The 72,089-nt window shown below is 26.8% G+C and overlaps 3 protein-coding genes across 3 annotated transcripts; all 3 read right to left on the bottom strand.

The window, feature by feature from the left end:
- Positions 1-12,182: 12,182 nt before the first annotated feature.
- LOC122860543 (endothelin-converting enzyme homolog) lies at positions 12,183-14,484 on the bottom strand. Its single transcript, XM_044164398.1, has 3 exons — positions 14,448-14,484; positions 12,610-12,857; positions 12,183-12,515 (listed from the first exon to the last, which is right to left on the bottom strand). The coding sequence occupies exons 1-3, from the start codon at positions 14,482-14,484 to the stop codon at positions 12,183-12,185; spliced, it is 618 nt and encodes a 205-aa protein (XP_044020333.1).
- An 18,400-nt stretch (positions 14,485-32,884) lies between these two features.
- Positions 32,885-34,325, bottom strand: LOC122860530. The gene is made up of 3 exons (XM_044164387.1): positions 34,296-34,325; positions 33,568-34,137; positions 32,885-33,491 (listed from the first exon to the last, which is right to left on the bottom strand). The coding sequence occupies exons 1-3, from the start codon at positions 34,323-34,325 to the stop codon at positions 33,144-33,146; spliced, it is 948 nt and encodes a 315-aa protein (XP_044020322.1). The 3' UTR covers positions 32,885-33,143.
- A 10,892-nt stretch (positions 34,326-45,217) lies between these two features.
- LOC122860523 lies at positions 45,218-65,089 on the bottom strand. The gene is made up of 11 exons (XM_044164379.1): positions 64,925-65,089; positions 64,090-64,650; positions 62,167-62,590; positions 61,390-61,550; positions 59,403-59,826; positions 54,053-54,478; positions 53,799-53,920; positions 49,079-49,337; positions 48,753-48,925; positions 45,435-45,507; positions 45,218-45,360 (listed from the first exon to the last, which is right to left on the bottom strand). The coding sequence occupies exons 1-11, from the start codon at positions 65,087-65,089 to the stop codon at positions 45,218-45,220; spliced, it is 2,931 nt and encodes a 976-aa protein (XP_044020314.1).
- Positions 65,090-72,089: the final 7,000 nt, after the last annotated feature.

The raw sequence follows: 72,089 nt of genomic DNA, 5'->3' as shown, positions 1-72,089 counted from the left end.
TTTTCCTAACATTTCCAAACTCCAATGTGGATTTTCATTTGCAAGATTAACAACTTTAACTTTTATTTCATGGGGGACGTAAACTCTTAAATATGAAAATGATTTTTTTTTTTGCAAGTTGCAATTAATTTTCAGATGATTAGATTAACCAGTAATTTCGTGGTTTATTTTTAAAATTCTTAACCAACTATCATGTGCTGAAAATTTTTCAAGTTGAAATATTTTTTTGGCTTTAAGCCCCCATGTTCTAATTTTTTCATTTGTAATTACTTCACCTTTTTTTTGGTTTTCAATGCACTTATTTATAACCCAGTTATTTACAGAATTCATTATTTCAAGAAGAGATCTTCTACGTTCAATCTGTTTTTTCCAACTTGTAACTTGACGGCGGTCTTTAATGAATTTACAACCACTGTGTTCTCTCAACATTTTTAATGACCAAGTTGGATTTTCTACCAATTTAACTACACTGAGAGAAATTTTAACTAAAAATTACAAACGTATAAGAAAAAATTACAAAGCGAATAGTAAAAACTGCGTTCCTCCGATTATTTGTAAGAATTATTCGTATATTGATAAATAATTTTTACAATAAAGTTATGTAAAAAATTTGGCCATTGACTATATACAACACTAAGCCATAAAAATTACATAATTTTATTGTAATTTGTCTTTAAAAAAAATGACTAAATTCACGAAACTTACAAGTAAATTCTAGCAGATTGAGAATTTACGCACTACCGGTTTTAGAATTTACTATATTTTATTATAAATTTTATTTAAAAGTTGGACTTTTTTTGTGATAAGTTCGGCAGTTTGTGCTAGATTCACGGAGAACGGCAATCAATTCCCGGCAACATTTTTTCTTTTCTGTTTACACGCTCAAAACTCGAAAACTAATTGATAAATAGAAAAAATTCATTCTTGATAAATTGTTTAGAAATAAATTACCAACAATAAACCTCGCTTAACCCCATACCTAGCTTCAACAGATAAGGCTGTAGAAATGCTTGAAATTACATGACAATTCAATCATTTGTTCAATCAGTCGGCCATCTTTGTATTATTTCGCCCCACAACCAGAATTTTTACAAAGCGATATAGTAAAAAATATTTAAGTCTATGCTAACTTTTATATGTGTACATGATAAATTTTATTATATGTATTAGAATATTTATTAAATTGTTCAGTATTTTTTATTTAAACTTATAATATTTTTTATCGTTTCCACAAAACATGTATGTGCTTTATTTTAATTAACTCATAACTCATTATCTAAGACATTAATCAAAAAAAGTAATTCTTCATAAATTGTTTAGAATTAAATTCTCAATAATTAACTCCACTCAACCCTATGTCTATCTGCAATAGATAACGATGTACAGAGACTTGAAGTAACATAACAATTTTTTGACATTGTGTGACATTTTACATAATTTTATTGTAGAATATCATCTCTCGCGGCCAATCCCAGAAATAAAACAAAAATTACAAAGCAGTATAGTAATTTCTATTCAACATGGGTTTTAATTTTTAGTTAAAATTTCTCTCAGTATACACGTGCTCTTTCTTTAAAAGAAATTTCATCACCTACTTTAATTTTATTTTCAAGTTTCTCATTTTGTTTTAGGTTATTATCATCATCACCATGGTCAAGATCACCATCATCAACATCAATATCATTATCATCAAGGTCATTTTCGTCTGCGGTAGAGCTTAGTTCATCATCTTCTGTACAAAAACTATATTTTTTAGGAGCAAGTGATCCAGTACGAATTCTTGTGTTTTTTTGATGTTCAACATTGTCAATGACTTTATTCGAGCAACTTTGATTATTATTATTGAATGAATTGGAAATTTCATTTGACTTTCTTCCCAGTGCAATTAATTGATCTATCGAGCTATTTATTTTATCAACATCAATTGAATCATCTGTAACTGGCAACATTTCATCTTTAATAGTTATGATTTCTTCTGTAAATAATTCTTCTTCCTTTTCAATGAAAACAATCATATGTAATTTTTCAATTGAGTTTTCATTTGAAGAAGCGATTGTTATATTCTTATAGCATTATTTGAATCATCACAGTTATTCTTTTTGTTATCTAAAAATAAAATAAATTAAATCAAGACACAATTTAATAAAAATCCTAACACCATTTAAAACATACCTGATTTAAACCTCTGTTTGTAATAAATTTTATCAAGAGGGCTGAGAGTGGCGCGACAGTTTTCATGGAAACCATAAATCGAGATATAAGTAATTAGGCATTTTACTTTGACTACTCAACTGTAAATTTAATTATTTAAAAAATTAGATTTTTGTTTTTCATATTTTCATTTTCACACGAAATAAGTTTTTTTACATTTTTGTAGACTATTATTTTTCAATATTTATGCCACATCACATAACTGTAATAAAAAAATAATTAACATTTTGATAGAGTCAAATTACTTTAATGTTTTTCATGAGAAACAAATATAAGTATTTATAATTTCTCAAATTTAGTAATAATTTTGTTTTTTACATTTACTGTTGCTGAAATTATTGATTAAATTATTTCAAATACTAAAGACACGACAACGATGACAGTAATGATAATGATGATGATTAAAAAAATCGTAAATGTCAAACACCACTATACTTTGATTAAAAATAATATCCAAGTTGTTAATTATTTTCATTGTTATTATATTTTCAAACATTTGATATATTTCGTTTTAATTAAATGTGTTGTAATAATTAATACGAGTATAATAATTAATGTAAATAGAAGAATATACCTATATGAAAATTAAATATTCAAGATTAATGTTTAAATTTATTAATAATCATTACTCAAAATAGAATTTGTTACTTTTGTTGTAATAAAATCCTATAATTGCTCAACGATCAATATCGACCAGTAAAAATAATTAGTGAGTAATTATATTTCGAACATTGTCAGCTATTTAATCTGCCCTCGTCCGTCTCTGTCATCTCTTGTATTTTTATCTTTTTCTTTATATTTGACCGATGTGGAATTTAATTTTTTTCGAGGAACAGTTGATCTAGTGGAAAAACTAATGGTCTTTTTGCTATTAAAATCTCTAACAATTTGTTTCTAATGACAAAGTTGACCGATGTTTTCAAAATTATGAAAAAAAAATATTTAAGACAATTGTTTTGAAAAATTATATGAATTTTTCAAATAAAATGAAATAAATTGACATGTATTTTATTTATAAAATAAATAAAAATGTCCAAGAAAAAGCAGTAGCTGAAAAAGAATGTAGCTAAGGAATTGAGGTTGCTACAAAATTATATTTTAAGCAACATTATTTCCTTAAAACATAATTCTTGGGCAACCTCAATTCTTTAGCTACATCTTTTTCGTAGCTACTGTTTTTCCTGGGAAATTTTTATTTTTTAAAAATAAAATTACATGTACATAATTTTTTTTTTTTTTTAATATAGTAAATCAATAAAATAAAAATAAATAGAACAAATTAATAGGAATTTTTTTTAAATGCCTAAGTTTTATTTTCAATGAAAGGTACATGACATTTATCAAAAATATTCTGACTCGATTGAAAATATTTATGTATAAGTAACAACTTCAAGTAACAAATTAAACTCAGTCACCTCAAAGCTTTGACTTGTTTGATAAATAAAGTTTTTTTTTTTTAATAATAGTTGGCTTTGCAATAATTATATTTTTCAAAAATAACGACTTACTCGATAATCAAATCGATATCAATATCATTTCATTGACATCGTCAAGTATTTAGTGAAATTCAAGATAGATTTTAAAACCATGAATCGGAGTAGTATGATCTTCGCTTCCAAGTTAAACATGCTTGTTCATCATCTTCGAAAAGTTCGCAGGTTAGTAAAAGTCGGACAGCTCTGTAAGATAAAAATAATATTATTATTAACTTATATTTTATGTTAACATTTACTGGAAATATAAATAAATACTTGAAACTCAAAGGAACCAAGTATTTTTCGCTTAACAAAACAACTTACAGTTTATCACCATTATGTGTTTCGAATACAAATATGCCACTATCAATTATAACATCACATACTTTCATTTCTTCAGTATATTCATCGCGACATTTTACATGAGTAGGAATTTTATTTTGTGTGTTTTTATCCAATTTATGGTCATATTCAAAATGCACCATCTGTGTGAAATAATAACTGTGAAATATAAATAATATTATTAATAAACTTCCTGGCTTTGTTAATAATGTATACTTATTATCAACAATTTATTAAAAATATTAATAAATAACCAAAACTAATAATATGGAAATCTCATGTTCAAGAAAATGGTTTAAAATTATTGTTTAATATTCAACTTACACTTCATCACTTTCATCATTTTGTAATTTTACTGTAGAATCACATGACGAACTAAAATTGCCACAAATTATAATTTCCTTGTCTTGAGATGACGATTTGGAATCGGCCTCTTCAGAATTAGGGTCAGAGAGCATGCACTGACAGTACGTCCACCTGTAAAATAAAAATAGTATTATTAATAAATTAATAATAATGTATATTTTTCATTCAATAAATATATCAAATGAATAATTTTAATAAGGAAGAAAAATCTTTCAAAATTATTGATTGATAATCAACTTACTTTTTTTCTCTTTCCGGTGTTTTCATGGTCATTTTAAAACCTGGAGATGAGCAACTAAATTTACCCTTTCTCCATAGTATCATTTGAGGTTGCTCTTTGTCGTTAACAGCTATTTCATTTTGTGAAGTTTCAGACAATTTTTTTACTTCAAGGCCCACTGTGTGATGGAAAGTATATCTGTAAATTTTATTAAGTTGATTAAAAAAATAAATAAATAATCAATACCAGGTAGGTTTCTGGCACTTAATAAAACATTAATATTGATGATTTAATAATTATTAATTATGTTAAAACATTGGTGCAAGATATTATTAATAAAAATTTAACTTACGTTTTACGACCATCTTCGGTTTTTAATGTTAATTTACCATTGTCAAGTAAACCATTAAATTTACCAATTTTTATTGGTATTGGTTTTCCTTTTGGAAATGGTTCTAGTATGCTTGCATCCATTTCTTTGCTTCCCATTACAATACGTGTGTTATCGTTCATAAGACTGTAAAATAATAATAAATAATAATGTAAGTAAAATGTATGTAAATAAATCAAAGTTGATTGTTCAAGAAATTATCGAATGTAATATTCAACTCACTGTATACTATCTTTTTGTGTTTTTATTTGTATTTCACCAGTATCAAATAGCACACTTGATGTAACAATCGTTGATGGAATTTTAGAATATTTTAGAAATTCCTCTTGACGAGCTGCGGCCATCGTGTCAACATTTTTTGGAAGTTTAGGATCTGGTTTAGCTTTATAAGCACTATAAACAGCAATAACTGTTAATGGAATTGTAGAATACTTCAAAGTTTTTATTGCAACAGCACTTATCTTTTTCCAATACCAAGCTGATTCTTTTTGAGCTATATAGAAATAATAAATAATAAAAATTATAATAACGTAATTCAATTAATATATTCTTAAATATAAAATACACAATATTTGATTACTCGTAATTATTTAAAATTAAATAGTATAAAAAATATCCAATTTTAATAAAAATAAAATTTTGACCAAAGTAAAAGTTGAAAAGTCAAACGGATGTTTAGTATGATGTGTGGTATGTTTCAAGTCTTGTTTCATCGTTCGAAACCACTCAATTTTTGTTTGACATTTTTGTCTATACTTTTAAAATTATATGTATTATATTTATTTAAAAAACTTTTGTCGATAATTACAAGATTAACATGACTTACCTGATGCAATTGAATTTTTGGTTGCTTGACTACAACTGTTTCTCACGTGGCACATGGATTGTAGATATTTCGTTGGATTATTATTTGGAATAGATCTTGTTGGTCCAACAAGACGCAAACCGGGGATATTCCGATATCCGAGACAACATGTTTTTTTATCGGTTTCTTATAGGAAATTTTCTCAGGATTACGGGAAAAATACGGAAAAAATTCCTACGAATGCGCAAAGTGGTTAAAAATTGAGTTTACTATGAAAAATAAGGCTATTTATCGGTTATGTAAATATACTTAGTAAAATAATAGATATTTCCAGAATATAGTAATGGCATTTGATAAAACTCGTCGAGTCGAAGAAAAAAGTCTAAATAAAAATTTCGATATCTCCAAAAGTTTTCGAGCCGCGATAATTTGAAAATTTCGATATATCGATTTTTTTGATTTTTTTTAAATTTCAATAATTGAATTCGATAGAACTCGTCGAGGAGAAAAAAAAAGTCTACATAAAAACTTCGATATCTCGAATAGTTTTCGAGCTATAATAATTTATATATTTCGATATATTAAATTTTTTTTTTTTTTTAATTTTAATAAAGGCAATCGATAAAGCTCGCCAAGCTTAAAAAAAAAGCCCAAGTTTTTTTTACTTGGTCGTTAGGTTTTTTACTTAGCTATATTTTTTACTTAGCGATATTTGTAGCCAAACACACAATATCTATATAATTTTACCAGCTATATTTTTTACTTAGCTGTATTTTTCACTTAGCTACATCTTTTTCCTTAGCTCCATTATATTATCAATTATGAAAAAAATTATCATTAACATTAGAAAGATATCGATAACTCAAAAACTATTCACGTGATAAAAAAATTTTATTATTTTTTTTTTTTCTCTTTGATGAGTTTAATCAATTTCTATTATTAAATTAATAAAAAAATAAAAAAATCGATATATCGAAATTTTCAAATTATCGCGGCTCGAAAACTTTTTGAGATATCGAAATTTTTATTTAGACTTTTTTCTTCGACTCGACGAGTTTTATCAAATGCCATTACTAGATTCTGGAAATATCTATTATTTTACTAAGCATATTTACATAACCGATAAATAGCCGTATTTTTCATAGTAAACTCAATTTTTAACCACTTTGCGCATTCGTAGGAATTTTTTCCGTATTTTTCACGTAATCCTGAGAAAATTTCCTATAAGAAACCGATAAAAAAACATGTTGTCTCGGATATCGGAATCTTGCCCGCAAACCTAGGGTGCATTCCTTTAATAAAAAATTTTTTTTCGTTTTGCAATTTCGCCCTGTAATACCGGCCAAAATTTTATAAGAAAAAGCTGTTTCTTGTAGTGGCAGTACTGGCACATGACATTATTTTTTTTGGCTTCCAATTATTAGATGGATAACTGTTCAATGTTTATATCAAACTGAAATAAATAGAAAATTGACTTGTTGTGATTGTTTGTTATTGTCACATAGGTCGTACCACACATTATCGTGAGCTGTAAAGCCTGGAATATTGCATAGAGAAATTTATCACTTTTGTCGTTGTTTCTGTTTCTAGTTTTTAGTCGGTGCTACAGGGCGAAATTGCAAAACGAAAAAAAATTTTTTATTAAAGGAATGCACCCCTAATCTCATAATTCCACTCATTTTTTTTATTTATTTGTTTTTTTTTCAAACAATAAAAACATTCATTAATATTAATTGTATCATTAACAATAGATTAACAGATTAAACAGCATGCGAGCAAAATGGTCAGCTGTCTGAAAGATCTGGAACAGTCTGGACTCTGGAAAGGTCTGAAATTATGAAAGGCTAAAAGCAAGATGAAAGGGGTGAAAGAGAGAGAAAACTTGAATAAAAAGGCATGCGTAGATCGGGTATAATACCTATAATACCCACTCCAACCCACTCTACGCATGTGACGATCATCACGCAGCCTTTTTCACTGTGGTTGATATTTGAACTTGAAAATTGTTACGTACCAAGTTACGTAACAAAATGAAAACAGTAAAACTTCCCGTTTTTATAAATTACAGGAAACTAAAAAAACTTTATTTAGTTTTACTTTTATGGAACTTTAGTTTTATTTTTATGGAATCATTTGATAATTCCAACTTAGGCAATTGAATTAATCAAAATAATTCAAAAAATAATTTACTCATGACACAGAATTAATCGAAAAATATATTTTTTCACTCAAATTAAATTAGAAAATAATTACATATCTAGGAAAATTTGAAATACATTCAAATAAATTTTATAAGCAAGAAAAAAAAATAGATAAATTATAATCTTTTTTTTTTTAAATGAATATGGATTTAAATTCAAGTTATAAAAATAATATATATTTTTAATTACTGAGTTTAAACCATAATAATTAAAAAAAAAAAATTATAAAAATTAAATATTACTATTCTTCACAGTCCCCGTGAGGAACATCATGATGGAAAAAATGTATTTTAGGATGTTTGTTCTAGAATGCTAGTTGATACAATTGTTGTACTATAACTCATGCAAGTGTTCATTAATAATAATTTTTTTGTTTTTTAGGTTGTTTGCATTGGTGATTTATTTGACGAAATAGACAACGTGTTGTCAATGGAAATAGTCAAAACACAATTATTGCAGAAAATATAAAAAACAGTTGAAAATTATAATCGATCAAATGGACTATTTGATAACGAAACAAATAATGATTTCGTTTATCGATGTTAGAAAAAGAAAAATGATTAAACACAGTGTATTATTTTGAAAAGAAAAAAAAAATAGATTTAATGTTGTATAATTGAAATTTTATAATTTAAATAAAAAAATTAAACATTTATCAAATGAATATAAATCTATTTATAAAATTACTATTTATTAAATATTTATACATTTTTATAAATGTATTGACTTTTTTTTTTTAAATCTAGTAAATCAACAAAATAAAAATAAATAGAAAAAATTTATAGGAATTTTTCTTAAATGCATAAGTTTTATTTTCAATAAAAGGTACATGATTTTTATCATACTCACATCAAGGCTTTGACTTGTTTGATAAATCGAGTTTTATTTATTAATAATAATTTTTTGCTTTGCAATAATTAAATTTTTGAAAAATAACTTACTCGGGAATCAAATTGATATGAATATGATTGTATCTAGTGATATTCAAAAAAGACGTCCCAGCCATGAATATCGCGGAATCTTTGCGTCCACTTAAAATATGCTTGTTTACCATCTTCAAAAACTTCGCAGGTCAGAATTCGTCGGGCAGCTCTGTAAGATAAAAATAATATTATTATTAATATATATTTCATATAAACAATTTATTGGAAATATAAATAAATACTTGAAACTCAAATGAGCCAAGTATTTTTCACTTAACAAAACAACTTACATTTTATCACCATTATGTGTTTTACATACAACTATGCCACTATCAATTATTACATCACATAATTTCATTTCTTCAGTTATTTCATGGGAAGATTTTATTTTAGTAGCAATTTCACTTTGTGTGTTTTCATCTAATTTTTTGTCACATTCAAGATGCACCATCTGTGTGAAATGATAACTGTAAAATATAAATAATATTATTAATGATGTATGCTTATTATCAACAATTTATTAAAGATATTAATAAATAATCAAAACTCATGCTTCACTTACGCTTTTTCACTTTTGTCTTTTTGTATTTTTACTCTAGTATTACATGATAAACTAAATTTGCCAATTACTGGAATTATCTCGTTTTCATGTGGCAAATTGAAATCCATCTCTTTCAAATTCCACCTATAAAATATGAAAAGTATTATTAATGAATAATGATAAATATTTTTTATTAGCTGTTTGTGAATGATTAATAATTAATATATTAATTCATAATAAATATATCCATTGAATAATACGGATAAAGAAAAGAAATATTTTAATAATACTACTGATTAATAATCAACTTACTTTAGTTTACTCTCCGGTTTTTTTGAGGTCGTCTTACTACCTAGAAATGAGTAACGTAGTCTCGATAGTAATGTTTCAGACAATTTTTCGACTTTAAGGCCCACTGTGTTATGGAATGTAAATCTGTAAATTTTTTTAAGGTAAGTTTTTTTTCATTGATTGTTTTGAAAACATTAATGTTAATAATTAACTAATTATTAATTTCAATAAAAAAAATTGGTACACAAAATTATTGATGAATATTCAACTTACGTTGTATCACCGTCTTCTGTTGTTAATGTTAATTTACCATTATCAAGTAATCCATTTAATTTACCAATTTTTATTGGTATTGGTTTTCCTTTTGGAAATGGTTCTAGTATGCTTTCATCCATGTCTTTGCTTCCCATTAAAATATGTGTGTTATCGTTCATAAGACTGTAAAATAATAATAAATAATGATATTAACAAAATATATGTGAATAAGTAATTAATTTTGATAAAATAGGTCAACATTATAAATTCCATTAATTCAATAAAATATTTATTAAATAATTCTAATAATCTGCGTCAATTGATTAAGAACTCACCGTATATTATCTTTTTGTGTTTTTATTTGTATTTTATCATCATCAAGTAACACACTAGATGTAACAATTGTTAATGGAAGTATAGAATGCTTTAAAGTTCCTTTTTCAGCTACAGTTATTACTTCATCTAATGCTGTTCTGAAAGCCTCTAAAATTCCGGGAACTTTTTTATAAGTCCAAATAATTGTTATTGGAAACATAAAAAAACATAAACTTATTAATGTAATTTTTGTCTTTTTCCAATATCCAGCTGATTTTTTTTGAGCTATATAAAAATAATAAATAATAAAAATTAAATTGAATTATTTTAATAAATTCATCGTTAAATATGAAATATATAATATTTGATAAATTGTATTTATTTAAAATTAAATAGTATGAAAAATAATCAATTTTATATAAAAATAAAATTTTGTCAATAGTAAAAGTTGAAAAGTCAATCGAAACACGTGGTATATGTTACATCATTCTGAACCACTCAATTTTTGTTTGACATTTTAATCTATACTTTTAAAATTATATGTATTATATTTATTTAAAAAACTTTCGTCTATAATTACGAGATTGAAATGACTTACCTGATGTAAATAAATTTTTGGGAACATGAATAAAATTATTTCTCACGTGGCACATGGGTTGTAGATATTTTGTTGGGTTATTATTTGGAATTGATCTTGTTGTTCTAACAAGACGCAAACCTATTCTCATAATTCCACTCATTTTTAAAAATTTATTTACTTTTTTTAAAAAATAAAAACTCTCCTTAATATTAATTGTGTTATTAACAACAGATCAAACTGCTAGACAATAGTGAATAGACAACGTGGGAGCAGAATTGGAATTGTCAGTTGTCACATGGAAACCAATGGAAACGCATGGAATTGGAAAACCAAGAAAAGTGAAGAGAGAGAAAACTGGAGAAAACTATAGAGTAAAAACGCATGCGTAGAGTGAGTATAGGGATCTGACCTATTCACCATGGCATCTGGTGGCGCACCATGAACTATTTCCAGACCATTGAAACTACATGAAAAAATTTTTTATGGTATAGTTTGTTGACGATAGCATACTATAGTAAAGCGGTCTGGAATGCGCCATATTGCCTCACAGATAAGCTTTTACACAATAAATGTGTGCGTGAGCGACCAAACTCCGCCCATAGGTCAGATCCCTATAATCATTATACCCACTCTACGCATGCGACGATTATCACGCAGTTTTTTTATTGTGGTTGATATTTGAACTTGAAAATGAAAACAGGAAAATTTCCCGTTTTTATAGATTACAGGAAACTAAAAAACCTTGGTTTTGTTTTTAATTAAACTTTTATTAAAATAAATTGGAAAATATTATTCAAATGAATTTAATAAAGGAGTAAAAAAAAAATCATAATTTTGTTCTTTTTTTATTTATTTAAAAATTAATATAAAATTCAATCCAAATAATTGTAAAAATAATATATATTTTCTTTCATACTACACAGTAATAAAAAGAAAATAATAATAATTAAAACCATCAAAGAGTTGTACAGTGATCAATGTTAATTTTTTGGATATTATTAAGAGCTTTGTCGAAACTATAGTCATATTATTATTATTTTTAGAATTAGTATTATTATTATTATTATCATGTAAATTAAAGAATAAAAATATAAAAATCGAAAATTTTCATGATATAATAATTGTAACAAACTAAAACTCGTTAACTTTTATTCTAACGTTAACTTTTATTCTATTTAATATCAATTTTTCTAAATTTATTTTATTTTGTTGTTAAAATATATTTATCATAAAAAAATGGAAGATATTTAGAATTTAAATTTATACTTATTTACATTTTTTTATTGGATTCATTTTGGATCCAATTGGACATTGAAAATCAATCGAAAATTCTTTCATATTCGATAACAGACCAATTACTCGAAATTCTGAAGATGCATGACTGTCTAAGATGTCACGTTTTGAATCCTCAACAGTGACTTTTTCACACCATCTATTTGCATAACTTATCCAAAATAATTGTTTTGAATTGTAGGATAAATGAGTAAGTCTTTCACCATTATTACTTGATGATTTCAATTTTATAATATATGCTCGATAAGCTGCTTTTAATCCGCTATTGTCAGCAATATTCTCGCGTAAAGTCAATCTTCCATTTACCTAAAAAAAGTAAATGAATAAATAAATATTAAAAATATACAAAAATTTATTAAAAAATAATTTTATGAATAAAAATTGTTATAATAATAATTACATTTGCATTTATTTCTGGCATTGTGTTATTCCCATATTGTTCAACAATACACATGGCACGATCATCGAAATTTTTTATCGAATCATTTCTCCACCAATTATTTCGAATACCATTTGCATCATAATAAATTCCCTCTTTATCAAAAGTATGTCCTATTTCATGACCTATTAATCTTCCAATTATACCGTAATTTACGGAGTTTAAATTATTTTTTTTAAAAAGTACGTTTTGATAAACTGGTGGAAGAACTAGAATGACAAAAATAAAAATAAAAAAACAGTAAAATTTTCATTAAGGTTGTTTGTAAAAGACATCGTCGAACCAATATTTGTAGTTTGAGGGGCCCGTATATCGTAACGCTATATCTCATGCCCGGGTACCCGAAATTTTGTTGCGCTTCTGTCTCGAAAACCGGCTTTTAAGTGTATCCGTGCATATACAGACAAACACTAACACTACTGCTAGCAAGCAAGTACAGTACACTGCAGCTACATTATATGCTTGTGTGTGTCACGTCTGTGCGCATCACTTGCCGCGAGAAAGCAAATATTTTTTTTTTAAAAACTTGAATAACTTTTAAAATCCGTGGCAAACATAACTTATTTTTTCAAATTATATTCGTTTTTTTCTTATCTACAATTTGATAGAAAAAAAAAAGTTTTCGAGTAGACAACGAATCTACTATATGCTGTTTAAGAAAAAAAAAATTGTTTCGCACTATTCTCGTGTATAAAAGTTGTCAACTTTGACATTCATTATCTATAAAAAGCCGAGGCAAAAAAAATTGAAATAATTTGTCAAGATAGATAATTATTTCATTTAAAAAATAAGCCTAATTAAAAAAAAATCGAGTAGAAACTCAAATATTTACAAACAACCTTAATCAAAGTATTCGAATAGATATATTTAATCAACAAATTATATTAAGGTTGTTTTCAAATGAAATTCCCGTAATTTAATTTTCGATTTTTTTTTTTAAATGTTTAAATGAAATAATTATCTATTTGGTGGAATTTTTTCGTAATTTTCCTCTGCGTCAAAATTCAGATAATTAGTGTCAAAGTTGACAACTTTAACACGCAAGCATAAGGAGTATAGGTACGTTTGCGCTTGTACTTTTAAAACTCTTAATTTAAATTTTGATTTTTTTCTACAGATTTGTACACTTTACAAATACGAAATCAATGCAAAAAAAATTATCCATTTCCTCAGTGCCGTTTAAAAGATATTGGCTAATTACTTTTTAAATTTACGGGTTTCAGCCGGCTGAATTACATTGAAAATTTGGGGTACGTTCCAATACTGCCGTTCGGTTTTATTCTTCTAGCTCTATCCTTCTCTCTATCTCTTCTGGCTTAATCTTCCATCTCTTCTTCTATCCTTCTCTTACAAGAAATGTACGGTCTTGGAATTTCCCCCTGAATGTTTATTGCTAGAGTAGTATTAGTGTCTGTAAATATAAGCCGGCGACACTCACACTACTTCTGACGCATCAGTAAAGTGAAAAGATTTTAGGCATGAGGGGGCGCTATAATTTTTTTATTTAACATACGTTTGTAAGTACCCCTGTGAACCCAAAACGTCGCCCGGTCATGCGATTTAAAAACAACCTTAATATAATTTATTATCACCATCAAGAAATTTTAAACGTCCATAAAATTTATCAATTATTGAATTATTCAAAAACTCCTTTGGACATTCAATGAAATATTTTAAGGATTCAAGTTTTTCAATAGCTTTTTTCTTTGTCATATCATCAATCCAGTATGGATTAATAATCATGTCTGAATATTGATTTTTAATATCCGAAATTATTTGTAAAACATCACCTCTAATACTGTTATCACCATAATTTTGATAATATATTGCTCCCATTGCGATTGGAAGTTTTTTAATTATAGTACTCAGTGCCGTAACAAGGGGTGGGCAAGAGGGGCAACTGCCCAGGGCGCAGTATAAAGAGGGGCGCACTTAGAAGCGCGTGACAAGAAAAAAAATATTCTTTTTAAAACAATTGAAAAAAAAAAATTATTTTCAGGAAATAAATTGACTACTGTCATTTATGATCATTCGGGTATTACATAAACATGATTGTCTTTCTAAATTTAAAGGTAATCGTCCAAAAACAATATTAAAAATGCAAAATACGACGTAAAATAAAAAATACTTAATAATTTCGATTGAAATTTTTTTTTGTTTCTTCTGACAACGGCCAAGACACGATCCTCTATACTTTAAAATTCTACCTAATTCTACCTATCACTAACATCGTACTTTAAGGGATTTGGACTATTTTTTTAAAACGAAGAGTGAGACAACATTTTTTCTTTGTTTTATGTCTTTTTCGCACTCATAGAATTATTGTGTTTCTAAAAGTCATCCGCAAGAGGTCTCTAGTAATTTTTCAATAATTCCTCCCCGGGAAAAACGGTTTGTATACAACCATATACAACTATATACAACCATATACAACCATATACAACCATATACAATCATATACAAACATATACAATCGTATATAGATGTATATGGAAAGTTGATTATTTTAGTGACTTTGTATACAACCTTATACAGTTGTATATAAGTTTATACAATCATATAAACTTGTATATAAGTTTATACAATCATATAAACTTGTATATAAGTTTACACAATCATATAAACTTGTATATAAGTTTATACAATTATATAAACTTGTATATGAGGTATAAACTGTTTGTATACAACAATATACAACTATATACAACCATATACAACCATATACAACTACCCGGGAAAAAATTCCGACGATCGTTGACGATCGTGGAAGACAACGCTTTTGTCCACGTCTCGGGTGATCTTCAAAGATCTTCAACGATCTGTGGCGATCTTCAAAGATCATCAAAGATCGTGGACGATCAGAAAAAAAATAAAACGAGGAAAAACAATTAAAACTACTTTAAATAAATAAGGAAGAATAGTGAGTTTTTTGGTTTTATTCGTCACGTCGTCAACGATCTTTAAAGATCTTCACTGATCTGTGACGATCTTTAAAGATCTTCAGCGATCTGTGACGATCTTTATAGATAAAACATAAAAAACTCACTATTTCTTCCTAAAATTTCGTAAAATATTTATTTAAAGTAGTTTTAATTGTTTTTCCTCGTTTCATTTTTTTTCTGATCGTCCACGATCTTTGATGATCTTGAAATACATTCTGCGATATTCGAAGATCAAAAGACCTTAACATATCGCTGAAGATCGCCACAGATCGCCACAGATCACCACAGATCGCCACAGATCGCTGAAGATCTTTGAAGATCACCCGAGACGTGGACAAAAGCGTTGTCTTCCACGATCGTGCATATACGATCGTCAACGATCGTCGGAATTTTTTCCCGGGTATATACAACCATATACAACTATATACAACCATATACAATCATATACAACCATATACAACTATATACAACCATATACAACCATATACAATCATATACAACTATGTACAACTATATACAATCATATACAACCATACAACTTGGTAGCTTAGTTTATTAATCTTGTATACAATCATATATGGTTATATACAAACATATATGGACATATACAACTGCATATATTTATATATGTTTATATATAAATTTATAAAATCATATACAACTATACAACTTGGTAGCTTACTTCATTTATCTTGTATACAATTATATATGGTTATATACAAACATATATGGACATTTTTAAAATTATATACAATTTTACAACTCAGTAGCACATTGAAGACTGACCAACCTATGACTTGCCATTCATCGATTTTTATTCGGGTCACTAAGACTGATTTGTTTTCATTCTTTCCATGTATATATAAAAATATATTAAGAACCGCTATTATGTATTTAATATTGGAAGGGTGTTTGTTTAATTATATATAACAGCTACTCATTTTTTTTACGAAACGAAAATTTCAGGGATAAAAAATTTTTTTCATAAATTATGACAATACATTCCGGGGTATACGAAACAAATGAAATTCATATATCGGCCGAGTGTTAGTTGATCCTTGGATTGCTATGATTATAATAAATATTTGAGTAGAACGAATTTTCCTAATTTTCAATTGTAGCTGCCGTGGTTAGGTAAGTAAGGCTCTGGAGTTTCAACTAGAAGATACCGTGTTCAAGTCCCGGTAAAGTCAAGTATTTATGGTGTAATTTTTTCGGTCAAATACATCATTAAATATATAAACAAAAAGATTAAATTGTTTAAATAATTATAAATTTTTTTTTTTTTATGATATTAATAAATTTTTGAAAGTCACGGCATATAAACTTGTATACAACTATCTATGTTTGTATACAACCATTCTTGAATTTGATCTATAAATTCCATATATGGTTGTATACAACTGTATACAACTTTATAAATTTGTATACAGAAAATGGCGATATACAACTGTATGAGTTTGTATACAATCATATATGGTTGTATATGATTGTATATGGTTGTATACAAACCGTTTTTCCCGGGTCATAAAAATCAATTTTTTCATACTTCAATTATTAATTATAAAAAAACTAAGCTCCAAACCTCTTTTATTTTTTTTCTATACGTTTTGTTTTGTCTCATTTTATAACCTGATAGTTTTTTTTTCATGATGTCATATTGTCGATTGGAGATATTGGTATTTTAATGGATTTTTTTTTGACAAAAATCGCATTCTCCATAAGAGCCAATGTTAAAAGTTGTCATTTTTAAAAATTAATAAAAAAAAACGAGCTTCCAAACAATTACCAAAAAATCACATAAAATGTATTAGTATTTCAAAAATCTACTGTATAAATTTCATTTCTTTCTCATATTCCGAAAAAAATCGTCCAAGTCCCTTAGGCCTTAATAGACTTAACCACGAACGCAGGTTAAATAATAGACCGATTTTTATTCTACTTGTATTGACTGTAGGCCAAAGGTTTGCTTATCATTTTTTTATTGACATAAATTGAGATGATTATGGCAAATGGCTAAGAAATTAATTCAGATTACGAATTTTTTTATTTGGTCACATCCTTTTCTTAGCAACATTTGCCATAATTAATTAATAAAAAAGCTATTGCCAAATATTGCTGAGGAAAGAATGTATAACCAAATATATTATTTCCTAGTCTAAATAAATTCTTTAGCTATTTTAGACAATAATTTCAATTTATGATAAGAGATATTGCTAAAAAATCAATTTAGACTAGAAATTAATATATTTGGTTACATTCTTTCCCGAGATACATTTGCCATAATTAATTAATCAAAAGGAGCTATTTTCAACTTTTGCTAAGGATTGGATCCAGTTAAAAAAATCTCATAGAAACCGCAAAAAAGGGTCAAATACACATCAAATGCTCATAGATATTATTATTATTATTCTATGAGCATTTGATGTGTAATTGACGCGTTTTCGTGGTTTCTATGAGATTTTTCAAACTGGGAATGTAACCAAATAAATTATTTCATAATCTAGATTAATTTCTCTGCAATTTTTTCTATAATAAAATAGAATCATTGTGCCAAATTGATTGTATCTTCAATAGACTTCGATGACATCATGATAGATGAATACAAATGAAACACAAAACAATTGAAACACCTCACATCCCAGGTAGAAAAATATGTGTCGCGCCCGACTTAATAAAGTCGGAGGAAAGTCGGGATTTCAGTCGGGCCGACGTCGGATATTCTGTTAAATTCCCTTAAAGTAAAAAATTTAAAATATCGATTGCATTTTCCCAAAGAAACTAAATTGTTGATAGATAGACTATTTATGTTTGTAATTTGTTTTTAATCATTCTAATCATAAATATTTTTCAATAGATTAAGCATAATTTGTTGTTTTACTCGAATTAACATTAAAATGACAGCTTGAGGTTATAGTCGAGATTTTAGACGACATTTATGAGAAAATGGTTCTCATCCAATTACTGTATATCGAAAATACTAAGCCTGCTGTTTTACCGGCAGGCTAGCGACGAGTAATTTTAAATATGCAACTTTAACAATCATGTTCATGTTTGAATCGGTTTGGATTAAAAACAACAAGTTTAATAAATAAAAAAATCGTCTTGAATATTGTAATAGAATATAATTACCGATTGTTTTAACATCTATATATATTGTATTGTTGACTCAGGTATATTACTATTATAATTATTATCATTATCATGTAGGAAATAAGGTAGCTAACCATACTGCTTTTCCTTGAACATTTTTATTCATTTAATAAATAAAGTACATGTAAATTTATTGAACAAAAAAAAAAATGTCCAAGGAAAAGCAGTAGCTGAGGAAAAGATGTAGCTAAGGAATTGAGGTTGCCAAAAAATTGTTTTTTAAGGAAATAATGTTGCTTAAAATATAATTTTTCGGCAACCTTATTTCCTTAGCTACATTCTTTTCTTAGCTACTGTTTTTTGTTACACATTTGTATTCTTAAAAATTAAATTTACATGTATTTTACTTATAAAATAAATAAAGAATGTCCAAGGAAAAGAAAGATGTTAAGGAATTAATGTGACTCAGGAATTATTTCTTAAAACATAATTTTCAACAACCTCAATTCCTTAGCTACATCTTTTCCTTAGCTACTGCTTTTTCTTGGACATTTGTATTTTTAAAAAATAAATTTACATGTATTTTATTTATAAAATAAATAAAAAATGTCCGAGGAAAAGCAGTAGCTAAGGAAAAAATGTAGCTAAGGAATTAATGTGACTCAGGAATTATTTCCTTGAAACATAATTTTTTGGCAACATTAATCCCTTAGCCACATTAATTCCTTAGCTACATCTTTTCCTTAGCTACTGCTTTTCCTTGGACATTTTTTATTTATTTTATAAATAAAATACATGTAAATTTATTTTTTAAAAATACAAATGTCCAAGAAAAAGCAGTAGCTAAGGAAAAGATGTAGCTAAGGAATTGAGGTTGCCAAAGAATTATGTTTTAAGGAAATAATTCCTGAGTCACATTAATTCCTTAGCTACATCTTTTCCTTAGCTACTGCTTTTCCTTGGACATATTTTATTTATTTTATAAGTAAAATACATGTAAATTTAATTTTTAAGAATACAAATGTGTAATAAAAAACAGTAGCTAAGAAAAGAATGTAGCTAAGGAAATGAGGTTGCCGAAAAATTATATTTTAAGCAACATTATTTCCTTAAAAAACAATTTTTTGGCAACCTCAATTCCTTAGCTACATCTTTTCCTTAGCTACTGCTTTTCCTTGGACATTTTTTTTTTGTTAAATAATATTACATGTACTTTATTTATTAAATGAATAAAAATGTTCAAGGAAAAGCAGTATGGTTAGCTACCTTATTTCCTACATGATAATGATAATAATTATAATAGTAAAATACCTGAGTCAACAATACAATATATATAGATGTTAAAACAATCGGTAATTATATTCTATTACAATATTCAAGACGATTTTTTTATTTATCAAACTTGTTGTTTTTAATCCAAACCGATGCAAACATGAACATGATTGTTAAAGTTGTATATTCAAAATTACTCGTCGCTAGCCTGCCGGTAAAACAGCAGGCTTAGTATTTTCGATATACAGTAATTGGATGAGAACCGTTTCCTCATAAATGTCGTCTAAAATCTCGACTATAACCTCAAGCTGTCATTTTAATGTTAATTCGAGTAAAACAACAAATCATGCTTAATCTATTGAATAATATTTATGATTAGAATGATTAAAAACAAATTACAAACATAAATAGTCTATCTATCAACAATTTAGTTTCTTTGGGAAAATGCAATCGATATTCTAAATTTTTTACTTTAAGGGAATTTTACTGAATATCCGACGTCGGCCCGACTGAAATCCCGACTTTCCTCCGACTTAATAAGTCGGGACACTCAGTCGGCCGACAGTCGGGCCGACGGAAGTTTTCTACCTGGGCAGGAGGCACCATAGATGAATTTTCCAGCGACAATGCTAGAAGACAAAAACTGTTTTGATTTCGTAATGATTCATTCTTCATCTATATCACCCCTGGTAGAAATAATCTCTCCGGATTTTCTCCAGATTATCTCCGGATTTCTACGGATTTCTCCGGATCTCTCTGAATTTTGTCTGGATTTCTCCGGATTTTCTACGCAAGTGAGATTTCCGGAGACATTATTTCGGGTTTTCTCCGGATTTTTTCAGAAAAAATTTCTCTTTTATTTTTCGTATGTAAACTCTTATTTCTACTTTTTCTTATTAATTTTTCCATTTTTTTGTTTTTGTTTTTTTAAGTCAAAATTCCAGAAAAAATCCGGAGATATTATAGAAATAGTCTGGAGATTAGTCCGTAAATATCTCCGGAAGTCTCAATTACGTAGAAATTCCGGAGAAATCTGGAGAGATCCGGAGACATCAGGAGAAATCATGAGAAATTTGAAGAAATCCGGAGAAAATCCGGAGAGATTATTTCTACCAGGGTACACTTAACAAATGATTTTTTTTTCATATATTATATCGATAAAAATAGGGCGCAAAATATAATTTTGCCCAGGGCGCAAAAATTCTTTGTTACGGCACTGATAGTACTAACACAATCTTCGGATTTTAATACATCTAATATGTCATATTTCGTTTGATAATGTTTCCAGGTAATGTATTTGATTGAATAATTTTTTCTGTTGAGTTTAATAGATATTTCAAATTATTATCAGGTATTCAATATTATTAATTAATATTGTTGTTGCTGTTCCGTTAACTCGAGTGCCACAGAGATAATTTATATATCCTTCGCAATCAAAATAACTATAATTATTTTTTAATTTATCAAGTGTCATTTTTACGTATTTAGTGTTGTGTTTTTATATTTATATCAAACAGTTTAAATATTCATAATTACATAAATATATTTTATATTAATAGATGCCAATGTTATAAAGAGCTTGGAATGGTTGAAAAGTAATAATGATGCACCATCTTTTGAGTTAACAATCGTGCATTGGAAAATAATATTTGAATGGCGTATGGCATGGATGAAAAATAGCCAAAAATAATGTTGTCAAATTTTATCAAGAATGACCTCATCTTCGATGTCCATTTGCTTCAAAATTAATTAATCAAGATTTTACTATGCTGATCCCAACACTACGTGGAAATATTGAGAATTGGGATAAATTTATTGAACACGTTACCGTTATAAAAAAAAAAAAAATTATCTAAAAATTGCCTTAATTTATCCACTTTAATGGATGGTGAAACAACAACAAAAAATGGAAAAGCACTTTTAGAATTAATTTGGTTAGCTAATGTTTTCCCTTTAAAAGGCAATCCACAAAAAAAAATAACAACAATCGTTTCTGGTGAAATTGATATAATAAAAGATAGTTCAAAACAGATAAAAAACCGAAATATGAGAGAATAAACATGATTAATACAAAAGAGAGTTTAGTTGTGAGCGTTGCAGTAAGTTGAACAAAATTATTATTGTATTTTATATTTACATTGAAATTATAAATACCACAAATTTTTAAATATATATGTTGTTACGTACCAAGTTGAAAAATTAAAATTTAACTATGAAATAACAAGAAAAAGAAAGAATATGTAAAATCAAAATTAAATAACCAAATAATCATAGAATAATTAAAATAAATCAACTTGGTACACGGAGAGAAAAATATATGAAATTTTCATATACAGTATATGAAAGTTGCACCAAATCTGCTGGTATATGAGAATTTCATATACTGTATATGGAAATTCCATATACTACATATGAAAAAATCATATACTCTGAATTTTTCAGCTCAAAGCTAATATATGAAAAATTCATATACTGTATATGAAAATTTCATATGCTGTATATGAGAATTTCATATACTGCATATGGAAAATTCTATTAGTACAATATATATCAAAAAACAATTAATTTTTTAAATTTAAATTATATAGGATGGTATAAATTCATTTAATTTTTTTTCATTTGTCTACCATTTTTTATAATTTGTTAAATAACTATTAAATTATAATTTTATTACAAATATTTCAATAAATAGAATAGAAATACGAACATGAATACCTTCTTTATCTAACCTTTCTAATTCATTAATAATTTGGTCAAAATTATAATTATATATACCATACTTCGTAGTATTTTTGTCTAATAAATGAAATAACGTTAAAAGAAAAATGTTTCTTAATTTGTACTGTAACTCTTTAGGCAAACAAGCTATTTTAAAATGAACAGCACACCATTTCAATATATAGTTCTATGCGATCCTAGTGGATTAATTGTTTAATAATCGTCGTATGATATACAATAAAAATTGGATTTGCTTTTTATTGAATTTCATTTCAATTCCACAAAGAACCTTGTACAAAATTAGAAATAATATTTTCAGTGATGTTTTTCAGTTAATTTAAATAATTTAATGCTTTTGCAAAAAGTCCTGGTATTTCAAAAAATCTTTGAAGCGTTTCACTTATTGAAATAACTTGTGCAGTAACTGGTACATTTTTGTATACATTTATAAATGATTATATCATTCTCTTTGTCAAATTTATATCTCTCACCCAGGTAGAGACGTAGATTCCTGTACAATTAAAGTATCAAGATTTTTAAAATATTTAAAAGCTCGCTGCTCAGTTTTAAATTTGCTCAAAAAATAATCATAACTTGTAAAAATATCATCATGCGATTAATAATTATTTGAAGCATTAAAATTTGTTGACTTTCTTAAATTAACTTGAGTGTGTAAACCATTAACTACAAGTTTTATCAATTAATTCAAATCATCGATAAGTTCAGTGACCTTGACTCGAGGCAATAATTAATTGTCATATAATTTAGCAACAAAAAGAGTTATTTCTTCTTTTAAATTTGATTGATGATAATTTACATCACCATTAGCTTTTTCTCTGTCGTCTATAATTTTTTCAGTATCTTCACTAATATTCATTTCCATACAAAAATCATTCGTATCTAGATAATACGAATTAATAGAAGCTAAAATTAAAATTTTCAGTCTCTTTTAAAACACTTAAGCTAGTATTTTTCTCAAAATGAAAATTAATACGATGTTTTTGAAACGTCCTAAATAATTTAATCCACAATCATTGTGTATAAACTCGATAAAAAGTTTTTTCTTAACATTGAAAAGTTTCTTCATTGTCATGTATAATATTTGTATGTTTTAAAAGCTTTTCATTGTTTTTAAAATACTTTATCCAAAAAAATATAATAAAAAGTTCAACTGAATTTTTAATGATTAAAAAAATATGATAATAATAATTTTAAAACGATAATATTTGAGTTTTAATGAGAGTTCAATTGACTGGCCTTAAAATTCATTTTAACAAAAAAAAAAAAAAAATACAATTAATATATTATATAAATAGTTAAACAATAGAAACAATAACAAACATGGATTTGGAAGGGAAAATAAAATATTTATAAAAAAAAAAAAATAAACAATTTTAGTGATGATTAATTCTTTTTAAAAAAAATATTAATAATAAAAATTTTTAAACAACTTAATCTTCATTTTATTGAAGCAATATCGAAACGGCTTAAAGCAAAAATATCGAATTGAAAAAAAAATTTCATTCAATGACTAGAATTCATAGTTAAAAAAAAATTATTATAAATTTAAAAAATGAAGGATGTGAATATAATTTTCCTTCAGTCAATTCAAACTTATATATACTAGCCTAAAAAAAATTGATTAGAAAAAAATTTTAGAATTAATTATATAAAAAAGATCAACCAAAAAATAAATTAAATGTAATATAGAAATTGTTTTTTTCTTTTTTCAAATTAAAGTTGTAAATTTCTATAGAATGTTTTTTACACCGAGCTAAAATAATAATAGTGATAATAAAATTAATAATCAAAATGTTTTCCTGCTCGAATAAGAAAACAATAATAAATATAATATCAAAAAAAAGAAAAATAAATTTTTTAGTTTCGAAATAATTATCATATATATTATTGCTTATAATTTTTTTATTTTAATTTTGATAATTTTGTTAATAATTATTAATTAATAAAAAAAAAAAAATTATTCATTGATAATGTGTGAATATTCTTACGCAGATTTTGGACATGATTTTAATTTTAGAATTGTTTTTTTCTTTTTTTTTTTAAATTGATTGATAAAGAAAAATGAGAAGAAAAAGAGGAAAAATAAAATGAAAATCTCGACGCACATATCAAAACGAAAAAAAAAAAAATATATTGGCTTTTAGTAGAATGGCTAGTTTTGTGAAATTTTATAAACTCATTCACCTTAAAGACTTCGATAATGACGTCAAAGATAGTACTATATAATATTCCTTAATATTAATTATTTATAATTAACAATTTGATGATTATTAATTATTATTGAAAGCAATTGACTGTACTTTGACGAGTCATTTTACAATATTTAGGGTTTTAAACATAAAAAAAAAATTAAAAGAAAGAGTATAAATTTTAGTTTCAACTCCAATTACCCATTGCAAAAAAGCTTGGGTACTTCTTGAAAGAGGCATATTTGAAATCTGTTCTCCTTTAAAATATTTGATCAATCCATTTAAAAACACTACTCGGTGACATATCCCGTATAGATTAAGAAAAAACTTTTGTAAAGAGAAATTGTATATTTTTCGGTCTATTTTGCTATTCTAGTCAATATTTGAGCTTATTTCTGAAAAAATATGGAATTATATCTTGTCATAATGTGTTAGTAACTAGTCCCATTACTATTGAAAACATATTAGACTTAGTTTAGCTGTTACATGAGTTGTGATTCTATTGAAATATTTGTAATAAAATTATAATTTAATAGTTATTGAACAAATAATAAAAAATAGTAGACAAATGAAAAAAAATTTAATAAATTTAGACCATCCCAAATAATTTAAATTTGAAAAATTAATTGTTTTCTAATATATATTGTACTAATAGAATTTTTCATATGCAGTATATGAAAAATTCGTATACCGTATATGAAATTCTCGTATACTGCATATGAAATTTTCATATACAGTATATGAATTTTTCATATACTAGATTTGAGCTGAAAAATTCAAAGTATATGATTTTTTCATATGCTAGTATACGAAATTTTCATATACAATATATGAAATTCTCATATACGAGCAGATTTGGTGCAACTTTCATATACTGTATATGAAAATTTCATATATTTTTCTCTCCGTGTATTTCTCGTTAAAATTAAAAATCCTCTTATTTTGTTATTCCCTACAGGGTAACGGGTTAGGAGGGAATGTGTATGATTGTAGATGTACCTTGATGTAAGAATAATCCGAAACAATTGTTGAGAGCGTGTCAATCTGGATGGTCGCCTGTTGATGTTTGTAGTCTCGAATAATCCAAACGGTAAAATAAACTCGAAGCACAGAAAACAACACCCCGGAGAAGTGTCACAGTCAATAATTTTTATATAGGATTAGGGAAGGTTAACTAACACAGGAAATAATAATTTATCACAAGAATTAATTAGTTTAAATTCACTCGAAAAATGTTATTTATTTAAAACGTCAAAGTTCAATTGATTTTATTTAATTTTTATCAGATGTAATTGATTTAATTTTAATTTTAATTTTTAATTTTTAATTTAGTTTCAATGATTTGAATAGAACGAAAGTTGTCGCAAGAGTGACGCTCCTTAATATTAAAAATAAAATTATTCCCATAAAAATTTAATTATTAGGTAGGGATGAAAAGTAGTACCATTTCTTGCACCAATGAAATACACTGAGAAAAAAAAATTCTAAAATACAGAACTTTTGTTCTTGCAAAAAAGGTTCTTGGATTATGGAAAAATTTTCTTATATTAAATAAAAAACTTCATAATTCGAGAACAAAAAATTTCTTGAATTATGGAAATATTGTCTTGAATTATAACAAATACGTCTTGAATTATAAAAAAAAATTCTTAAATAATAACAAAACTTTCTTGAATCATGGCAAAATGTTCTAATTTTTAGAAGTAAGGTTCTTGGTTTATGGCCAAATAGGACTTGGATTATGACATTTAAAATTGAAAAATTAAAAAAAAAAAATGTGATCTATAAAATTAAAAAATATACATTTTCATTCAAATAATTTTTTTTTTTATTATTTTCTTTTTTTGCGTTCGCATTTCCATATAAATACCAACGATATACGCGCTATTTGTTGTTAAATTAATAACTCAATAAATAATTCATAAAAAAATCCAAAAATTTGCATAAAACTTCTTGATATACTGCTTAACAATATTGCCATTTTTTTTTTTTTAATTTTTCAATTTTAAATTTCCACCGAAACAACGTCGCGTTTCCATGTCTTCAAGCGCTCAACGTGTCATTGCATCCAGACCCTCAATTGACAATTCATTCGTAATTCAGTATTTAAAACAAGTGTATATAAAATTTGAAAAAAAAAATATTGTGTATTATATGCATTAATATTATTCATACAATAAAAGATTAAAATAAATGTCTCCTAAATTTTCTTTGATATAAATATTTTAATAAATGAATAAACTAATTTTTTTATTTTTATTATATCTATTTGTAATAATTTAAACACATTCGTGTTTATTAATATTTCAGTACATAAATTTTATTAGATCAAGTCATTAATTTTTAAATAAAAAAATTTGGTATCATAAGGAAAATAAAATCGTAGTCGTATATATAATCGCGTCGTGGTTAAGTCGGTAAAGCGTCGGAATTAGAATAGGTAGATTTAGGTAGCGTTGTTAGGGTCAGGAGTTCAAGTCACTTCTCAGGCAAAATTTTCTGATGCAAAAAAAAAAAAAAAATTCGACCAACAAAGTTCGAATAGTAAAAAAAACAATTAAAAAAATGATTATTAACATAATTTTTTTTTTCTCTTATATTTATTTATGTAAAAGAATTTTTTTTCTTGATTTGTTCAATATTTTTCTTGGATTATAACAAATACTTCATAAACCAAGAAGCTTACTTCTAAAATCGCGTACATTTTGTTATAATCCAAGACCTACTTGATTATAATCCAAGAACCATACTTCTAAAAATTAGTACATTTTGCCTTGACTCAAGAAATTTTTGTTATTATTTGAGAATTTTTTTTTATAATTCAAGAAGTATTTGTTATAATCCAAGACCTATTTGGTTATAATCCAAGAACCTTACTTCTAAAAATTAGTACATTTTGCCTTGACTCAAGAAATTTTTGTTATTATTCGAGAATTTTTTTTTATAATTCAAGAAGTATTTGTTATAATTCAAGACAATATTTCCATAATTCAAGAAATTTTTTGTTCTCGAATTATGAAGTTTTTTATTTAATATAAGAAAATTTTTCCATAATCCAAGAACCTTTTTTGCAAGAACAAAAGTTCTGTAATTGAGAAGTTTTTGTATTAGTTTTAGAATTTTTTTTTCTCAGTGTACAATGGTTCCCATAGTAGTCAGCATATTGTAATTGTTTAAACATTTAATAAATAATAATTTAGCAACTTCAACGGATGTGGCGTCTCGCGTTGCAGAGGTGACTTTGTAAACTGCTTACCAAAATTTATATAAAAATTATAAAAATAAATTGTTTTATAAAAATGCGAAATTTGAATTTAATTCCATGTGAAAATAAAAAAAATAAAAAAAGAAAAATTTTATTGCTTGCTCGGCATCCTGCATTTATTGAATTTATTAAATTATTATTTATTATTGGTTATTAATTATAACTTATACCAAGACGTAACAATGTAAACTCTTATTTCTACTTTTTCTTATTAATTTTTCCATTTTTTTGTGTTTGTTTTTTTAAGTAAAAATTCCGGAAAAAATCCGGAGATATTATAGAAATAGTCTGGAGATTACTCCGTAAATATCTCCGGAAGCGTCAATTACGTAGAAAATCCGGATTAAGTCCGCAGAAATCCGAAGTAAGTCCAGAAAAATCCGGAGAAATCATGAGAAATCCGGAAATATCGGGAGAAATCCGGAGAAAATCCGGAGAGATTATTTCTACCAGGGTTAAATTTTTTCTTTTTCTAATAAAATATTTAGTCATTTTATAATTTTTCATTAATACAAAAATAGAATTAAAATATCATGAAAAAATAATTTATAATAAAAAAAAAATGTTAACATTATAATTTAAATTTACCTAAATTGTCAAAATTTAATATTCCAAAACATCCAAATTTTATGATTGACTAATTTTTAAAATCCAGTTAACTGATCATTGATATAACGTCATTAAAATTAGAAAAATTTAATTCATTTTTCATTATTTCAACTGATTTTGAATGCGGCTAATAAATCAGTTAAAAATAACTATTTAATTTTTACGAAATATAGTTATAATTTAATAATTTGTACTTTAAATTTTTTTCACTTTATATAATTTTATAAATTTTTTATATGTTTTTTAATTTATACTGTAAGTTTTATTTTTCAAAAAATTAAAATTAATTCCATATTTAAATAACAGTGTATTGGAAATTTAGTTGTTTTTAAAATGTAAAATTTAATTCAAATATTTGCCACTTTATTTTTAGAATTTTGTCATTTCAGGGTTCACAGATGGAAGCAGTCAGATGTTATGGGATCGATTCATTAAATTTAAAATGAAAAAAAATTATAATGAAACATATTTATTTTTTGGAAGCAGTATAGAAACATTTGGAGTAAATATTTTTCTCCTTGTTATTTTATGAGGTACAAATTTCGAGTTTAGTGGTCGAAATATGTTGATTACTAAAGCAGACATACAATTGTTAATTAACAGTTTGGAGAAAATATTTTTTTTTTTTTGTTATTTTTCAGGTACAAATTTCGGACTTGGTGGTACAAATTAGTACGAATTATTTTGTTTTTGTATTGCCTTGTATTCCTTTGCTCTGCTATTCAATTTTGAGATAAAAATCAACATAATTACAGTACAAAATAGTGCTAATTTGGACGCTTCTAATGAGTATCCTAGAAAATTTTTCTAGGACTTATGCAATTATTAAATATTGTGGAAAAAAAAATGTTTCAAATGCCGGTAGAATGATGAAGCATCTTGCTCAAGAATGTCAAAATTGTGATGATGAAATTTAAACAAATTTTATGGAAATGATTGTGCCAAAAAATAAACTTGATGTCAGACAATCATCTGAGCAAGTTGTAGCACTAATTACAAAGAACAAAACAACTTAAAACAAAGGCTCAATTGACAAGTTTATTGGTACTAAAATGTCCAAAGAAAATCATGATAAATTGAATGCTTCTTTTGCACGAGCAATATATGCCAGAGCTTAAATTAACATTATTGTACTTAAAAAAGGGTTACAACACAGTAAAAAAAAAAATGTAAAATGTAAAAAAAATGTAAATGTTAAAATAAAAATGTCAAATTTTTAACATTTTTTTAAGTGTTAAATGGAAATTTAACTGTATAATATTGAAAATATTATTAGTCTCAATTTTTCTTCCATTCATTGTTACTAATAAATATAATATATGGAATCTACAGGTCTTTCTAATATTATTATTCCCAATCATCATTGTTTTTTATATTTATTTTTATTTTCAGTATGTATCATTAAAATTTTTTTTTTTTAACTCGAATTTAATATAAATAACTCAAATATTATATTTTGTTTGTTTATAACAATTTATTTATTTATAATAATTTATTGTTTTTATTATTAATAATTAATTATATTGAACATTGAAATAAGTCTCTGATTTTGGACCTATCATGAAGCTTTAAATTTTGCGCATGCGTGTCGATGCCCCGCCCCCGTTTGGTTTTAAACCGGTTATTAACCGTTAATAACAGTTATTAACCGTCAAAAAAATAAATAGCCGGCTAATTAACAGCTCTACAAAATGGCGTCAGTAAAGAGTTTAAAAAGTGAAATGTAGAGGCGTTCTTAATGTATGATACATAGAGTGGGTATAAGCAGAGTGAAGCCTCCGAGGTCCCATTAGTCCGACATTTTGTGCTCGCCGTATGGAGCGAGTATACGAGGTTTTCGTCACTTCCGAGCTCACCGTATGGAGTGGGTATAAGAGGGTTCCGTCACTTCCGAGATAAAAATCATCTATGGCTTCACTCTGCTTATACCCACTCTAATGATACATGGCGTATGATAATAGAGATGTATCATACTGTATGATACTGCTGTATGATACACCGGTATCATACCCAGTGTTGCCGCAGGAGGTACAGTTGTACTTTTCGAGGTACGTTTTAGAAACGCCAGTACAAAAGTACGCCTTTTTTTTTGGAGGTGGGTTTTCGTTTTTTCTGGAAAATTCCGTGAGCTAATCAAATTGTATAGTATGCGCACGCGCGCGCTCAATGTAAACGGAGGTAAACCCTGTAGAATGTATATAAACAGTGTATAAGAGTCTTAATTAATGCTACCGTATATGTTTTTTATTATTTTTTTTTTATTTTTAGCACAAGAAATATAATGACTTATTCTTCCAAAAATAATTCAATACTCAAGTATTACAGTGTTGCCGCAGACAAATTTGTGAATGTACCTCAAAAAATAGAAAAACGTGGAAAAACGTACCTCCTGGCGAAAAAAATGTACTTTTTCAAAAAAATGGCCGACAAGAGCTGGTCTATAGGAAATTTTATTAAAGCAAAAACAATAAAAACAGCATTCGTTTTTTTTTTTAACGTTATTAGAAAAATTTCTAATATTTTTTTTAAAGTCTAGAATAACAATGGTAATACTTGAGTATTGAATTATTTTTGGAAGAATAAGTCATTATATTTCTTGTGCTAAAAATAAAAAAAAAATAATAAAAAACATATACGGTAGCATTAATTAAGACTCTTATGCACTGTTTATATACATTTTACAGGGTTTACCTCCGTTTACATTGAGCGCGCGCGTGCGCATACTATACAATTTGATTAGCTCAAGAAATTTTCAAGAAAAAACGAAAACGTACCTCCAAAAAAAGAGGCGTACTTTTGTACTGGCGTTTCAAAAACGTACCTCGAAAAGTACAACTGTACCTCCTGCGGCAACACTGAAGTATTATTGTTCTTCTAGACTTTAAAAAAAATATTAGAAATTTTTCTAATAACGTTAAAAAAAAAACGAATGCTGTTTTTATTGTTTTTGCTTTAATAAAATTTCCTATAGAGTATAGACCAGCTCTTGTCGGCCATTTTTTTCAAAAAGTACATTTTTTTCGCCAGGAGGTACGTTTTTCTATTTTTTGAGGTACATTCACAAATTTGTCTGCGGCAACACTGATCATACCTACCCAACACTGCTTGTCAGTAAAAACCCGTGTTTTTGTCATTTTGATTTAAGAGGAAACACATTTTCTGTTTTACCGGTAAAGCCCATGTGTTTTATATAGGAAAAAATAATAATAATAGTATTTTTTTGTATGTAAAAGCATACAGACTTTACCGGTAAAACAGAACAACTTGTGTTTCCTCTTAAATCAAGAGGCACGGGGTGCATTCCTTTAATAAAAAATTTTTTTTCGTTTTGCCATTTCGCCCTGTAATACTGACTAAAAACTAGAAACAGAAACAACGACAAAAGTGATAAAATTTTCTATTCCATATTCCAGACTTTACAGTTTACGATAATGTGTGGTACGACCTATGTGACAATAACAAACAATCACAACAAGTCAATTTTCTATTTATTTCAGTTTGATATAAACATTGAACAGTTATCCATCTGTATCCATTTAATAATTCGAAGCCAAAAAAAATAATGTCATGTGTCAGTACAGCTCCCCCGATAGCCAGCGGCGTACACTTTGCGTTCACGTTGAGGTCACGCCGTGCATGCACTATCGTGCCTTCATAGTGCCCTAGCGGTTTTAAAAATACGTTAATCATACCCAAAATTTACCGTTGTCATCAAGTATAAATAGGGTATATTTTTGGTATTTTACCGGAAAGATACCTAAAACATACCGAAAAACAACCGTATGTTTTTGACTTTTTCAGACCCAAATCATACCTTAAAATTGCGCATTCAATACCATACCCATTTCATACCTAAATTATACCGAATCAGAAAAAAAATGATAATATACCCAATTTTCTACCTAAATCATAACCAAAAAATGCGCAATGAAATACTAATTTCATACCCGAAATATACCTGAAGCAAAACAACATCTTTTTCAGAGAAATAAATCTTTTTTTTAAGTAAAAAAAGAACAATTGGGAAACAAATAAATTATGGGAAAATTATACATCAATGTTTTTTTCTTTTAATAGCATTTAGAAAAATACAATACATAGTACAAAATATTTAGCATAGTTTCTAATACTGTACACAGTACATAATATTTAGCATAGAAATTTCAATTCATATGAATTTTTTCAACATGCATGTTATAAACTAATCTTTTATTTTTACAACTTATGATACTGCTTCTCACATAGACAATGGAAAGTACTCTTTGTATTTGGACAAGATATTCATTTTAATTTTTAGTGACGAAAAATGTAATTGACTAAAAAATGAAAATAATCAAAAAAAAAAACAAAATGAAAAAATATTTCTAACAGCCACAACAATGATTTTCATAAATCTTCATCGTTGTATACCAGTTGGGATCTTCGATATCGATCATTTTTTAAAAAATCTTTCAACCAATCTCGTAAATTTGCCTCAATGTTATGTTTACCTTTTTTATATTTGAGTTTTTTAGCTGACTGAAGATTTAGACATAATGTTTTGATATTTTCAAGTTCTCTTGACTTAACAACACGCCCATCATCATAACGCTTATTCCGGCGTAATACAAGAATATTTCTCTCTTCTTCTGTCCAACACCCTCGCATTATATGGTTTGCACGTTTTCTCATTGTTTTAGCATTTGCAGCTAAATACCAACAATGCGAATTGATCGAGATGCCGTCAATAATGATCTGAAATTAAAAAAAAAACTATATTCTTTGATGCCTAATCGGAATTAAAATATTTGGTTATCTGTCATAAATGTACCTGATTGTCTACGATATTTTGATCAAACTCTGATACGTTGGTAGTAGTTCTTATTGATTCAGATCGATTCGATGATATTTTTGCATCTAATTCTTCAGTTATTCTTTCTACAATAACTCTCCCCAATGCTCCGAGTTCTTCTTCTAAGTATTTCCTTGTAACAACTCTTTCACTATCAATATCTTGTTCTAATATCGATTTCTCAGAATCCGATGCTCGCTGATACTCATCTGATAATCTTTTTCTTTGTTTCTCGTTTATCTTTTTATCTGTTTTTCGTGCAACTCTCAATTTCTGTCCATCTCTTTTTTCTTCTTCTATATTGTCATCTTGACATACAGAAACAATTGGTTCAAATTCGAAATCTTCAATATCATTCTTGTCTTGATTTACTTCGATTTCTTTATCTTGCAATATTTCAAAAACTTGGCTATCTGTACGTTCTTCCTCTTCTGCATTGTTATCTTCACTTACAGATCCGGTTTGCTCAACATCAAAATCGCCAGTAATCGTATCATCTTTCATAACTTCTATTCTATCAAGACTCGACCTTAAATTTTTATTAGTATCCTACAAAACTAATTTATCAATTTTAAATTATAATTAATAAGTTATTTCAAAAAAGATAAATGGTTTTATGTCATAGTGTAATGTCCAGCCTTATTTTGTTTATTCAAGCATTTGCGTATTTTCAATGCAAATTCAGTTTGTTCACCACCACAATTTACATTATTACTATGATTTTGTAAAACCGCCATAACTTCCTCGTCTTCAATTCTACTGACAATCCACTTCAAACTTTTATCTTCATCCTGTAAGAAAAAATTAGGAATATTTGTCGTATTATTATATTGATAAAAAATTAATAACTGCTTACGTTTGTAAGTGATCATAGTAATAGGAATCTCATCAGCTCCTGACTTAAAAAACAACGATGCGTTAGAAGATGTAATATCTTTTTCTGTGGCAACTCGGACAATTCCATCGGAGTTTTTACAATAAACATTGTGTGAATATACGATCAAATTATGTCCAGTTGTTAAATTTTTTACTAAACAACGATCAGCTGTCTGCATCGTGCTAACCTGCAATATATATATGCAATATTACTATCGTGATTTGATGAATTTGATTAATTTCGTTGAAGAGCACAAAACTAACCTGTTATCTGTTATAATATGTTGTTGTAAAACAATTAGTCTTATTGTTTTTCTTTTTACTGTGCCATGAATTGTTATTAAAATATATTGAGTATTACGGCATGTACATACACTCCTTACTGTTCTTTACAATACACACATTACCTCGCAACGACTGGCTGTAGTCAGTAGCAGTGCATAGCAGTGTAGCACTGTAAATAGCAGTCAGTAGTTAGCTGTGTTCGATACTTCGATGGATTGTCTCGGCTCAGTTCCGTTGGCGCTTTTGTCGTACGGTCAGTTAGAGAACTACAGGTAATGGAAAAAACCGATTGGTGCATTACTTTTAGTTCTCCAATTGACCGTACAATTGAAGCGCTATAAGTGAGACGGAACTGAGTCTGAGCCGAGACGACCCATCGAACACAGCTATAGGGATCTGACCTATGGGCGGGGTTTGGTCGCTCACGCACACATTTATTGTGTAAAAGCTTATTTGTGAGACAAGGTGTGTTCGTTCACTATTCACACCGAGCGTATGCACGGAGCGTATGCAAGGAAGCGGTAGCGTTTTGCGGTCATTTGAAGAAACTTTAGTAACTAAAATTTACTAAAACATTCGTTATTTTCAGTCATTGTGTTTTTTTTTTTTAATTTAATAATTTTTTCTCAGACGCAAGAACAAATTACCAATTAATAATAATGAAAGAGAGCGAAAGAACTGGAAAAAACGAATAGCAATAAATAAATAGTAAATTTTAGTTACTACAGTTTCTTCAAATGACCGCAAAACGCTAGCGCTTCCTTGCATACGCTCCGTGCATACGCTCGGTGTGAAAAGTGAACGAACACTCCTAATATGGCGCATTCTAGACCGTTTTACTATAGTATGTTATCGTCAACAAACTATACTATAAAAAATTTTTTCATGTAGTTTCAATGGTCTGGAAATAGTTCACTGTGCGCCACCAGATGCCATGGTGAATAGGTCAGATCTAGAGTGGGTATAAGCAGAGTGGTGCCAATAGCAAAAAGGTGCCCAGAAGTGACGTCACTGTGCCTATACCAACTCTATACAAAAAGCACGATATGGCGGACCTGAACCCGCTGTTGGCACCACTCTGCTTATACCCACTCTAGTCAGATCCCTATAGTTCGGCTCTTTTCAGCTCTTTTGGGCTTTTGCAATATTATACGCATTTTGTATAATATCTATTATACGCATTTTGTATAATATCTATTATACAAAAAAGAAGTCGGATTCGGTGATATCATATTTTTTGTAGCATTTGAATTTAACAATCAATGGAAGTCGGGAGTTTTTGTAAAAAAATTAATACAGTTGAATAATTTAAAAACAGCCCGATGTATATTTCAAGTAAAACGATCCAATGAAATCCATTTTGTTGAGTTTAATAATATACTTGGTCCAGGTATGAAAATTGTACATAATGAAAAATTATACACGAAAAAAAATTTTTAGCTGCAGTCACGAGGCGTTTGGATAGTTAAAAAAGGACAGTTGATTTAATAATCAAGCCCGATATATTAAAAAGACAATCGGTTAGTTATTCCAGCCAACTGGATAGCTAGCGTGGCTAACCAACTCGTCAGATTCGACATAATCTCAATGTCAACAGCTGTTGTGTTCATAACCTCTCTTTTTTGACAGATCCACCAAATTATTATTAACAATGACTAAAATAATCCATATAGTTATTAAAAATTTAGCATAAGATTTTGTATTCAAGTTGGCGTTTATTTGGTGCATCAAATTTAGTATAAAATTAATTAGATAATAATTTTAAAAATTAGTAAATGTACATTAATATATTGTTTGTACTTCGTCTATATACTTATAGTTATGCATATACGCAATCCTAAATAGCTACTACAGCGATACCAGCTTGTCAGGCTTTGGATAGCTACCACAGCTATCCAAAGTGTAGCTAATGTAACGAGTAAGCACGCTGTTTTCACAAGAATAGTAACCTGTCAAATGTGGATTGCCAAAATAACAATCCTCTGCTAACTATCCAAAGGTTAGTTAGCCGTGGATAGGAGAGACAGCTATCCAGCTCGTTGCTGCAGCTAAAAATTTTTTTCCGGATACGCTTTTAAATTAGCAAACTATTGGTCAACTGATTAATTTTGAATATTGTACATAAAAACCGGAAATCGTCAAACTGCTTTTAATAAATATTGTATTTGAAACATCAAAGTATAAGAATTTTCATATTTCTTTATTAGTACAGTAATAAAGCCATCAACGAGAAGAAAAAAGATTTTTATAATCAGAAAAAAATGGAAACTATGAATTATATGTTCGATTTTAATCCATAATATGTGAACATATATGAAGAGAAATAAAAAGTGTTCACGGCGCATATATATGTAGATTTTAATAAATATTTGTGTTACTGCAGACCTTAAAACTATTTGTTTATCCGTATATATTTTCATTCAAAATTTTTATTGATTTAAAATGTTGATAATACCTTTAGTTATATTTTGAGTATGGAATGGTTCTAATATAGGTATAAAAATGGGTATACTATCATTTTTTTTCTGATTCGGTATAATTTAGGTATGAAATGGGTATGGTATTGAATGCGCAATTTTAAGGTATGATTTGGGTCTGAAAAAGTCAAAAACATACGGTTGATTTTCAGTATGCTTTAGGTATGTTTCCGGTAAAATACCAAAAATATACCCTATTTATACTTGATGACAACGGTAAAAAAAACTTACCGAAAAAATACCCATTTTACCGGTATTTTCAAAACTGCTAGGGTGTATGCAGAGTGTATTCGTAAAATGTACGGCAGATGGAGCAGACACCATGCAAGCCATACGAGCTGCATTAGTAGATCACGTAGTGCCATGACCGTGTACTTCCTTCGCGAAGTAAAAATTTAGATAAAACATTGGAAAATGTTTTGGTTTGATTAATTCCTGAGCGATTTACCAAAATTATTTTATTATTCTATTTTGGCAAATGTCTATGGAAATAATGTAAATTCGCAAAAAAATTTTTTTTCGATTTTATTATTTGCCGATAGCATTTAAATTAATTCGTAGACTAGATAATTTTTACAGCATTATTTTCTAGTTTAAAAAAAAATTATTAAGGCACATGTTTGTAAAAGTAATCTGAGCTACGAATTAATTCATTTGGAAACATTCTTTCCTAAGATACATTTGCCATAATGAATTGATAAAAAAGCTATCAGCAAATGGTTCTGAGAAAAAAAGGTTGCCAAATGAATTATTTGCCACTCTAGATTATTTTTACAGCCATTTGACCAAATAATTTTCTTTTAAACGAGAAAATAATGCTGTAAAAATAGTCTAGTCTACGAAGTAATTTATTTGGCAATTCCTTAGCTACATCATTTTCTTAGCTTCTGCTTTTCCTTGGGATTTTTGTTGTTAAAAAATAAATTTACATGTATTTTATTTATAAAAAAAAATAAAAAAGGTCCAAGGAAAAGCAGTAGCTAAGGAAAAGATGAAGCTAAGGAATTAATGTGACTAAGGAATTATTTCCTTGAAACATAATTCTTTGGCAGCCTCAATTTCTTAGCTACATCTTTTCCTTAGCTACATCTTTCCCTTAGCTACTGCTTTTCCTGGGACATTTGTATTTTTGAAAAATAAATTTACATGTATTTCATTTATAAAATAAATAAAAATGTCCAAGGAAAAGCAGTAATAGAAAAAAGATGTAGCTAAGGAATTAATGTGACTAAGGAATTATTTCCTTAAAACATAATTCTTTGGCAGCCTCAATTCCTTAGCTACATCTTTCCCTTAGCTACTGCTTTTCCTTGGACATTTGTATTTTTGAAAAATAAATTTACATGTATTTTATTTATAAAATAAATAAAAATGTCCAAGGAAAAGCAGTAGCTAAGGAAAAGATGAAGCTAAGGAATTAATGTGACTAAGGAATTATTTCCTTGAAACATAATTCTTTGGCAGCCTCAATTCCTTAGCTACATCTTTTCCTTAGCTACATCTTTCCCTTAGCTACTGCTTTTCCTTGGACATTTGTATTTTTGAAAAATAAATATTTATGTATTTTATTTAGAAAATAAATAAAAATGTCCAAGGAAAAGCAGTAGCTAAGGAAAAGATGAAGCTAAGGAATTAATGTGACTAAGGAATTATTTCCTTGAAACATAATTCTTTGGCAGCCTCAATTCCTTAGCTACATCTTTCCCTTAGCTACTGCTTTTCCTGGGACATTTGTATTTTTGAAAAATAAATATTTATGTATTTTATTTATAAAATAAATAAAAATGTCCAAGGAAAAGCAGTAGCTAAGAAAAAGATGAAGCTAAGGAATTAATGTGACTAAGGAATTATTTCCTTGAAACATAATTTTTTGGCAGCCTCAATTCCTTAGCTACATCTTTTCCTTAGCTACATCTTTTCCTTAGCTACTGCTTTTCCTGGGACATTTGTATTTTTGAAAAATAAATTTACATGTATTTTATTTATAAAATAAATAAAAATGTCCAAGGAAAAGCAGTAGCTAAGGAAAAGATGAAGCTAAGGAATAAATGTGACTAAGGAATTATTTCCTTGAAACATAATTCTTTGGCAGCCTCAATTCCTTAGCTACATCTTTCCCTTAGCTACTGCTTTTCCTTGGACATTTTTTATTTATTTTATAAATAATATACATGTAAATTTATTTTTTAATAATACAAATGTCCAAGGAAAAGCAGTATAGAATAGATAAGATGAATGACTCTGATAAATAATATTATTTTTGATTTAGATCAATATGATTTTATTATTCCTAAATTAAAGAAAAAAAATATTGTTTAACTCAAAAATTATTTATTGTTTTTGTTAAATAATAATTTAATTAATTAAAGTTTTCTTTTGCCTGCATTTAATACCCTTTTTTTATTATTATTATTAATATTATTGTTTTTTTAATCTATATCAAAAGTTATTAAAAAATTACTTGCATTGAAAGCACGGTGAATACACTATGCTCATTGATGTGTATTGTAAATGCCTGCGCTTCGTGTACACGCCGTGGAGGCAGCGTGCAGTCAGATAGAGAATTTATAGACGTGACCGACGTGACACAAAGTCAGCAATGCTGACTACACGGTGTGTGCACGATGGCTACATTCAGTGCATGCACTGGCGTGTACAAATGTACAATAGTGCCTGCACCTTTGGCTATCGGTGCCGAAAAATAAAGCATTGAGTGTCTAGAGCCTGGCTATCGGGTTCAGTACAGCTGCCACTACAAGAAACAGCTTTTTCCTATAAAATTTTGGCCGGCATTACAGGGCGAAATTGCAAAACGAAAAAAAATTTTTTATTAAAGGAATGCACCCAATTACTTCTGTTCTCTTTTCTTAGTGTTTATATTTTGGCTGCACTGCAGTATGTTATTATTTGTTTGTATGCATGACATAACCTCTAAACTAATTTGACAGCATAAATAAATTGTTTACTCTACAAAAAGATGTGATATCTCAACAAAAAAAAAAAGTTTTTTTTACAAAAAAGTGTCAAGTATTCGAAATTGTCACTAATTGTGTGTATATATTAATTAAGATGTGATACCAGAAAGACAAGAAAGAAATATATTATTGACGTTGTAATTAAGTCTGAACTATTGAAAAAAAAAAAAATTTAAACTTGACCCCACCTGGTTTTTCCCAAATAAAATTTCAGTATTTAATAGACATAGGTATATTTTACATCAAGTGGGGTCAAGTTTAAATTTTTTTTTTTCAATAGTTCAGACTTAATTACAACGTCAATAATATATTTCTTTCTTGTCTTTCTGGTATCACATCTTAATTAATATACACACAATTAGTGACAATTTCGAATACTTGACACTTTTTTTGTAAAAAAAACTTGTTTTTTTTTTTTTGTTGAGATTATTATAATTACGTTTATAAATTATACCGAATTATTCCAGTTGTATAATAATAATTATTATCAGCCTTTAAAGTTTATAATTACGTAAAAAGCTTATATTTTTGGTGGTATCAGCGTGAAAAAAATTTGATATTACTACTAATTAGCAAAATGATACCATTGACAAATAAAGAGGTGAGTTGAAAAAGTCAATTTAACCTCAAATTATTTTCATTATATTAATAACGCTATTTTTATAATTTAAGTATTAAAACGTTTCAATTATATGTACTTGTAAAATCGAGAAATATAAAATTTTGCATTCATCAATCAGCTGTTTATGATTTTATTTGTTTTTCTATAGATAGAACCAAAAGAACATCAGGAGTGTTGCCGTTTGTGTACTTGGCGTAATGCTGCTATATTTGTCGCACTGCATGGCGTTGTAAGTATATCAAATGTTAAGGTCCCTTGAAGAGAGTTATTAGAGTCTCTTCAAGGGACTTTAATCGAATATATAAAAATTATTTTGACTAAATTTTAAAACCACGTTAACAGTCAATAACAACAACACCATACTAAGAAATTAATCTTTTTGATATTCAGATTTCAACTCTGTTGTTACCATTAACGGTACGAGGATCTATTGGTGGTCAATATGGTATGTTGATATCGATCTGGATGCCAGCAACGAATAAAGAATTACTATCTGTGACAGATGTGCCTTTCGCTTGCGAGATGTTTTTGATAAGCCTGCTCTTTCTAGCACATTTGATAGGTTTTATCAGTGTGATTAAGGTTAGTTGAAAGAAAAGCAAAATTATGATAAATTGTTTTTTTTTTTTATAAATGATTCAATTTTTTTTTTAAATTGATGATTTATTCTTTTTTAATTCTAGAATTCGAGGAGAGGCATGGTATTTTATATGCCATTCCGTATACTGGAGTTTTTGTTATGTACTGTTTGGATGAAAAGTGTAAATGCAGAAACTATCAAGTCTCATGTTATGTCACAATATTCATTGAGATGGTATTGCTTCGTTTCTTTAAGTATGTTGAAATAATCACGCCGAATATAATTTTTTTTTTTTTACTACTAAAACTCAGTCGTTTAGTTTAAAATTGTTTTTTTTTTTAATTTTAGTTACCCAATATTTCTCTTTATCGGCAGTAGTAGCTTGTGCATTTATTGATATTCCAAAGAAGAACAATTGAGTGTGGAATTACTAGGATCATGCTCATTCAGCGATCATCTCTTACAACACACCAATATATATTGTTTTTATAATGACCAAAGTAACATAATTATTATTGTAATTATAAATAATTTTTTTTTCTGATAACTTTTTGCTGATAAAAAATAAACCAACTTTATTCATTAAAAAAAAAAAAAAAAACCAAAAGACAGTGAAAAAACATACTTGAATTTTTAGAAGATAATCCGAAAGTTTACTCGACATCAGATTTAGCGAATTTAATCCATTACGCAAAACATGTTTATTATATTTTATACTTGGTATTATAATTTCATCAAAAATTGTTAGCTGTATGAAAAATGTTGATGGCAATACAAAAAAACGAAATTTACCAATTATTCCACTTGGTTGTATTTCGGCATCTAGAATATCGGGAATATAGTTGAGATATTTTTGTATAGGGACGTCTCAGGTTAGATTGAATAAAAAAAAATATTGTGACTTATAAAATTGAGTTATCTTCATCTTGGTTGATAAGTGTAATTAACAATAGTATCAAGTCCTATGTTATGTTGCAATTTGCATTGGGATGGTATTGCTTCTTTGCTCTAAAGTCGATTGCATAGTATATGCCTTTTTTTCTATATTCATTCTTTTGTATAAAAATCCATCGATTGTAGAGAACATCAAAAGTAATTTTTTATATACTCATTAATTTTCTCAAATAAAAACAAATCATCAACACACAATTGGTCCCTATTTTTTTAGGAATTGTTTATATTTTTTTAATAATAATTATAATAGGTAAAAAATTACAGTATAAGTAAAGTGTTTATTATGTAGATAGTTCGACTGGCAGCATTTCGTGAGTTTATTAATTAATATTCTCATAGTATAAATTATTATTATCATATTCACTTTTTATAAATTTTTGGTATATATCTTCTAAATAATTATTTTCAATGATATAATGAATAACAATAATATTTATGATAGAATATAAATTTTGTTTTGAAGTTTGAATATGGGTTTTCATTTTTGGTTGCTTATGTAAAGGACATATAAAAACATACGACTGCTTTTTTGACTATTGCAGTTTTGACAATGGTTAGACATTTTGGTTTTCCTGAAAGAAAACCGAGAAAACTAATTTTTTTTTTTTAATGCGCATAGTGCATTGGTTCGTATGTCTCTCTCAGTCACATGTTAATCTGACAGTCAGCTGAGTGTATATAAACAATATATAAAATTTGCTATATAGATACGTAATTTGTCATTTCAAATAAAAGTATTAAACTCAATTCCAGTTGTATAATTATCAGTCTTTGAATTTTACAATTACCAAAAAATTTAAAATTTTAGGTGATATCTGCTCGTGGAAAAAGTTTGATATCAACACGATGATATTACCATTGACAAATAAAGAGGTGAGATAAAAAAATTATATTACACTCATATCTTCAATATATTAATAACGCTATTTTTTATAATTTTGAGAATTGAAACATTTCAATTATTTAAATGTCAAATCAAACAAATCTAAAATTTTGCGTTCGTCAATCAGCTGTTAATGATTTTATTTATTTTTTTATAGATAGAACCAATCGAACGTTGGACTACTTGCTGCTACTGAAATATTCATAGTGTCGCTAAATGTGTCGCACTTTATGGCGTTGTAAGTATATGAAATACAAACAAAACATAAATTTACAATTGATGTCCCTGGAAGCCTCAATTTTAGATGAGCTGTTTATTTTTTTATCATAGCTTTAATAATCAAAAGAAGTGAAATATAAAAAAAAATAGCAAAATTTTTCAAAGTATAAAGTTGAATAATTTGCTGGATAAAAAAAAAAAAAAAAAAAAAAAAAAAATTAGGCTCTTTTTATTATAATATTATTAACATGTATCGCAAGCGTTATCGTGAAAAAGCACCTAATTTTTTTTTTTTTTTTTTATCCACCAAATTATTCAACTTTATACTTTAAAATTTTGCTATTTTTATATTATTAAAAGCTTATAAGCTAAACATCATAAAATATAGAACTATATTTTTATTTGTATTCTCATTTTGTTTGTAAATATTTGAGTTTCTACTCGATTTTTTTAAATTAGGCTTATTTTTTAAATGAAATAATTATCTATCTTGACAATTTATTTCAATTTTTTTTGCCTCGGCTTTTTATAGATAATGAATGTCAAAGTTGACAACTTTTATACACGAGAATAGTGCGAAACAATTTTTTTTTTCTTAAACAGCATATAGTAGATTCGTTGTCTACTCGAAAACTTTTTTTTTTCTATCAAATTGTAGATAAGAAAAAAACGAATATAATTTGAAAAAATAAGTTATATTTGCCACGGATTTTAAAAGTTATTCAAGTTTTAAAAAAAAAAATATTTGCTTTCTCGCGGCAAGTGATGCGCACAGACGTGACACACACAAGCATATAATGTAGCTGTGTACTGTACTTGCTTGCTAGCAGTAGTGTTAGTGTCTGTCTGTATATGCACGGACACACTTAAAAGCCGGTTTTTGAGACAGAAGCGCAACAAAATTTTGGGTACCCGGGCATGAAATATAGCGTTACGATATACGGGCCCCTCAAACTACAAATATTGGTTCGACGATGTCTTTTACAAACAACCTTAACTAATAATAATTTATGAAAATTCGTGAGAGAGAATATAAAGAATTATATTCGTACAAGTCAGGTGCGTGAACCTGGCCTGCATAAGTCCTAGAAAAATTATCTAGAATACTCATCAGAAGCGTCTTGATTTGTACCACTTTGTAATAATTTGTACTAATTTGTGCCACTAAGCAAGGAATTAGTATCTTAAAAATAACAAAAAAAAATTATTTACTCAAAAATGTTAATTAACAATTGAATATCTGCTTTAATTATTAAGGTACAAATTCTGCTCTCCCTGGTGGAAATATTACTCCAGCATTACTCCGGCATTTCTCCGTTTTTGGCCTATTTCCGAAGAAATTACTCCAGCATGAGGTTGATGGCGGAGAAATCATTCCGGCAAGAGATTGATGGTGGAGAAATTATTCCAGCAAAAAAATCGTGGCAGATTAATTCTTCCGACATTAATCTCATGCCGGAGTAATTTCTGTTCTTGTTAATTAACGTTTTGGAGTAAATAATTTTTTTTTTGTTGTTATTTTTAAGGTACAAATTCAGGGCTTTAGTACAAATTATTCTGCGTCTGTAGCAATTTTTTTTCCCCCTGAGTCATCTAGAAAAAAAATCGGGTTTAACCCTTTCTCCACTCTTTAATTTTAAGGTACAAATCAAAACAATTGCGGTGCAAAATGGTACAAATTAAGAATCCCAGTAATCTTTTATGATTACACTTAATAAATTCAAAGATTTCAAAAAGATTACACGAGATTATTGAAGATTAAGCAAGATTACTCACGGTAGAGCTTAGATCATCATCTTCTTCAGTATGAAAACTATATTTTTTAGGAGCAAGTGATCCAGTACGAATTCTTGTGTTTCTTTGATGTTCAATGCCTTCATTCGAGAGACTTTGATTATTATCTTTAGAAAAATTGGAAATTTTATTTGACTTTATATTTGTGCATACGAGTGATCGTTCCAGTTATTAATTTTACTAACATCAATTAAATCATCTGACACGATTTCATCTTTAGTGGTTATATTATCTTTTGTAAATAATTTTTTGTCCTTTTTAATAAAAACAATTATATGTGATTTTTTAATTAAAGTTTTCATTTAAAGGAACAAGTTGTATATTTTTAGCATTACTTGAATCATCACAGTTATTTTTTTTGTTATCTAAAAAATAAAATAAATTGAATCAAATGACAATTTAATGAATTCAACATCATTTAAAACATACCTCCTTTGCACATCTTCTTTGAATGAATTTCATCAACTGATATTTTCCTTTTTTTAGTGTTCCGTAGGACACTTATGTTTTCACTTTTCGTGTGACTTTTTGTTATTTCGCGATAAAAATAAAAGTTATGAATCGAATTGGCTTCTACGAAGCCCATTAGGTTCCATTTTTTTTCCCAAAAGCAATCATCATATTTATTTTCAATTTTTGGCCCTTATCAGTTGTGATAGTGCCATTTTTCTACAGGGCCCAATTTCAAATATTGACGGATCGGATCCGGCAATGATTCAATCGACGACGCTTCATCTGTAGACTCTACGATATTTTTTTGGAGTTTTTTGGTCGTTTATTTTTTTTTTTTATTAAACAAAATGTAGTGTCAGAATTTGTTTTTGCAAGATATTTTTTGAACCGCTGAACCGAATTAGTTGATGTTAAATGAAATTTATGTTTTTTTTTTTTCCCAAAAGCAATCATCATATTTATTTTCAATTTATAGGCCTTATCAGATTTAATATTCCCATTTTTCGATAGGGCCGAATTTCAAATATTGACAGATCGATTCCGGCAATGATTCAATCGACGACGCTTCATCTGTAGACTCTACGATATTTTTTTGAAATTGTTTGGTCGTTTATTTTTTTTTTTATTAAACAAAGTGTAGTGTCAGAATTTGTTTTTGCAAGATATTTTTTGAACCGCCAAACCGAATTAGTTGATGTTAAATGAAATTTATGTTTTTTTTTTTTCCCAAAAGCAATTATCATATTTATTTTCAATTTTTGGGCCTTATTAGATTTAATATTCCCATTTTTCGATAGGGCCGAATTTCAAATATTGACAGATCGATTCCGGCACTGTTTCAATCGATGACGCTTCATCTGTAGACTTTCCGTTATTTTTTTGAAATTTTTCGGTCGTTTATTTTTTTTTTTATTAAACAACAGAAATAAACAACATTAGAAAATAAAACAAAACAAAAAAAATAGTCATTTATTTTACAATAAAATGAAAAAACAAATCAAACAACAAGTAAAAAAAAAATAAAAAATCCTACGGAACACTTAGGGTGCACCTTGGGGGACTTGACTATATTTTTTTTAAATATAATCTTGTCTTGACTGTTGTCGATGTCAATGTTCACTTTGTCAGCAAGCTTGCTGTTGTTTTTGTTGTTGATCCAATTGATCACAATTGTCATCGTAACCTGAACCACAAGTGGCTTCTGCTGTTACAATTTTTATTGATTCAACTTTTGATTTGTGTTCATTGGATTTTATAATTTTGTTTATAATTATCATCATGGCATCATACATGTCTTGACCATAATTTAATGACTTCTAGTCGAAACTTTTTTCAAAAAAAATTATAGTTTTCATAAAATAGTAAAAAATAGAATTTTTGAAATATTTTTGTCTCTTTTGTTTCAAAAATAGAAAAAAATTGACTATTGGAATCAGGATAAACTCCTTGAAAGGCGATAGAGTTTTAAAAACCACGTTTTTTGAGCCTAATATAAAGTCATTCCGTTGATTCTAACAGAGTTATAGCTTGCCTTAACTTGAACGAAAAAAAAACCAAAAAAAATTGATTTTCAGAAAAATAAAAAAAAATGTACTATTAAATTGTATTGTTACTTTTAAAAACCATTTAAGAGATAAAATTTGACACGGCCCTAGCCGGAGTATTGAAAATTTTTAATTTTCAACGGTAACGCGGGCCACACGCCCCAACAAACGTTACCAGATCTTTTTATTGTTTTTATTGTTGTTTTATACTTGGAAGATTTTTAATAAATGAAATACATGAAACTCTAAACTAATAAGGAAAAACCTGCCAGAGTGCCGCGACAGTTTTCATGAAAACCATGAACACAGGTATAATTAGGCATTTTTATTTGACCACAACAATTATTGTTCATTTAATTATATTTAAAAAATTAAGTTATTATTTTTCATATTTTTATTTTCACACATGATATAAGCTTTTTATATTCTTGCAAACAATTACTTTTCAATATTTATGCCACATATCATAACTGTATAATAAAAAATCAATTAACATTTTGATATAGTTCAATTATTTAATTTTTTTTTTTTTTTAAACTGATCAATTTATCATATCTCAAATCTAAAAATATTTTTGTTTTTTAGATTGACTGTGGCTGAAATTATTTTGAAAAATATTTTAAATACGACAGACAATAATGAGGATAATAATGATAATCAAGAAAATCGTAAATGCCCAACACCACCATACTTTAGTTAAAAATAATATCAAAGTTGTTAATTATTTGAATTGTTATTAATAACTTATTATATTTTCAAAAACTTTATATATTTTATTTTGATTAAATGTGTTATTATTATCAATTATTAATATATATAATATAATATATAATATATGTAGAAGATGAGAATATAATAATTAATGCATATTAAAGAATACATATGAGAATTGAATCATTGATCATTGATTAGCAAACGATCATTAACAAAACAAAACAGCTTGATAATAATTGATACAACCAGTAAAAATAATAAATGAGCAATTCTAACATTAGCAGCTCCGAATTTGTCCCCGTTTGTCTCTGCCTCCACTTGCACTTGTATTTTTATCTTTATCATCGTATTCATATTGTACTGAAGAATTAATTTTTTTCAGTGGAAAGACTAGTGGCTGCTATCTTATCGAATTGTCTAACAACTTCTTTCCAACGGTAGAGTTGATCGATAGTTTCAAGATTATTACAATCACTTTGTTCTCTTAGCATTTTCAAACTCCAATGTGGGTTTTTATTTGCAAGATTAACAACTTTAACTTTTATTTCATGGGGAACGAAAATTCTCGAGAAAGTACGTGATTCTTTTTTTTGCATGTTACAATTAATTTTTAGATTATATGATTTACCAGTAATTTCGTAGTTTTTTTTCAAAGTATGTAACCAGGTATTAAGTGCTGAAAATCGTATCGGTTCTAATATTTTTTTTGCTTCAAGTCCCCATGTTTTAATTTTTGCGTTTGTAATTATTTCTCCTTTTTTTTGGTTCACAATGCACTTATTTATAACCCAGTTATTTATAAGATTTATCTTCTGACGACGAGTTCCTCCTCGTTCAATCTGTTTTTTCCACATTTCAATTTGCAGACGTTGTTTAATAATTTTACATCCACTGTGTCTTCTCAACATATCTAATGACCAAGTTGGATTTTCTATTGCCAATCTAACTACACGTGTTTTTTCTTCGAAAGACATACCGTCAATTATTTTAATTTTATCATTAAGATTTTTATTTTGATTCAGGCTATTATTATCACCATTATCATCATCATCATCATCAATGCAATTTTCGTCCATGGTAGAGCTCAGGTCATCATTTTCTTTTGTACAAAAACTATATTTTTTAGGAGCAAGTGATCCAGTACTAATTCTTGTTTTTCTTTGATGATCAGCATTTTCAATGCTTTTATTTGAGCAACTTTGATTATTATCTTTAAAAGAATTAAATGAATTGGAAATTTCATATGAGTTTATTTCTAGTCCAGTTGAGTGATCATTCGAGTGATTCATTTCGTCAACATCCATTGAATCATCTGTAACTGGCAACATTTCATCTTTAATAGTTATATTTTGTTTTGTAAATGATTCTTCTTCCTTTTCAATAAAATCAATCATATGTAATTTTTCAATTGAGTTTTCATTTGAAGAAGTAATTTGTATATTTTTAGCATTACTTAAATTATCACAGTTCTTTTTTTTGTAATCTTAAAAAATAAAATAAATTAAATCAAATTAAAATTCAATGAAAATCTTATAGACATTTAAAATATACCTGCTTTAATCATCTTCTCGGAATGAATTTCATCAACTGATATTTTTCTTTTTTTAGAAATCATCTTGTCTTGACTATTGTTGATGTCAATGTTCACTTTGTCAACTTGTTGTTGTTGTTGCTGTTGATTTATTTGATTATAATTATCATCATAACCTGGATCACGAGTAGCTTCTATTGTTACAATTTGTATTGATGCAACTTTTGATTTTTCATTGCTAACTTTGTGTTCATTGGATTTTATAATTTCTGTCATAAATATCACCATGGCCTCATACATGTCATGACCATAATTCAATGACAACTTTGAAAATATATTGGTCTCACGGTCACTAAGATAATATTCTTTTTTTTTCAAAAGTTCCCAACAAGCATTAAATGAGTCAGTAAACAATTGTTGATCAATTTCCTTAAACTGATGTTTTTTACTTTGTTCCATCTTAATAATGAATATATATTTTAAATTTGTTTTCTAAATTATGTACTTTCGGATTAAAACATATGGAACTGATAAGGCGAAACCAGCCCGAGAGTGCCGCAACAGCTTTCATGTAAATGAAGCTATATAATTACGGGTTTTCATTTGACCACAACAATTATATTATATTTAATTATTCAAAAAAAATGAGATTATTTTTTTTTATATTTTTATTTTTACATGAAGCAAGTTCTTTACATTCTTGCAAACAATTATTTTTATTATTTATGCCACATCACATAACCGTAACATCATGAACATTTTGATATAATTGAATTTTTTACTTTTTCTTCATAAAAAATATATTTATCATTTTTCAAATTCAATAATAATTTCGTCTTTTACATTCACGGAAGTTATTGATCGAAATACTTCAAATACTAAAGACACTAAGAATTAATAATGGTACAATAATTAATGAATACAGAAAAATACATATATGAAAATAAAATATTCAAGACAATCGTTTCAAAAATTATATAATTTTATTAATAATAATTATTTAAACATTTATTCATAAAAATCTCTTCTGTTTAAATTATTCAAAAGTTACAAATTCTAGTTACCTAATTTTAAACAGAAAATGTAGAAAAAAAAATAAAAATCTTAAAAGATATATTCAAGGTCATCACTGATGAATAATATTTTATTGATTTTAGAAAACATATAAGAAATTAATCAAGCAGTCGTGATTTCATGTGTAGTAAAAGACTATATAAAGTACTCTAAATACTGAAAAAAAAACAATTCCACTGATACTTTTCATTGCATGTACAAAGTTTACTTCAGTTTATTGTCAAAAAAAACATTCAAAAAACAATAAATTTTACTTAGAAAAGAAAATTGTTAATATAATAAAAAAAAAAAAGACACATAGCGAATTGATTAGTATTATTCAAGGATTTCAAGATAATATAATTTTTAAATTAAAAATTTTTATAATATTGCGTCACGTTGATGTGGTTTAAAATATATTATGCAATATCAAAATTTCTGTTTGAATCATTTTCGAACAAATATTACTGTCAGCGTTTTTCAAATCAAATGTATAAAGAATTATCGAGTTTTTATTCAATTTTTTATTATTTTTTATCTTAAAAAAGTTTCACGCTGAAGCATCACTGCTAATGATTTCAAAAAAAAAATATCAATAAAAGTAAATTCACCGAAAGTAGATTTTCAAAAACGTAGCAGTAAAAAAAAAAAAAACCATAAAAATTATAAATAATTATTATGTCTCCGTTTTTGTTTTTCAATAAAATTAACAACAATTTTTAAATTATAAAGTTTATGTATTTGAAAAAAATTGTATTTATTTAAATAAAACAAATCGATATAGCTGTGGAATTTTTCTTTAGTTTATTTATTTTTTGTTATGAATATTATTGTTATTATTATTTATTGTTTTTCCAAGTTTTATTTATCATTTATATTTGTTATTACTCCAACAGAATTATTTATATATCCATTTGTTTGTCAATGATTGTATAGATAAAAATACATTGAGTTGAAAATAAATTATAAGAGTGGCAAGAGTGGTTCCTGGATTTCGTTTATAAATAACAATGTTTATATATTTTATTTTAATCGAGTGTGTTGTTATTAATATACAACTTGTTAATAATAAATAAAAGTATAATAATTAATGAATAATTGATATAACAGGATACAAATGAAAATTAAATGTTCAAGACGATTGTTTCAAAAATTATATAAATTTATCACTATTAATTAGTTAAATATTTATTCATAAAAGTATTTTTGAAATTAGGTAACTAGAATTTGTTACTTTTGTTGTGATGAAATCCAATAATTTCTCAACGATAATAAATTATCAACCAGTAAAAATAATTAGTGAGTTCAATCTTCAAATTTGCCCTCATTTACTCTGTCTCCACTTGAACTTGTATTTTTATCTTCATCACATGAATTTATATTCGTATTGTACTGAAGTAGAATTAAATTATTTCAGTGAAAATACTAGTAGCTTTCACTTATTTAAATTTCTAACAACTCTTTTCCAACGGTAAAGTTGATTCATAGTTTCAAGATTATTACAACCACTTTGCTCTCTTAGCATTTTCGAATTTCAATGGGGATTTTCATTTGCAAGATTAACAACTTTAACTTTTATTTCATGGGAAACGAAAATTTTCGAGTATGAAAATGATTTTTTTTTTGTTTACCTGTAGTTTCATGGTTTTTTTTGAACATTGTTAACCAGTAACGACCTGCTGAAAATTTTATAGGTTTAAATATTTGTTTTGCTTCAAGTCCATATGTTTGAATTTTTTCATTTGTTATTTTTTCTTTTTTTTGCTTCTTAATGCACTTATTTATAACCCAGTTATTTACAAAATTCATTTTTTTACAAGGAGTACCTCCTCGTTGAACCTGTTTTTCCACTCTTTAACTTAATAGTGGCCTCTAATATTTTTACATTACATTAATTTAATGACAACTTTGAAAATATATTCGTCTCACGTTCACTGAGATAATATTTTTTTTGTTTTAAAAGTTCTTAACAAAAATTAAATGAGTCAGTAAACAACTTTTGATCAGTTTTCTCAAGCTGATTTTTATCAAATTTTTCCATTTTCTTATTAAATATAATTTCAATTTTGTTATTTTAATCTATGTAGTTACGGAATGTTTATATTGTTGTTCTATACTTGAACGATAATTAATAATAAAACACATGGAATTAATAAGGAGAAACTGGCCAGAAAATGTAGCGACAATTTTCATGTAAACCATGAATACAGATATAAAAAATAGGTATATATATTTTTATTCGACCACAACAATTATACATTTAATTATTCAAAAAATTAGATTATTATTTTTTATATTTTTATTTTTACATGAAGCAAGTTTTTTTACATTCCTGCTAACAATTATTTTTCAATATTTATGCCACATCACATAACTGTAATAAAAAAAAACCACATATTACGATATAGTTGAATTATTAAAATTGTTTTTATAAAAATCAAAGATATATTTATTATTTTTTAAATTCAATAATAATTTTGTATTTTAGATTTACTGTTGTTAAAATTATTGATTGAATTATTTCAAACACTAATGATACGAGGATGAGGACGATAACCATGATGATAATTAAAAAAACCGGAAATGTTTAACACCACCTCACTTCAATTGGAAATAATGTCCAAGTTGTTAAAAATAATTAGTGAGTGATTAATTTTCCAACATTATCATCTTCGTAGTTCATATTTAATTTACAAATTTGCCGTCATTTGCTCCTGTCTCGACTAGAACTTGCATTTTTATATTCATCATTCTCTCGATACCTTACTCAAGTAGACTTAAATTTTTCAGGAACTTCTGATCCAGTGGCCCTTTTCTTATTGAAATTGCTAACAGAGTATTTCCAATAGTAAAGTTGATTCACAGTTTCAAGATCATTACAGCCAGATTGTTCTCTTAGCATTTTCAAATTCCAGTGTGGATATTTGTTCGAAAGATTCACAACTTTGATTTTTGTTTCATAAGGAACGCAAGTGTACGATGAAGAAGATGATTTTTTTTTTTGCAAGTTACAATTAATTTTTAGATTATTTTGTTTACCAGTAATTTCATGGTTTTTTTTTAGCTTTGATAACCAGCCATCGGTTGCTGAAAATTTTGTCGGTTTATATATTTTTTTTGCTTCAAGCGCCCAATTTTTAATTTTTTCATTTGTAATTACTTTTCCTTTTTTTTGGCTCTCAATGCACTTATTTACAACCCAGTTATTGACTAAATTCATTTTCTCACGAGAAGATCCTCCTTGTTGTACCTGTTTTTTCCACTCTTCAACTCGACTGCGTTGTTTAATATCTTCACATCCACTGCGTCTTCTTAACCAACTTAATGACCAATTTGGATTTTCTGTTGCCAATTTAACTACACGTGCTTTTTCTTCGAAAGAAATACCACCAGTTATTTGAATTTTACGATTTTTATTTTGATTTGGGCCATTATCATCATCACCACTATCATCATCATCATCATTATTATCATCATCGTCATCGTTATCATCATCAAAGTAACTTTCGTCTGTGGTGGAACTTAGTTCATCATTTTCTCTTGTATTGAAACTAGTTTTTTCAGAAGCAAGTGATTCAGTACGAGTTCTTGTGTTTTTTTGATGTTCAACATTTTCAATGGCCTTATTCGAGCATCTTTGATTATTATCTTTCAAAGGATTGGATTCTTTCAAAAAATTGAAAATTTCATTTGACTTTCTTTTCAATCCAATTGACTGATTGTCCGAGTTGTTTGTTTTATCAACATCAATTGAATCATCTGTAACTGGCAACATTTCATCTTTAATAGTTATACTTTCTTCTAAAAATAATTTTTCTTCCTTTTCAATTAAATCAACCATATGTAATTTGTCAATTGAGTTTTCATTTGTAAAAGTAATTTGTATGTTTTCAGCATTATTTGAATCATCATAGTTATTTTTATTGTTATCTGAAAAATAAAATAAATTGAATCAAGATACAATTTAAAAAAAAATTTTAACAACATTTATAATATACCTGCTTTGAACATTTTCGTGGAATGAATTTCATCAACTGATAATTTTCTTTTTTTTGATATCATCTTGTCTACACTGTTGTTGATGTCAATGTTCACTTTGTCAACTTGTTGTTGTTGTTGTTGTTGTTGTTGTTGTTGTTGATTTATTTGATTATAATTATCATCATAACCTGAGTCCCGAGTAGCTTCTGTTGTGACAATTTGTATTGATGTAACTTTTGATTTTTCAGTGGCAACTTTGTGTTTATTGGAATTTATAATTTTCTTCATAAATATCACCATGGCCTCATACATGTCTTGACCATAATTTAACGACAACCTTGAAAATATATTGGTATCACGTTCACTGAGATAATATTCTTTTCTTTTCAAAAGTTCCCAACAAAAATTAAATGAGTCAGTAAACAATTGTTGATCATTCATTTCAACAACTTGATGTTTATCAAATTGTTCCATCTTGGTAATGAATATATATTTCAAACTTGTTTTTTTATCTTATATATATTTTTCGATTGTTGTATTTGCAATATTTACGATGTTTTTATTGTTGTATTATACTTCAAAGCCCTCGAAAAATTTTTAATAATAAAACACATTGAAACACATGGAAGTATGGAATTCAATGGAACTGCATGGAACTGATAAGTAAAGGGGAGAAACCAGAGAGTAGCGCGCAGTGGCGCGACTAGGCACGACGTTTTTCATGAAAACAATGATCAGACATATATAATTACGCATTTTCATTTGACCACAACAATTGTACATTTAATCATTTAAAAAATTAGATTTTTTTTTTTCATACTTTTATTTTCACACATGAAATAAGTTTTTTATATTTTTGCAGACAACTATTTTTTAATATTTATACCACATCACATAACTGTAATAAAAAAATTATTAACATATTTTGATCCAGTTGAAGTATTTAAATTTTTTTCATAAAAAACCAAGTTATATTTATCATTTTTTAGATTCAATGAAAATTTTGTTTTTCAGATTTATTGTTGCTGGGATTATTGACCAAAATTTTATAAATACTAAAGACACGACGACGATGACGATAATGATAATGATAATCATCAAAAAAATCGTAAATATCCAACACCATTGTACTTAATTAAAAATAATATCCAAGTTGTTAATTATATCAGTTGTTCATATTTTCAAAAAGTTTATATATTTTATTTTGATTAAATTTTTCACTAATAATTAATAAGAGTATAATAATTAATAAATCTAGAATTAATTAGTAATAATTGGTTAAACAGTTATTTATAAAAGTATCTTCAAAATGAGGTAACTAGAATTTGTTACTTTTGTTGTGATGAAATCCAATGATTGATCGAAGACCATTATCAATCAGTACAAATAATTAGTGAGTGATTAATTTTTTAACATTATCAGCTTCGTATTCAATCTCCGAATCAGCCCGCGTTTGCCTCTGTTTCCACTTGAACTTTTTATCTTTATTATCTTAGTAATTTACTCAAATAGAATTGAATTTTTAAATTTTCAATTTTTTTTAGTGGAAAGACTAGTGGCCCTTTTCTTATTGAAATTACTAACAACGTGTTTCCAATTGTTAAGTTGACAAATGTTGTCAAGATTATTACAACCACTTTGTTCTCTTAGCATTTCTAAACTCCAATGGGGATTTTTATTTGCAAGATTAACAACTTTAACTTTTATTTCATGGGGAACGTAAACTCTTAAGTATGACAATGATTTTTTTTTTGGCAAGTTACATCTAGTTTTTAGATTATTTGGGCTACCAGTAATTTCGAAGTTTTTTTTGAAAATTCTTAACCAGTCATCACGTGCTAAAAAATTTCCAGGTTTAAATATTTTTTTGCTTCAAGCCCCCATGTTTTAATTTTTTTATTTGTAATTATTTCTCCTTTTTTTTGGTTTTCAATGCACTTATTTATAACCCAGTTATTTACGCATTTCATCCTTTCACGGGGAGATCCTCCTTGTTTAATCTGTTTTTCCCACCCTTCAACTTGACGGCGGTTCCTAACACTTTTACATCCACTGTGTTCTCTCAACGAGTCTAATGACCAACTTGGATTTTCGCTGGCCAATTTAACTACACGTGTTTTTTCTTCGAAAGAAATACCAGATGTTATTTGAATTTTACCTTCACGATTTTTATTTTGATTTGAGCCATTATCATCATCACCTCTATCGTCATCATCATCATTATTATCATCATCATCATCGTTATCATCATCAAAGTAACTTTCGTCTGTGGTGGAACTTAGTTCATCATTTTCTCAGTTTTCATGTAAACACAAATATAATTACGTATTTTCAATTGACCACAACAATTATAAATTTATTTATTTGAAAAGATACTTAGATTATTTTTTTTATATTTTTATTTTTACATGAAGCAAGTTTTTTTACATTTTTGCAAACAATTTTTTTTCAATATTTATAACTGTATAACAAAAAATTATTTAAATCATTTCGATACAGTTAAGGTATTTACATTTTTCTCATAAAAAACAAAGATATATTTATCATTTTTTACATTTAATAATAATTTCGTTCTCTAGATTTACTGTTGCTGAAATTATCGATCAAAATATTTCAAATACTTTCAAGTCAACGAGTAATTTAACATAATCAGCATCAAATTTGCTCTCATTTGCCTCTTTTTTCACTTGTACTTGTATTTTTATCTTTTATCATCATATTTGTCTACTGTACCGATTAAGAATTAAATTTTTCCAGTGGAAAAACCGGTAGCCTATTTTTTATCGAAAATTCTAACAACTTTTTTCCAATAGTAGAGATGGTTCAAATTTGAGGACCCTAAAATTTTTACCAGAATGAGAAAAAAAAAAAGAAAATCATGAGTTTCTATTGATTCATTAATTTCAGTACGAGTCATCTCAGTTACATAAAATTATAAATGAAATAATATTTCTCAAATTTTAAATTCTTCTTTATGATACAAAATATTTTAATTGTCTGACAACAATTTTTCTGTTTTCTAAGTCAACAATACTGTCTTAGAATGTAGGAAACTAATAACGTATAATTATTATGCTTTTAAGATGAATTACTGGTTACAATATTCTCATTTGTAATAAGGAATTTGAGTCCTCATAAAATGTTATAATCACGATAGAAAAAAAAATATATACTTATATAGGTATGTATAATAGAAATTAGTGAGACAAAATATTGTAACGACAAATTAATAGAAAAAAAAAAGAAAAGTAATTTTTTAAATGTGTCGAATGAACGTCTATAAATAGATTATTATGAAATCATTGATTATCAATTGGCTTATCAATTAAATTATTAACAGCCACTTGGAAAATCCATATATCTCAAAAACACATTAAATAAATAAACAAATTAAATATTCAAGAAGATTGTTTTAAACAATTATATGAATTTATTACTGAAGTACATTTAATTACTTAAGCATAACAAAATCCATAAAAGTATTTTTGAATGAGGTAACGTGTGTTGTGACTTTTGTTGCAATAAAGTCCAATGATTGATCAACAATCATGGACAAAAAAAAAAAAATTGATAATGATTGATCCAGCCAAAAAAAATAATTAGTAAGTAATTCTAACATCACCAGCTTTAGATTTGTTCTCTTAGTCTCTTTAAACACTAATGTGGATTTTCATTTGCAAGATTAACAACTTTAACTTTTATTCCATAGGGAGTGGAGCGTAAATGTTCCATAAAAAATAGAGTGGGTATAATCCACTTATATACACTCTAATAAAGAAAATGATTCTTTTTTTTTGCAATCAAATTCATGATTTTTTTTGAACTTTTTTAACCAGGTATCACTTGCTGAAAAATGTATCGGTTTAAATATTTTTTTGGCTTCAAGTCCCCATGTTTTAATTTTTTTATTTGTAATTAATTCTCCTTTCTTTTGGTTTTCAATGCACTTATTTATAACCCAGTTATTTACACAATTCATTATTTCACAAGGAGTACCTCCTTGTTGAATCTGTTTTTTCCAAGCTTCAAGTTGACGGCAGCTTCTAATATTTTTACATCCACTTTGTTCTCTCAACAAGTCTAATGACCAAGTTGGATTTTCTGTTGCCAATTTGACTACACGTGTTTTTTCTTCAAAAGAAATTCCACCAATTATTTTAATTTTACTTTTACAAAATTTACTATGATTGAGGCTATTATCATCATCATCATCATCGTCATCAACATGAAGATGAAGATCATCATCATCATCATCATCATCATCAATATCAATATCAACATCAACATCAACATCAACATCAACATCAACATCAACATCAACATCAACATCAACATCAACATCAACATCAACATCAACATCAACATCAACATCAACATCAACATCAACAACATTATCATCATCAACAAGGTCTGTGGTGAAGCTTAGACCATAGTCTTCTCCTGCACAAAAACTATATTTTGGAGGAGCAAGTGATCCAGTACGAGTTCTTGTGATTTTTTGATGTTCAACATTTTCACTGACTTCATTCCAACAACTTTGATTATTATCTTTAAAAAAACTGGAAATTTCATTTGACTTTACATCTAGTCCAATTGAGTGATCGTTTGAGTTTTTTATTTTATTAACATCAATCAATTCATCTGACACGATTTCATCGTTAGTGGTTATATTGTCTTTTGTAAATAATTTTTTATCCTTTTTAATAAAAACAATTATATGTGATTTTTTAATTAAGTTTTCATTTGAAGAAACAATTTGTATATTTTCAGCATTACTTGAATCATCACAGTTATTTTTTTTGTTATCTGAAAAATAAAATCAATTGAATCAAATTACAATTCAGTAAAATTCTTAACATCATTTAAAACATACCGTCTTTGAACATCTTCTTGACATGAATTTCATCAACTGATGATTTTCTTTTCTTTAATATCATTTTTTCTTGACTGTCAACTTTGTCAACTTGCTGTTGTTGTTGTTGTTGATCCAATTGATCACAATTATCATCATAACCTGAGTCACGAGTAGCTTCTGCTGTTACAATTTTTATTGATCCAACTTTTGATTCTTCAACTGCAACTTTGTGTTCATTGGATTTTATAATTTTGTTTATAATTATCATCATGGCATCATATATGTCCTGACCATAATTTAATGACATCTTTGAAAATATATCGGTCTCACGTTCACTGAGATAATATTCTTTACTTTTCAAAAGTTCCCAACAAAAATTAAATGAATCAGTAAACAATTCTTGATCAGTTGTCAGAAGCTGATGTTTATCAAATTGTTCCATCTTATTAATGAATATGTTTCTTTAATCTATATAGTTTTTGATTGTAGTACCTGCAACGTTTACAATATTTTTATTGTTGTTCTATACTTGAAAGTTGAAAGATTTTTAACAAATGAAATACACGAAACTCCAAAATAAGGAAAAACCTGCCAGAGAGTACCGCGACAGTTTTCATGGAAATCGTAAACAGCGATATAATTAGGCATTTCCATTTAACCACAACAATTGTTCATTTAATTATTTAAAAAATTAGATTTTTATTTATCATATTTTTATTTTTACAATTATTTTTCAATATTTATGCCACATAACATAACTGTATAATAAAAAAAAATAATTAACATTTTGATACAATTCTGTCTAAGAATGTAGGAAATTGATAATATGTATTATCATGTCTTTGAGATGAATTATTTATTATGTATTGTCATTCGTAATGAAGAATTTGAGTCCACATAAAATTACGATAGAAAAAAAAAAATATATATAATAGAAACTAGTGAGACAAAATATTGTAACGACAAATTAATATAAAAAAAAAAGAAAAGTAATTTTGTAAATGTGTCGAATGAACGTCTAAATAGATTATTATGAAACTATCTGTTATCATTTATCAATCAATGATTTTTTTATTTTACAATATTTATAATTATTATATCATCTATTATTATTAATAACTAGGTTTATTATTTGTTGCATTTCTTTTCTTTTATACTCAGCACAAGAGTTTTATTTCAACTCACGTTTAATCATCAATGATAATATACTTTAAAAAAAAAACAAAAATTTTAATTCTAAACTTTGATATATATATTTATAATTAACATTCGTCAATGTCATATGACGACAACGACGACGATAATCGAGAAAATTGTAAATGTCCAACACTATAATTTAATTGAGAATAATATCCAAATCGTTATTGTACTTTCAACAAGTTTATGTATTCCGATTTAATTAAATGTGTTGTTGATAATTGATAACAGTAGGAAGAATTATTAATAAAATTAAATATTCAAGACGATTGTTTTAAACAATTAAATAAACTCATTATTTAAGTACAATTACTTAAACATTTATCCATAAAAGTATTTTTTTAATTAAGTAACGTGTGTTGTTAATTTTGTTGGAATAAAGTCCAATGATTGATCAACAATCATTAACATAACATAACAATTTAACTTTAATGATTGATCCAGCCAATCAAAATAATTAGTAAGTAATTCTAACATCAGCAGCTTTAAATTTGTTCTCTTAGTCTTTTTGAACTCTTTTTAAACTTTTTTAAACTCTTTTTAAAATGTAGATTTTCATTTGCAAGATTGACAACTTTAACTTTTATTTCATAGGGAGCGTAAATTTTTGATAAAGATTGTTATTTTCTGCCCAAAAAGTAATTTCATGGTTTTTTTTGAACATTTTTAACCAGTCATTACTTGCTGAAAATCGTATCGGATTAAATATTTTTTTGGCTTCAAGTCCCCATGTTTTAATTTTTTTATCTGTAGTTATTTCTCCTTTCTTTTGGCTCTCAATGTACTTATTTAGAACCCAGTTATTTACACGATTCATTATTTCACGAGTAGTACCTCCTCGTTGAACCTGTTTTTTCCATCTTTCAACTTGACGGCGGCCATCAATATTTTTACATCCACTGTGTTCTCTCAACATATGTAATGACCAAGTTGGATTTTCTGTTGCCAATTTGACTACACGTTTTTTTTCTTCAAAAGAAATATCATAATTTCTTTTAATGTTACGTTTTTTATTTTGGTTTAGGCTAGTATCATCATCATCATTATCATCAACATTAAGATAGAAATTATTATCATCATCATCAACATCAACATTATCATCATCATCAAGGTAATTTTCGTCTGCGGTTAAGCTTAGATCATAGTTTTCTCCTACACAAAAACTATATTTTTTAGGAGCAAGTGATTCTGTACGAATTCTTGTGTTTCTTTGATGTTCAACATTTTCAATGACTTTATTCGAGAGACTTTGATTATTATCTTTAGAAAAATTGGAAATTTCATTTGAACTTATATTTAGTCCATATGAGTGATCGTTCCAGATATTTATTTTATTAACATCAATTAAATCATCTGACACCATTTCATCTTTAATGGTTATATTGTCTTTTGTAAATAATTTTTTTTCCTTTTTAATAAAAACAATTATATGTGATTTTTTAATTAAGTTTTCATTTGAAGAAACAATTTGTATATTTTCAGCATTACTTGAATCATCACAGTTAATTTCTTTGTTATCTGAAAAATAAAATAAATTGAATCAAATGACAATTTAATAAAAATCTTCAAGACATATAAAACATACCTTCTTTGAACATCTTCTTGGAATGAATTTCATCAACTGGTATTTTCCTTTTTTCTAATATCATCTTGTCATGACTGTTGTCAATGTTAACGTTCACTTTGTCATCTTGCTGTTGTTTTTGTTGTTGATCCAATTGATCACAATTATCATCATAACCTGAATCACAAGTGGCTTCTGCTGTTACAATTTTTATTGAGTCAACTTTTGATTTGTGTTCATTGAATTTCATAATTTTGTTGATAATTATCATCATGGCATCATACATGTCTTGACCATAATTTGATGACATCTTTGAAAATATATCGGTCTCACGTTCACTGAGATAATATTCTTTACTTTTCAAAAGTTCCCAACAAAAATTAAATGAGTCAGTAAACAATTCTTGATCAGTTGTCACAAGCTGATGTTTATCAAATTGTTCCATCTTATTAATGAATATATTTTTCAAATTTTCTTTTTTAATCTATGTAGTTTTTGATTATTGTATTTGCGATGTTTACAATGTTTTTATTGTTGTTCTATACTTGAAAGATTTTTAATAAATGAAATACATTGAAATACATGAAACTCCAAACTAACTAAGAACAAACCTGCCAGAGAGTGCCGCGACAGTTTTCATGGAAATTATAAACAGCGATATAATTATGCATTTCCATTTAACCACACAATTGTACATTGAATTATATTTAAAAAATTGGATTATTATTTTCCATATTTTTATTTTCACACATGAAACAAGTTTTTTATATTCATGCAAACAATATTTTTTTAATATTTATGCCATATCACATAAGTGTAATAAAAAATTAATTAACATTTTGATATAGTTCAATTATTTAATTTGGTTTTTTTGTTCTTTAGATTTACTGTGGCTGAAATTATTGATCAAAATATTTTAAATACTAGAGACACGACGTTGATGACGATGGTGATGATGACAAGTAAAAAAAAATAGTAAATATCCAACACCACAATACTTTTATTAAAAATAATATCCACGTTGTCAATTATATTAATTATCATTATTTTTAAAAACTTTATATATTTTATTCTAATTAAATGTGTTATCACTTATCAGTATCAATTGTTAATAATTTATTATGAATATAAGTTATAAATTATAAATAGAAGACAAGAATATAATAATTAACGCATATTAAAGAATACATATGAAAATTAAATATTCAAGACAATTATTTTTATAATTATATGAATTTATTATTGATAATTAGTTGAACATTTATTTATTAAAGTATTTACTGAAAGTAACAGGTTACCAAGTGCTTTAGGTAACAAGAATTTGTTACCTTTCCTGCGATGGGGTCTAATGATTAATCAACGATCATTAACATAACAACAACTTGATAATGATTGATACAATCAGTAAAAATAATAAGTGAGCAATTCTAACATCAGCAGCTCCAAATTTGCCCCCGTTTGCCTCTGTCTCCACTTGCACTTGTATTTTTATTTTCATCACATTCATATTGTACTGAAGTAGAATTAAATTTTTTCAGTGGAAAGACTAGTGGCTGCTTTCTTATTGAATTTTCTAACAACTTCCTTCCAACGGTAAATTTGATTCACAGTTTCAAAATTACTACAACCACTTTGTTCTCTTAGCATTTTCAAACTCCAATGTGGATTATCATTTAAAAGATTAACAACCTTAACTTTCATTTCATGGGAAGCGTAAATGTTCGAGTGTAAAAATGATTTTTCTTTTTGCAAGTTACAATTAATTTTTAGATTATCTGGTTTACCAGTAATTTCATGGTTTTTTTTAAACATCAATAACCAGACAGAACTTGCTGAAAATTCCATCGGTTTGAATATTTTTTTGGCTTCAAGTCCCCATGTTTTAATTTTTTTATTTGTAATTATTTCTCCTTTTTTTTGGTTTTCAATGCACTTATTTATTACCCAGTTATTGACAAAATTCATTCTGTCACGAATAGATCCTCCTTGTTGAATCTGTTTCTTCCACCTTTCAACTTGACTGCGCTGTCGAATTTTTTTATATCGACTTTGTTCTTTCAACATATTTATAGGCCAATTTGGATGTTCTATTGCCAATTTAACTACACGTGTTTTTTCTTCGAAAGAAATACCAGATGTTACTCTAATTTTATCTTCAAGATTATTATCTTGATTTGCGCTATTATCATCATCATCATCAAGGTAATTTTCGTCTGTGGTAGAGCTTAGATCATCATCTTCTTCAGTATGAAAACTATATTTTTTAGGAGCAAGTGATCCAGTACGAATTCTTGTGTTTTTTTGATGATCAACAATTTCAATGACTTCATTCGAGCAACTTTGATTATTACCATTAAATAAATTGGAAACTTCATTTGACTTCGTTTCTAGTCCAATTGAGTGATCTTTCGAGTTATTCATTTTGTCAAAATCAATTGAATCATCTGTAACTGGCAACATTTCATCTTTAATTGTAATACTTTGTTCTATAAATGATGTTTCTTCCTTTTCAATAATATCATTCATATTTAATTGTTCAATTGAGTTTCCATTTGAAGATGTAATTTGTATATTTTTAGCATTACTTGAATCATCACAGTTATTTTTTTTGTAATCTGGAAAATAAAATAAATTGAATCAAGTTACAATTTAATAAAAATCTTTAAGACAGTTAAAATATACCTGCTTTAAACATCGTTGTCGAATGAATTTCATCAACTGATATTTTTCTTTTTTTAGATATCATCTTGTCTAGACTGTTGTTGATGTCAATGTTTACTTGGTCAACTTGTTGTTGTTGTTGATCTAATTGATCATAATTATCATCATAACCTGAGTCCCGAGTAGCTTTTGTTGTTACAATTTGTATTGATGCAACTTTTGATTTTTCAATGGCAACTTTGTGTTCATTGGATTTTATAATTTCTGTCATAAACATCACCATGGCCTCATACATGTCATGACCATAATTCAATGACAACCTTGAAAATATATTGGGCTCTCGTTCACTGAGATAAAATTCTTTACTTTTTAAAAGTTCCCAACAACAATTAAATGAGTCTGTAAACAATTGTTGATCAATTTCCTCAAACTGATGTTCCTTTCTTGGTTCCATCTTATTAATGAATATATATTTCAAATTTGTTTTCCTAAGTTATTTACTTCCTGATTGTTATTTTAATCTATGTAGTTTTGATTGTTTTATTTGCAATGTTTACAATGTTTTTATTGTTGTTTTATACTTGACAGATTTTTAATAAATGGAACATTTGGAACTAATCAGAAGAAATCAGCCAGAGAGTACCGCGACAGTTTTCATGTAAACGAAGCTATTATTACGGGTTTTCATTTGACCACACAATTATATTATATTTAAGTATTTAAAAAATGAGATTATTTTTTTTTAATATTCTTATTTTTACATGAAGCAAGTTCACATTCTTGCAAACTATTTTTTGATGTGTAAACATCTTTAGGCGCGGGTTGGGTTAGAGTAAAAGGAAAAAACATAGAGTTTAGACGTCAGATCCGGTAACGGATCTGGGCAGGAATCCATTTTCTGTTTGCGTTTTTACATGGCTGCTATAATTCTAAACATGGCTGCCGTAATTTTAAACATGGCGCCTCCATGATCCAAGCTTTGAACACTAGATACACTACACACACATTACACACAACTACATTTTTCAGTGATATTTTGGCAATACATAGTAATTTCGAGTGATTTAAACGCGCGTGTGAATTAAACATTGTCGAGCGGGTGGATTAAATCACGGAGGCGCCATGTTTAGAATTATGGCAGCCATGTAAAAACGCAAACTTTTGCGTGTCGTGAGTTCGCCCCCTCAGTCTACATTGCACCTTGCAGCGTCATGGTAATCGGTCGGTAACCGTTACCATCAGCCGTTCTGTAGTATAGATGAATTTAAATGCGCGTATTTATATATTTAATTTATTTATTATTATATATATATATGCGCCGTTGTATATATTAATATACAAGTATTTTATTTGTATTTATTAGTTATACTTGCATTTGTTAGGCGAAGTAAAGTTCATATTGTACATATATATACATGCATATGCAAGTATTTTTCATTTACAAGATTAATATACCTATTATTATTGTTTATATAAAATAATATTTCCTAAATACAAAAGATAATATTGAATTATTATACAATAATAATTTATTTATAATATTGACTAATTTTATGTTTTAAAAAGAAATAGACATTGATGACTGATGTGTTAGTTTGAAGAAAATTATTATTGTAATTTATTGTACAGAAGAATTTCAGAAGATATTATCATAACCGAGACAACATGTTTTTTTATTCGGTTTTTATAGAAAATTTTCTCACGATTACGGGAAAAATACGGAAAAAATTCCTACGAATGCGCAGTGGTTAAAAATGGAGTTGAAATATGGAAAAAACGGCTATTTTCGGTTATAAATCGTGTAGTTATTGAAATAACGATTAATTCTCGAATTTAATAATGGCCATCAATGAATCTCGTCAAGTAAAAAAAAAAGTCAACATAAAAAAATTCGATATCGCGAATAGTTTTCGAGTTATAATAACTTATATATTTCGATATATTAAGTTTTTTTTTTAATATTAATAAAGGCAATCGATAAAACTCGCCAAGCTAAAAAAAAAGCCCAATAAAAATTTTTATATCTCGAATAGTTATCAAATTATCGATATTTTTTTTTTAAATGTATACAATTTTTTTTTCTCAAAAAAAAAAAGTCGAAATTTTTGTTTTTTTTTTCAAAAAAACTGCTAATTATTGTTTGTCGCGTATTGTTAAGCACGAATATATATTTTTTTTTCGAAAATAATGAATATATCCAAGTTTTTACTTGGTCGCTAGGTTTTACTTAGCTATTTTTTTTACTTAGCTATATTTTTTACTTAGCTATATTTATAGCCAAACACACAATATCTACATAATTTTACTTAGCTATATTTTTCCTTAGCTATATTTTTTACTTAGCTATATATTTTTTACTTAGCTATATTTTTTACTTAGCTATATTTTTTGCTTAGCTATTTTTTTTACTTAGCTATATTTTTTGCTTAGCTATTTTTTTTACTTAGCTATATTTTTTACTTAGCTATATTTATAGCCAAACACACAATACCTACATAATTTTACCAGCTATATCTTTTACTTAGCTATATTTTTTACTTAGCTATTTTTTTTACTTAGCTATATATTTATAGCCAAACACACAAAATCTACATAATTTTACCAGCTATATTTTCAACTTAGCTATATTTTTAACTTAGCTATATTTTTTACTTAGCTTTATTTATGAAAAAAATTATCATTAACATTAGAAAGATATCGATAATTCGAAAACTATTCGCGCGATCAAAAAATTGTATTCGATTTTTTTTTCTCCTTGATGAGTTTAATCGACTTCCATTATTAAATGAATAAATAAAAAAAAATCGATATATCGAAATTTTAAAAAATATTATATAACTTGAAAACTATTCGAGATATTGAAATTTTTTTAAAAACATTTTCTTCTCCCCGACGATCTCTATTGATTGCCATTATTAAATTTGAGAATAATTCGTTATTTCAATAACTATACGACATATAACCGATAAATAGCCGTTTTTTTCATATTTCAACTTCATTTTTAACCACTTTGCGCATTCGTAGGAATTTTTCGTAGAAACACGCCGAAGATGTTTACACATAATAAACCCGCGAGTCTAGATGGCTCACAAAATTTTTTTTATTATTTATGCCACATCGCATAACCGTAACATCATTAACATTTTGATATAATTGAATTTTTTACTTTTTTTCATAAAAAACATATATTCATCATTTTTTAATAGTATTTTCGTTTTTTACATTTACTGTGGCGGAAATTATCGATCGAAATATTTGAAATACTAAAGAAAATAAGAATCAATAATAGTATAATAATTAATGAATACAGAAAAATACATATATGAAAATAAAATATTCAAGACAATCGTTTTAAAAATTATATAATTTTATTGATAATAATTAGTTAAACATTTATTTATATAAATCTCTTCAAAATTAGGTAACTAGAATTTTTAACTTTTGAATAATTTGAATAGAAAATGTAGAGAAAAAAATAAAAAATATTAAAAGATCTATTCAAGGTCATCAGTGTCAAGAGATAGAAGAAGAAAATCAACAGATTAAAGTCGTGTCTATACTTTCCAGTTGAACAAAATCCAAAAAAAGCCACACTAATCTATTTTTAAATACACTCAAAAAAAAAAAAAAAACTATTTCATTGATGCTTTACATTGCATGTACAAAGTTTACTTTAGTTTATTGTCAAAAAAAACATTCAAAAAACAATAAATCTTATTTAGAAAAAAAAACTGTTAACAATAAAACAAAAAAAAAAAAAGACACATAGTGAACTGATTAATATTATTAATTAACCGAATCGACTAATTAATTCAATAATGATAATAAAATAATTGAACGAGGAAAAAAAAACAGAAATGTTATGTAAACGTAAAAATAATAATTGAACGTACTGTCTATAATTAAAATCATCATAAACAATAGTTAATAATTTATTATGTCATTAAACTTATAGATAAATTAAATTAATCAATTTATTAATGCGGCATATGCACATAGATAATATAATCAATAATTATACACTGATATACATTGTTTAAATACTAGTCATGAATCATGATAGTCTAATTAATATTTGACACTATGTATATAATAATAGTTTGCGTACTTTATATCAAATATAATAACTATTAATATAATAATAATTAATATTATAATAATAATTAATATAATAATTATTAATATGACATGTATTATTATGTGGACATAGTTGTTGGCTATATCCAATTTATACTTTTTTTTTCAATTTATTTTAAATCAATATTACTTTGTAATAATTTTTTAAAAATATTTTTATTTACTCGGTTTAATTCCATTTTATTGAACAAAAAATAACGCATTTATATATTTTTTATATCTCAGCTATTATAACGAGCGACGCTTTTGTCGTTTATTTTATTTATAGAAATAAGAAAAAAAAGAATTTTTTATTGTAATTTACTAATATTATTTTTAAATTGTATTCTTTTTTAAAAATAACAATAATTGATGAAGCCAGTTTAATATGTAATCAATATTTTCAAGCGGTGTTATGTTGAAAGAAAAAATTAATTTGTATGGAATTTGTGTAAAAAAACAATACTGAGTTATTTTGGAAATTTTTAAGAGCTTAAAATTCTTGCCAGATTGAGAAAAAAAAAAATTAATGAGTTGCTATTGATTCATTTATTTTAGTATGAGTTAAGTTGAGTTTTATTTTGATCACCAAAGCCAAGGTATCTGAGAGCGAGATAATAACGGTGAACACCTAGGCAAATTATTTTAAAAAATAGAATTGAATTAGACTGTATTTTGTTGTTTCTGAAATCCAGTGAAAAAACTAGTGGCCTTTTTGTTTCTTAAAATCTCTAACTTCAAGTCCCCATGTTTTAATTTTTTTGTTTGTAATTATTTCTCTTTTTTTTTTGCTTTTCAATGCACTTATTTATAACCCAGTCATTTACAAGATTCATTTGTCTTGATAAAGTCCAATGATTGATCAACGATCATTGTCAACTAATAAAAATAATTGGTGATTAAATACAAAGCTGTCAATGTTGGAAAATTAATTAATCTTGAAATTTGACCTTGTTTGCATCTGTTTCTACTTGAACTTGTATTTTTATCTTCATCATTATATTTTACTGAAGTAAAATTGAAGTTTCTATAGGAACAGTTGACCCAGTGGAGAAACTAGTGTCCTTTTTCTTATTAAAATTTTTAACAGCTTGTTTCCAATTACGAAGTTGAGTGATGTTTTCAATCTTGAAACCACTTTGTTCTCTTAACATGTCCAAACTCCAATGTGGATTTTTATTTGCAAGATTAACAACTTTAACTTTAATTTCATGGGGAACGAAAATTCTCGAGAAAGTAAGTGATTCTTTTTTTTGCAAGTTACAATTAATTTTTAGATTATATGATTTACCAGTAATTTCGTGTTTTTTTTTCAAATTTTTTAACCAGGTATAATGTGCTGAAAATTGTATCGGTTCAAATATTTTTTTTGCTTCAAGTCCCCATATTTTAATTTTTGCGTTTGTAATTATTTCTCCTTTTTTTTGGTTCCCAATGCACTTATTTATAACCCAGTTATTTATAAGATTCATTTTCTGACGACGAGTTCCTCCTCGTTCAATCTGTTTTTTCCACCTTGTAACTTGACGGCGGTCTTTAATATTTTTACAACCACTGTGTTCTCTCAACATTTTAAATGACCAAGTTGGATTTTCACGTGCCAATTTAACTACTCGTATTTTTTTTTCAAAAGAAATGTCACTAGTTATTTTAATTTCATCTTTAAGATTTTTATTTTGATTCACGTAATTCTCAACATCATCGTCATCGCCCTTATCATCATCATCATCATCATCATCATCATCATCATCATCATCATCATCATCATCATCATCATCATCAACTCCAACATCAATATCAATATCATCATTATCAAGGTAATTTTCGTCTGTGGTAGAGCTTAGTTCATCATCTTCTTCTGTACAAAAATTATATTTTTTAGGAGAAAATGATCCAGTACAAATTCTTGTGTTTTTTTGATCATCAACATTTTGAATGACTTCATTCAAGTGACTTTGATTATTACCATCAAATAAATTGGAAATTTCATTTGACTTTATTACTCGCCCCATTGAGTGATCGTGAGAGTTCTTTATTTTATCAACATCGATTGAATCATCTGTAACTGGCTCATCTTTAATGGTTATACTTTCTTCTATAAATAATTTTTCTTCCTTTTCAATAAAATCAATCATACGTAATTTGTCAATTGAGTTTTCATTCAAAGAAGTAATTTGTGAATTTCTAGAATTACTTAAATCATCACCGCTATTTTTGTTGTTATCTGAAAAATAAAATAAATTGAATCAAATGACAATTCAATAAAAATCTTATAGACATATAAAATGTACCTGCTTCGAACATCTTTTTGGAATGAATTTCATCAACTGATATTTTTCTTTTTTTTATCATCTTGTCTTGATTGTCATTGATGTCAATGTTTACTTTGTCAACTTGTTGTTGATTCAATTCATCATAATCATTATCATAACCTAAGTTACGAGTCGCTTCTGCTGTTCCACTTTTTATTGATTCAACTTTTGATTTTCCATTGGATTCTATAATCTTGTTTATGATTATCATCATGGCATCATATATGTCTTGACCATAATTTAATGACAACCTTGATAATATATTGGTCTTATGTTCACATAGATAATATTCTTCACTTTTCAAAAGTTCCCAACAAAAATTAAATGAATCAGTAAACAATTGTTGATCAGTTTTTTCAAGTTGATGTTTATCAAATTGTTCCATATTATTAATAAATGTATTTCAAACTTGTTTTTTTAATTTATATGTATTTTTCGATTGTTGTATTTGCAATGTTTACAACGTTTTCTATTGTTGTTTTATACTTGGAAGATTTTTAATAAATGCAACATATAGAACTAATACGGAGAAACCAGCCAGAGAGTACAGCGACAATTTTCATGTAAACTCAGATATACGTATTTTCAATTGACCACAACAATCATATATGTATCTTATTATTTGAAAAAATACACTAATTTTTTGAATAATTAAATACATAATTTTTAATATTTATGCTACATCACATAACTGTTAAAAAAAATAATTAACATATTTCGATACAGTTGAAGTATATTTACATGTTTTCATAAAAAACAAAGATGTATTTATCATTTTTCGAATTTAATAATGATTTTTATTTGTTTTTAGATTAACTGTTGCTGAAATTATTGATCAAATCATTTCAAATACTA

Source organism: Aphidius gifuensis, linkage group LG1 (assembly GCF_014905175.1).
Source record: "Aphidius gifuensis isolate YNYX2018 linkage group LG1, ASM1490517v1, whole genome shotgun sequence".
NCBI classification, from domain to species: domain Eukaryota; kingdom Metazoa; phylum Arthropoda; class Insecta; order Hymenoptera; family Braconidae; genus Aphidius; species Aphidius gifuensis.
Note: the sequence above shows the minus strand (reverse complement) of the source record. Positions and strands in the feature narration are given on the sequence as shown.

What these genes read in the sequence shown, in the direction of transcription:
- LOC122860543 (XM_044164398.1), bottom strand. Translation starts at nt 14,484, where the DNA reads ATGGGAGCAATATATTATCAAAATTATGGTGATAACA. An exon ending in TCAAAATTATGGTGATAACA is followed by an intron (nt 12,858 to 14,447) that starts GTATTAGAGGTG and finishes TTGTCATTCTAG; the next exon opens with TTCTTCCACCAGTTTATCAA. An exon ending in TGCCAGAAATAAATGCAAAT is followed by an intron (nt 12,516 to 12,609) that starts GTAATTATTATT and finishes TACTTTTTTTAG; the next exon opens with GTAAATGGAAGATTGACTTT.
- LOC122860530 (XM_044164387.1), bottom strand. Translation starts at nt 34,325, where the DNA reads ATGGCGGTTTTACAAAATCATAGTAATAAT. An exon ending in TACAAAATCATAGTAATAAT is followed by an intron (nt 34,138 to 34,295) that starts GTAAATTGTGGT and finishes TTAGTTTTGTAG; the next exon opens with GATACTAATAAAAATTTAAG. An exon ending in AAAATATCGTAGACAATCAG is followed by an intron (nt 33,492 to 33,567) that starts GTACATTTATGA and finishes TTTTAATTTCAG; the next exon opens with ATCATTATTGACGGCATCTC.
- LOC122860523 (XM_044164379.1), bottom strand. Translation starts at nt 65,089, where the DNA reads ATGGTGATGTTTATGACAGAAATTATAAAATCCAATGAACACAAAGTT. An exon ending in AACAACAACAAGTTGACCAA is followed by an intron (nt 64,651 to 64,924) that starts GTAAACATTGAC and finishes ATTATTGAAAAG; the next exon opens with GAAGAAACATCATTTATAGA. An exon ending in CAAGAAGATGTTCAAAGACG is followed by an intron (nt 54,479 to 59,402) that starts GTATGTTTTAAA and finishes TTTATTTTTCAG; the next exon opens with ATAACAATAAAAATAACTAT.